This window comes from Hyla sarda, chromosome 6, assembly GCF_029499605.1.
Source record: "Hyla sarda isolate aHylSar1 chromosome 6, aHylSar1.hap1, whole genome shotgun sequence".
Classification (NCBI taxonomy): Eukaryota; Metazoa; Chordata; class Amphibia; order Anura; family Hylidae; genus Hyla; species Hyla sarda.
In genome coordinates, this window is record NC_079194.1 from 166,293,999 (window position 1) to 166,366,087 (window position 72,089).

Sequence of the window (72,089 nt, forward strand, 5' to 3'; positions counted from 1 at the left end):
ATCTCGGGTATTAAAGGTCATATTCCATTCGTCTCCCTCGTGGATACGAATTAGATTATATGCTCCCCGCAAATCCAACTTGGAGAAGACCTTGGCACCCCGTAGACAATCAAAAAGCTCAGAAATTAGAGGAAGAGGATAGCGATTTTTGATCTTGATCTTGTTTAGTTCCCTGTAGTCAACACAAGGATGGTGAGAACCATCTTTCTTCCCTACAAAGAAAAAAACAGCTCCTGGTGAAGAGGAGGACTTTCGGATAAAGCCCTTTTAGAGATTCTCTTGGATATATTTTGCCATGGCTTGTGTCTCAGGAACCGATAATGGATAGAATCTTCCTTGGGGAGGCTGTAAGTCAATAGGACAGTCGTAGGGACAATATGGTGGAAGATCTACCTGCTTTTCGCAGAATATGTCTGAAAAGTCTTGATATGGAAGAGGCAGGCCAGGCATAGGAGGCGAAGAGACATCCTTAGACTGGATGGGCACAAGACAATTATTTCAGCAAAACTGTCCTCAACATGTGACTTCACCAGATTTCCAGTTGAGTTGAGGAGAGTGTCATTGAAGCCAAGGAAGACCTAGAAGAAGCTCCGAAGTACAATATGGAAGCACATAGAACTCAATTATTTCCTTATGCAAGACTCCCACTTGCATGATGAGTGGTTCAATGCAGAAAAGTACCTTACAGTTCAGCTTTTCTCCACTAACAGAGGATATATACAAGAGATTAGCAAGCTGAGTCAATGGAATACAATGTTTTAGTACCAGGGAGGCAACAATGAAATCTCCAGCGGTACCAGAGTTCAAAAAGGCAGAAGCGGAGAAAGAAGTCTTCGCAGGAGTAAAGACTGGAACCAAACAAGCAGAGGTAGTATTCACACCTAGGGACGCCTCTCCCACGTGTCCTAGGTGCGAGCATTTCCCAGACGCTGAGGAAATATAGTACAGTCTTTGAGAAAGTGCTCCAGACTGGCACAATATAGACACAACTTCTCATTGCGTCAACGGGCTCTTTCCAGCTGCATTAGGCGAAAGCGGTCCACTTGCATAGCCTCTTCGGCAGGAGGCAAAGAAAATTGTAGAGGTGAACATTGGAACACGGGTGACGAGGAAATCGCCAGGTTCTCTTTCCAGGTGAAGTTCTTCCTGCCTCTCGGCAAAACGCACATCAGTTCGGGTGGCTACATAGATAAGTTCACTCAGGGTAGACGGAGGATCTCGTGCAGCGAGAGCATCCTTGACTCTACTGGACAGTCCTTTTTTAAATGTAGCTCACAAGGCCTCGTCGTTCCAAGCCAGTTCATAGGCAAGAGTGCGGAATTGAACCGCGTAGTCACCAACGGAGGAGTTCCCTTGGCTGAGGTTCAGAAGAGTCGTCTTGGCTGAGGAGACTAGTGCGGGTTCTTCGAATACACTGCGGAATTCAGCTAGGAAGGCCGGCAGGTTTGAGTAGAGTGAGTCATTAAGATCCCAGAGAGAAGTATCCCAGGCCACGGCTTTTCCAGACAATAGACTGACAACAAATGCCACTTTAGTTCACTCTGTCGGGAGCTGATCGGCCATGAGCTCCAGATGCATAGAGTCACGAAGCCTGAAACTTAGGATCTCCTTCATACTTCATGGGCAAGGATAAACGAAGCTTGGATCTGGAAGGAGCTGCAGGTACAGGAGGAGAAACAACAGAAGGTTGCGTCTGCTGTTGCTGTTGTTGCTGCTGGGCGGCAAGAAGTTGTTGCATCATGGCAGACAATTGATTCGGTTGTTGCACCTGATGGACTAACTGCTGTGACTGTTGAGCCACGATGGTGGAAAGGTCCAAGACATCAGGCAGAGGCATCCTAGCGGGATTCATGGCCGGATCTTACTGTAATACTCACGGTAGTAGTGGATACTGTAACTCTCACGGTAGTAGTGGATCCACTGTACCTGTGTGGAAGATGATGTGGGCTGTACCAGGGAGTGGAGTCTAAGGTGCCCCTGGTTTTAACAGGAGCCTGCCGCAAAGCGGGATGGGCTTGCTGAGGCAGGCGGCACCCAGGTGGCTACCCCTGGTACAACTCGTCCACACAGGTTACTGAGATGTAACGTTGCACAGAAGGGATGTGGCAACTCTATGTCAGGATAGCAGAAGGTCAGGGCAGGAGGCACAGGTGTGAGGTCAGGAATGTAGCAGGAGGTCAATAGGTAGGCGGCACAGTAGCAAGGTCCGGTCATGGAACAGAAAGTCAGAATATGGCAGGGCAAACACAGTTACACTTTCTCTAAAGCTCTAGTTAAACAAAGATCCAGCAAGGAGTGGTGGGAGGTGCAGATACTTATAATAGAAATACAGGTGCAACTGATAATTAAGGTTGCACTGGCCCTTTTAATTGCATACAGCAGGCGCGCGCCTGCCCTAAGGGATGCACGCGCTGGCAATGCGCATGCAGAGAGGAGCCGGAGACAGAGTGGGGTAAGGAGATGCCCGGGACTCGCATGTGGGCATTTCCTGCAAAGTGAGTCCCGGAGCTGCTAGTGCGTTCCACTCACGGTCAGAATGAGTGACCAGAGCACTGCCCGTAACAAGATATTTTGAAACCACTGCTCCAACCCTTCCATGGCAGCCAACGCTGAATGCCATTGTGGGATTTTCCCCACATCTGCATCGCCATAGATAGCAGACTGCTACCATAGAGAATATATCATGTTCATACTGATTCTTCCCATCTCTTTTCTAGAAACTTTAGCATGTTTAAGCCTAGCCTGACATTACAGAACTGAGCTCTGCATGAGGTACTGTGAAACAGAATTTGCAGCCATTATGTGTGCTTAACACCTACTCAAGACCTGTAGACTTCATTTATTACAGACATTGCATAATACTATTGGCTGTATTTTCCTCAAGTATCATGCTTAATGCATCTTCTTAAGTCAACAGATTTTCTCTTACACATTCATCATCTTTGCCTGTAACACTGCTTTTGTCCTAATGGTGGTGCTATAGGGATGTTCTTCACTGTTCAGTACTCAGCCTGCCTTTGTATATGATGCTATTCTTTGGGTCTGTGCATTACATTTGCAGGGACTAGAAGGCTTGGAGTTTGGATTTACAGTACACAGATGAAGCAAACTCTAAGCCATATCCCACCTGTCTGGATAGCAGGTTCTGCTCCTGAATAATGTGACTCTTTGCATTGGGGTTTCTGCATTTTTCACCCCCTACCAAGACTCCCAGCAGCAGCTATGTCAGGAGTCAACAGCTCATCAGTGGACAACCAGCTGAGGAATAAATGCTTGGGCAACAACGAGGAGCAATTTCAGCACTATGGACAGTTCACCCCAAGTGTCTCTATATTACTAGCTGTTCTTATGATTCTCATGGTGCTAGCAACTGTGCTGGGCAATGCTCTGGTGATTCTGGCTTTTGTGGTTGATAAAGGGTTAAGAACTCAAGGAAATTTCTTCTTCCTCAACCTAGCAATTGCTGATTTCTTAGTGGGTAAGTTGTTTATGCATCAATATAACTAGTTTGGTAGCTGTAAACCAGTGGTCTGCAACATGTATCTTTCTATAATGGTGGGCTTTCTGGGAGTTGTAGTTTCACAAGTTAGAGCTCACCAAGGTAAAGTAATGATTAGAAGAATGGGAAAAGGAGTATCTCCAGGGTGGGATAGAAGACTGTTAAGGAATGATGGAAGTTGTAGTTCCCCAAAACACAATGGAGATCATTGACACCTAGTCTGATGACCCAGTGAGCTTGTGTAACTCTTGAAGACCTCCATCCTCTGTCACAAAATTACAACTCTCAGCAAGCACTGACAAATGAAGGCATACTTCCCAAGTCTCCCAGTTTTCCAGCAACAGTCCCTAGTTTTGACCCAAGTCCCTCTGTCCCTCTTTGCTCCATAGATTTCCCTCCTTGAGAAATAGATGTGCATTCATACATTTACTTTATTTCCATAGACGCTATATATAACTGCTTATTAGACATTCCTTTACATACTATTTCATCAGTTTGCGCAATTTGGATTATAAAAATACTATTTTCCAGTGATCTTCGTGCTGACATTTGATTAAAACTATTCAAGCATATAAATATTGCTAAAAAAAAAAGGATCTTTCAGACAATGAACCATAAATGCCCCTCTTTGACATCTATAAAGTAAGGAGGCATGAGAGGGCATGCTGGGAGTTGTGGTTTTACAGCTGGACAGCAATTTTCAGTGACCACTGCTGTGTGTAGTTGTAATAATAGAAAAAAAATAAACTATAACCTGTAGCACTGCCATGTAAATGTGTAATATCAGGGTTCAAGTCCTTCAGGAACATGTGGGAACTGAGTTTCTGCACTTTTTTCCACAGCAGGAACACTGTTCCCATTAGCAGGACAGCCCTTGAGTGGAAATCTAGGGTGAGTTCCCACACTTTTTTCCCCGGACTTGACCCCTGTATAATATTGTATGTAAGTTTTTTATGGTCAGTGAAAGGAGATTGACACCAACTAGAATTGTGACTGAGACTGTCTTTACCACCATCTCTCACTCTTTTACTTGTCTGATCCTTAGGTGGGTTCTGTATCCCTCTCTATATCCCCTATGTCCTGACGGGACAATGGAAGTTTGGGAAAGGACTGTGCAAGTTGTGGCTGGTCATGGACTATCTGCTCTGCACTGCTTCTGTCTTCAACATTGTCCTCATCAGCTATGACAGATTCATCTCAGTCACTAAGGCGGTAATAAAGCTTCTAGACTTTACTGTATTGCAGCTATGTAAGAGTCTCTATTATGATAGTACAAGCTGAAAGTATCTTGATGTATCACTACAAATCCCAGAAGATTACTCGGGTACAAAGACTTGTTATACAGCACAGGCTATGTTTTTAGTGGTTGTTATATAGGAATGTTGTGTCCTTCTGACATGACCCCTCTCTTCAGGAACAATTGACTGGACCCACAAAGTGGCCACAAAAGTATTTGTAAACTACAGATAGGTGGCTTTAGGTTGCAGAGATATAGAGACATACATTTGAGGCTTTCTACATTTGGGTTCTGGTATCTTTTTTTTTTTTTTATAAATTTAATACATACAGAGTCCATTAATGCTTACATCATTATCACAAAAGAAAAAAAACAAAACATCATTTGTGCAAACCTGCTCTAACAACCTAATTCCTTTATCTTCCCAATTCACATATTCTGCAATTTTCTTTATTTCTGGGAAGTCCACACACTACTCATTATCCCTGTTGCTGACTTCATACTATCCCATACTTGTACCAATAAATCTTTAGCTATGTTCTCCTCTTCTACACCCATCTTCAAACTCCCACTCTCCAACCACTCCCATATGGACCCATATTTCTTACACCCCCTTTCCAAATAATCCAACAGTGTTTGTTGCTCTTGAATAACCAATGTTAATTGGGATGCTATGAAGTATTGCTGAAAATTAGGGAGACCCAGCCCTCCTTCCTCTAAGGGATGGTACAAATATTGACTCTTGATCCTGACTCTTTTTCCACCCCATATAAGATTGTTTAATATACTTTCCAATTTTTTAAACCAAGTCTTATTAATCCATATGGGAGAAGCTCTCAAATAATGTGTTATCATGGGGAGTAATACCATTCTCAGCAGTCCTATTCTATCTGCCATTCCCAATCTCATTTTCCTCCATGTATTTACCTTTCCCCTTACCTTCCCCAGCAGAGGTACCAAATTTAATCTCTCAAAATCTAAGACAGCACTAGAGATCTTAACACCCAGATATTCCAAACTATCATTAAGTCTTAGTACTTTTACAGGGCCAATAGGGACCTCAATTTCTTCATTCAAAGGCATGAGACCGGACTTCTGCCAATTAATTTTCATTCCTGAGAAATATCCAAATTTTTCCACTAACCTAATCACTTCCTGTACTTTCTCTACCGGATTCCTAACAAACAAAAGCACATCATCGGCGTATAATAACATTCTTTCTCTATCCCCTTGTACCCCAAACCCTTGAAAAACTTCTGTGTTCCTAACCATAGCTGCTAGTGGCTCTATAAAGAGTGCAAATAATAAAGGTGATAACGGACATCCCTGTCTTGAACCTCTTTTTTTTTTAAACGTATTCGTAAATTTCCCATTAATACAAATTTTTGCTATAGGAGCTGAATAAACCATTTTTATAGCTTTTAAGAATAAAGTGCCCAAACTAAATCTTTCCACCACCCCAAAGAGGAAACCCCACTCCACCCTGTCGAACGCTTTATTGGCGTCCAAAGACAGGATGGAGCGGGGATCCCCTCCACGTGTTTGAATGTTAAGGAATGTCCTGTGTATATTGGAAAACATATTCCTCCCTACCATAAAACCCCTTTGTTCTGGCCCTATCATCTCACCCAAAACCTTTTTTAATCTTCCTGCCCATGATTTTACAAAAATTTTGTAATCCGTATTCAATAGTGATATAGGCCGGTAATTCTCCATCTTTTCCCTGTTGCCCCCCTTCTTGGGGATCAATATTATCACTGCTTTAGACATTGAAGGGGTCATAGCCCCTCTTACCAAGGATTCATTAATAATCTCCAACAAGCAGGGCAACAGAGACCCATGAAATCTTTTATAAAAATCAAATGAGAACCCATCAGACCCTGGGGCGGAATTCCCCACGCATGTTCTCAATGCCTCTTGGACTTCCCCCAGGCTAATCCCCTCATTCATTTTCTTCTTCCCCTCCTCATTTAATCTTGGCAGAGCAAAATTTTGTAAGAATGTTTTAATCTCCGATTCTGATCTTACCCCTTCAGATTCATATAATGTTTGATAATACTCCAACGCTATCTTCCTTATCTCCTCTTGATCCGTTACTATTATTCCCTGCTTATTTTCTAAATTAGTAATTTCCATATATTCCCTTTGATTTTTAATTATACAAGAGAGCCACTTATTGGATTTCCCCCCTTCCGCATAGCGTTTTTGTCCCCAGAAAAAAATCCTATGTTGTGCCTTCTCAAGCATTAACTCTTTATATTCTTTTTGCGCTTGTTCCAGTTTTCCCCAGTTCTCATCTCTGGCATCAGTTGCATAAACTTCCTCCAATTTTTTATCTGATCTACCAAGTTATCTTCTTTCTTCCTTACTTTCCTCCTAAACTGAGTTATATTTCGGGACAAAATCCCCCTCAAATATGCTTTCATAGCATCCCAAACCATAAATATATCGGCAGAACCTTTATTTGTAGCCCAAAACCATTTAATCTCCTCCTCTATACCCTTTGTCACATCTTCCACCTCAAACCAATGCGGATTAATATTTCTATTCATGTTCTGGGGGGGACCCGATCTTCACCACCGAAACTACAGACCACCATGGAGTGATCAAACAAGCCCTTGGGCTCATAGACAATTTTTTCAAAACCCCTTGCTCCACTATCATTGGCCAGAATCATATCAATACGTGATGTAGTTTTATGGCTCAAATTAAAACAGGAAAAATTTTCTCGCAAAGGATTCAGGTTTCTCCATACATCTCTCCATTCTGCTTCTTTACAAAAATCTGCCAGGACATTCCTCCCCTCCCTCATTACTCCTCCTCTCCGGTCTTTTTTGTTATCCATTACTGAGTTAAAATCCCCCATAATATATAAATCTTTGTAATTTTTATCATTTAAAAGATTCACCAGATTAACCAATACCTCTGTTTTGAAAGGGGGAGGAATATAAACAAAAGCAAGAATAACTTGTACCATATTCCACTCTATGTGGAGAAAAACAAATCTCCCTCTATCATCACAGCGAGCATTTTTTACCTGCATATTCATTTTACCATGAATCAACATCGAGACCCCCGATGAGTAGTTTGTTCCAAACGAGTGGAATTCCTGAACAGCCCATTTCTTTTTCATTAGATGGACAGATTCTTTTCTTAAATGTGTTTCTAGCAAACATACCACTGCAGGTAGATAATTTTTAACCCTATCCATAATAGCTACTCTTTTCTTCCTCTCCTTAATACCTCTAATGTTCCATACTAACATTTTACCTCCTTGGCTACCCTGGGTCCCCATACTCTTTTACTCCACCATCTCTGCTTCTAACTGATTTCCATGCTGTCTTCTCACGCCCCTCCCACCCTCCCTCCCCCCCCTATCCCCCACATCAATCCGCTTCTATCCACGGATCCCTTCACTATTCACTTGGCTCCTCCGCTCCTCCCTCGCCCCTCCAGCCCCCCCCCTTTTTTTAAATTTATTTATTTATTTTAAATAATAGTCATTACAGAGCTTCTACAACCCCTGACTTTCCATCCATCTTCCCGCCTCTACTGCGGACAGAAAAATTAGTGTTTTTCCATCATGAACCACCCTCAAACGGGCTGGGAATAACAGTGAAAAAGCAATATTCAAATTATGGAGTCTCTTCTTAATGTCTCTATACTCCATTCTTTTCCTTTGAGTCTCTTTTGAAAAATCCGGATAAAAAAAAAACACCCGCGCTCCCAACTTAAATTTTTCCCCTCTCCCTTGATAACTTCAATAGGGTGTCTCTATCTTTAGCACACATAAATTTTAGCAGTAAAGTCCTAGGCAAAGCTCCGGGCGGTGGTTTAGTATATGGTATCCTGTGGGCTCTTTCTATAACATAACAGGTTGAAAACGTCCGTTCTCCAAAGGTGTCAGCTAGCCATTTTGTGCAGAAGGCAATAGGGTCCGCTCCTTCTTCCACTTCCGGGAGGCCAATAACTCTTACATTAGCCCTCCTTGATCTATCCTCTAAATCTTCTATCTTCCTTTTTAAGAAATTATTTTCCTTTGTGAGTTCTTCCTGCACTTTCTCAATGTTTTGTAGTTTACCGTCCACCTGGGGCACCATGTTCTCTATTTTCCCCACTCTTTCTTTCACCTTTTTTATATCTTCACGGATAAAACTCACGTCTGAGCTGAGACTGCCCACTTGAACTGTTAAGTCTTCTAATGCTTTGTTACTTTTTTCCACACCACTTAATATGGAAGTTAGCATAGAATTATTCACATCTTCACTCTCTCCCTCCTCTGTTACTCCTTCCTCCTGAAGGGCTGCATATCTAGAGCCATACATGCTATCCCCATGTCTTTGTGTTCTGGTTTTAATTGTTTCTTTAGGTGATTTTAGAAATTTATCCATTTTGCCTGCTTCTCCTGTAACATTCCCGCCCGATCTCCTAGGCTGGATCTTGGGAGCCATATTAATTTGTTTGGCTTTTTATGTTATACTCAAGGAAAACACCTGCACAGAAAAGAGGCAAAAAAGAGGTGCATAGTGCTTTCTTACCTTTCCCCCCCCCTTAAGGCGTGAGTTTTTTTTTTTTTTTTAAAGTAATAGACTTACAGTTCTGTTGTTCAACTCTGCAGGCTCTAAGCTGTAAATCTTAATGCATACGTCCTGCAAAAAACCATACACCATTCAATAACAGAGAGTCACCAGCTCATCTTTCTTCAGTGAGTTATTTTATAAATTCAGACAGAGCAATACTTTTCAATATACACCTCCTCCTCTCTACCGATGCCTTCGGTTAATACATTTTTGTTTCACCTTGGGGGTAGCTGAAAAAATCCCCCACATAAGGTAATTAACTTATGTAACCGGTCCTCGGACTGCCAATCATATTCACATATACTCTTAACAACATTAACCATATAGAGGAGGGGTAGCTGGAGGATTATAAGGGGTATAGAGATATAGGGAGGGGGGGGAAGTCACTTTATAGTTCCAAAACTGTGGCAGCTCCAACACACCTCTGCCCCCCCCCCCTCCACCACTTTCAGTACAGTAGCTCATCCAGATTTCTTGATCTCACATGCTTATCATTCATCTGTAACCAGGGTGAGGAAGTATACCCCACCAGACTCTCATAGACTGCCATTGCCAGCCTGCATTTCAGAAAAGCTTTCCTACAGCGGACCTCAGTTAAAAGGAATAGATTCAAGCTCACCGCGCTGATCCTGGCCTCTGTTACCCGAGCTGATTGCAGGGCTCCCGGAGCGGCCAGCGTGTTCCGTCGCACGCCGAGCCCGCTCACGTGGTCCCCCCAGCTGCTTTGCACCACTCGCGCTTGCGCTCCGTCTCCTCCTCTTCTTCCTGCCGGATCTCTTTTCTGCTGTCTGTGTGCATCTCAGCCCGTTCACCACCACCACTGTCCACTGCAGCGAAGCCGCCACACCCCCTCCCACACCGGTCACCTCCATCTCCATACCACAGCGGGGAGCAGATCCGTCCGTCAGGTGGTTTCTTTTTTTCTTTTTTCTCACTTTCCTCTTTTTCTTTCTTTTTTCGCCCTAGTCAGGGACTTTTGTCCAGGGGTCAGCATCATGCCTCCTGGGGGGGGGGAGAGGAGGGAGAGAGCCCTGGAGCGGGCGGAGCTGATGAGATCACATCCTCTCGTCACGTGACCAGCTTCACAGAACTTCTGGTATCTTAATAAATGAAAAGTAAGAACCATGTCTGCCCTCTTCTACATAAATGTTTACAAGTAATTTTTTTTTTTTTTTTTTTTTTTGGGGGGGGGGGCGGATTTCTTATATCTTTATAGCAGTTGGAGCAGCATTTGGTCCTGTACAGAGTTCTGAACTCCTTGCATAGACATATGGGGGATTTTATGTAACAGTATGTCTCGTTTCCATTGGCAAAAAGCTTGGTTTGCCAATTTATGCTGCCCACATCACTTCTAAGTAAGTGGGCAGGGCTTAGGGCTTAAACAAGAGGCGTGGCCTCCCATTCACTCTGAATTTACTGCAAAACTAGTTACTAGCAAAGCTAGACAGGAGCCAGCGTAGATTTTAAACTGCAGCACAACGGCGGCTGTTGCAGAACCGGCAGCTTTAATTAGAGCCAAACTCTTACTATTTCAAAATCTGGTCAGTGAAAGGGTAAGTTAAACTCACATTGCCGACAATATAATGGAGCTTCAGTCCACCCTGTCCACAGCCTTTGAGTTTGAAGGTGTGATGTCACACGCCCCCACTCAGCCAATCAGTAATAAGGCAGGACACTGATGCGGCATCTAGTTGAATGAGAGGAGGGTGATGTCATGTCCTTAAACGCAAAAGCACTGGACAGTGGGGACCGAAGAGAATGTTGTTGTTTTTTTACCTGCACACTCCTTGACCAAATTTTAAACCGTACATTTTGCCCAGAAAACCCTGTTAAATGATGAAATTCTATTTGCCCAAAGGGGGCTTGCTACATACTGTTATATATTATGTACATTTAAAATGGTTTTCATATGCATATTCAATTTTCCTAACACTAGTCCTAGTCATGTGAGCCCTCTGCTATTGTAGCAGAGCACAGGGGCCACTCTTCCAGGAGTAGCGAGGGAGCGGCACTCTACTACAATATTAGAGCGCTCACATGGCCGCAGGCTTTCACATCACTATGACCTGAGAGTCAGGAAAATTGAATATGCATAGGAAGGACAAGCATTGTGCAGCAAAGAGACGAGGTGGGGACACTAGGCAAGCCAGCTCCCCTTCTCCATTGCGCACAGAAGACATGAAACAATGTAGCTGTGGAGAGCTATAACTTTTTAATGGCTGGACTTTTAAATGTTACACCTCATTTTACTGCTGTTCACCAGCACTATAAGCTAGTGTATTGGGTTTAGTGCGGGTAAACAGACTGTCAGATTCCCTTTAAGAAAGAACTGGTCTGCTTGTATTCCGGAAACAGCTCCATTCTTATCCATTGGCTGCATCTCATATCTATTTCTATGGATATGAAATGTAGCCAACCTCCCTATCCCCAGCTATTCAGCATCCCTGTATTTCCAGCAATGTAGGAGTAGTCCTACGACAGCTGGAAAGCACCAACAATGACCAGCCAGACAACCAATTTTCTTCTTCGGTGAGAACATGTTAATGTACTATTACTCTACTATTCTACTGAGATGTACATTGTAACACAACTACGTTTATAACCTATCTCTAACATACTGTAGTATAAGTTTGTTTCATAAAGCAATAATCTCCAACCTGACGCTTTCCAGCTGTTGTATTACCGCAACTCCCAGTAGAGAGAATGAATAGAAAATAGGAGGATATACAGGCTCCTTTAGATCCTAATGATTTCATCACAGCTGAGGTGCTGACATTACATCATGTTAGAAGCTCAACTAAGTTAAACATAAAAACCCATTCAACTTGGATTTGGAGAATTTTACTGGAGGAATCCTATGAGAAACCCACTCAGCTTCGGAACCACCCTATTCCCAAACCCATGGTCTACCCTGATAGAAGCATCCATTTGTGGAAAATGACAAAAACTAAATATGATTACTATTGTCAGCAGAATGTTTTATACTCTCAGGTGTCACTTTAGAGAATCTTTATATTCCTGGAAAAGTGAAGATTGATCCAACAAATAAACATTCTCCATGAAGATTGATGGCAGAAAATGACCACATGGTCTGTCTAGTCTGCCTGGAAGAGAATCAGTACAGAATGATAGGCATGATAATACTGTATTACTACAATGAAAGTCAAGGTAAATCACTTGTCTTGATTATGTCAATATAAGCACTTACTGTATCACCTATACACAAGATAGGTGATGCGTAACTAGGGTCCAACTGCTGGGAGCCCCTCTATTTACATAACAGGTGGTCTCTGTGGTAGCTGTGCCATAGATAATCCCTGTTCAGAGGATAGGTAACAAGTTTTCTGATAACCCCATTAACAACCTGATGCTCCTAAGGAAATGGAAAACAATTGCCACTCTCTTTCTTTTTGAGCTTTCCCAGATAGTATACAGACATGGAAAAGGCCACAGTATAACTTATGAGTCTTGCTTCTAAAGAATCAAGGATGAGGCTCTCACATCTTCTGGAGGGGTGAGGGCGATGTCAGCTATCATGAGAGGTTCCCATGAAATCCTTGGATTCTTGCATACCCCACGTTTTCTCTTTCTCCATGTTATTACACTGTAGTTCTCCAGGAACCTATACAATGGCCTCAAAGTAGATTTTATAGCATCATACAACCAGTTCCATTGTTGGAGTCTTGTTAAAAAATCAGTTGCTAGAGGTTAGTGGCCAACTGTGTGTCAACTCAGAGGAATAATCTGAAGCTATTGTGCACCAGTGCAAAAACAGGGCTTTTAACCTGTCATGAACTATGGGGCCTATTTAAGTGACAAAGGGTTGTTGTGCTGCAATAGGCAGCAGTTTCTGTATACAACTGCTACCTTTGCAAATTTTGCAGTTACATTCATGGGTCCACTTATAATGTTTTTCTACTCTAACATTTTAATAGTGAGCGCTCCGGTCTCCTCCTCTGGATCAGGGCGCTCGCTGTCTCTGCCCCGGTCCACGGTGTCCCTGCGCATTCCGGTCAGACACGCTGACCGGGAGCACAGGTTTTCCTCCGTCGGGGATGCGGTTAGTGTGGCGGCCGGTCCCCGCACACACGCCCTCGACGGATCTTTGTGCCTCGTGCCGAGAGAAAGCGTTCCATATCATTATAGTGTTCCCTGCCTGTTGCCAACCCTTGCCTGTGACCTCCGCCTCTGAACCCGTGCTGCCTGCCTTGACCTGTTGCTAGTGACTACCGCTTCTGATCCTGTGCCTCCTGCCCTGACCTTCGCTACGTCTGACTACGCTTCTGCCTGTTCCTCCTGTACCGCGCATATCTCAGCAACCAGAAGAGTCGAGTCGCTATCTGGTGGAACGACCTGGGGGCTACCTGCCGCAGCAAGACCATCCCGCTTTGCGGCAGGCCCTGGTGAAGACCAGTAGCTCCTTAGATTCCGTTCCCTGGGTATGGCCCACGTCATCACTCCTCTGGTCCAGTGGATCCACCTTCAGTTACCTGTCCGGACCGTTACAGTAAGATTCGGCCATGGATCCCGCTGAGGTACCTCTTCCTAGCCTTGTGGATCTCACTACAGTAGTGGCTCAACAGACGCAGCAGATCGCCCAGCAAGGTCAACAGCTGGCCCAGTTGACCGCCATGGTGCAGCAGCCCATGCCTGTCCAGCAACAGCCGTCTCCTCCGCCTATGCCGGTTGCCCCGCCTCAGCCAGCAGCTGTCTCCTCTTCCAGAATCCGCTTGTCCTTGCCTGACAAGTATGGTGGAGATCCGAAGCAGTGCCGTGGGTTCCTGTCACAGTGCTCTCTCCACCTTGAATTAATGGCCGACCAGTTTCCATCTGAACGTGCCAAGGTGGCCTTCATTCTCAGTCTGTTAACAGGGAAGGCCCTGGCCTGGGCTACACCTTTATGGGACCGCGCTGATCCAGCCACTACCTCTGTTTGGAATTTTTGCCAAGAGTTCCGCAGTGTATTCGAGGAACCTGCCCGGGAGTCCTCTGCAGAGACTGCTTTGCTGAAACTGACCCAAGGAGGTTCTACCGTGGGTGATTATGCCATCCAATTCCGCACTCTTGCTTCCGAGTTGAATTGGAATAATGATGCACTATGTGCCACATTTGAGAAGGGACTACGCAGTGAAATCAAGGACGTCCTGGTGGCACGTGAGATGCCATCTACCCTTAGTGACCTTATACTGCTGGCCACTAGGATTGACAAGCGTTTCCTGGAGAGAAAAGAGGAACTGCAGCATGAAAAGGAGAAAGCTCGCCCAAGACGCTATCCTCAGCTGGCTCCGGTTTTCCAGTGTCCACCACAACCCTTCTCTGGGTCTCCCGCCGTGGAGGCCATGCAGGTGGATCGTTCTCGCCTGACCACTCAAGAACGGGGTCGTCGAAGAAATGAGAATCTGTGTCTGTACTGCGCCAGTACCGAGCATTTCCTTAAAGACTGTCCTCTCCGTCCTCGGGAAACGCACGCTCCTAGTGAACATAGGAGAGGCATTGCTAGGTGTGGATTCCTCCTCTCCACGTCTTACAATATCGGTTCAACTCACCGTGCCGGCCAAGTCTACCTTTCCTGCTACCGCCTTCTTGGATTTCGGATCTGCCGGTAATTTCATCCACGCCTCTCTGATTGACAAGTATCAGATTTGCCCAAGCCATGCTTCATTTCTACTGTCAACGGAGAAAGACTTTCTGCCACTGTGCAGTACTGCACTTTGCCATTACAGATGGACATCGGATTTTCGCATACAGAGACTTTGGAGTTCTTGGTCCTCCCATACTGCTCCTCAGAACTCCTCCTGGGCTTGCCTTGGCTTCAGCGTCACTGTCCCATCCTGGATTGGTCCTCCGGAGAGATCCTGAAGTGGGGTGCCTCTTGCTCCGGCCGTTGCCTCAAGTCTGTCTTTGTCAAGCAAAACCCCGCTGTTCCTCCGCTACCTGGGTTTCCGTATCCTTAGCACTGCTTCGCTGACGTTTTTTGCAAGAAGCAAGCCGAGGTTCTTCCACCCCATAGACCCTACAATTGTCCCATCAACCTGGTGCCTGGGACTACTCCACCCCAGGGTAGAATCTACCCACTCTCACCACCAGAGACTCTCGCCATGTCGGACTACATTCGGGAAAATCTACAGAGTATACAGGTTTTATAAGAAAATCTTTCTCTCCTGCTGGGGTTGGTTTTTTCTTTGTTGCCAAAAAGGACGGCTCCCTCCTTCCTTGCATAGACTACAGAGGTCTAAACAAGAATACCGTCAAGAATCATTACCCTCTCCCCTTGATCTCTGAGCAATTTGACCGTCTCCGTGGGGCTAGGATTTTCACCAAGTTGGACCTGCGAGGAGCTTACAACCTGATCCGAATCAGAGAGGGTGACGAGTGGAAGACCGCTTTCAACACACGGGATGGCCATTCGGTGATGGTGATGCCATTCGGTCTTTGCAATGCACCTGCGGTATTCCAAGAATTTGTCAATGACATTTTTAGAGACTTGCTCTACACCTTCGTGGTTGTATACCTTGATGACATCCTCATCTTCTCCACCAACCTGGACCAACATCGGGCCCATGTTCATCTAGTTCTGTCGCGCCTTAGAAAGAATCGACTGTATGCTAAGATTGAGAAGTGTCTGTTTGAGCGGTCCAGCTTGCCCTTCCTAGGGTATATCATTTCAGCCCAGGGTCTACAGATGGACCCAGCGAAGCTCTCAGTGGTACTGGACTGGCCACGCCCCTCTGGACTCCGTGCCATTCAAAGATTTTTGGGTTTAGACAATTATTATAGGCAAGTCATTCCCCATTACTCCACTCTGGTGTCTCCCATAGTAGCTTTGACCAAGAAAGGGGCTAATCCTAAATCATGGCCTTCTCAAGCTGAAGAGGCCTTCCAGTCTTTGAAAACTTTTTTGCCACCGGACCTGTACTCTCCAGACCTGACCCCACTAAGCCTTTTTACCTGGAAGTGGATGCCTCCTCAGTGGGAGCCGGAGCCGTACTCACCCAAAAGTCACCCAGGGGCAAGACACTCACTTGCGGTTTTTACTCCAAGATCTTCACTCCCGCCGAGAGAAACCATTCTATTGGTGACAGGGAACTGTTGGCCATAAAATTGGCACTTGAGGAGTGGAGGCATCTTCTCGAAGGCTCCATCCACCCTGTGAGTATTTTCACAGACCACAAGAACCTTGCCTACCTCCAATCCGCTCAAAGGCTGAATCCACGTCAGGCTCGCTGGTCGTTGTTCTTTGCTCGCTTTAATTTTGTGATTCATTTTCATCCAGCGAGCAAGAATATCAGAGCGGAGGCCCTTTCCCGCTCTTCCGATGTGGTGGGCGACGAAACTACTCCCCAACATATAATTCCGCCCGAGCGCATATTTGCCGTTGCTCCAGTGGTTCTGCGTTCTCTCCCTCCAGGCAAGTCCTATGTACCCCTACGTCAGCGGCTACGTGTCCTCAAGTGAGGCCGATGTGGTGGGCGACGAAACTACTCCCCAACATATAATTCCGCCCGAGCGCATATTTGCCGTTGCTCCAGGGGATCTGCGTTCTCTCCCTCCAGGCAAGTCCTATGTACCCCCATGTCAGCGGCTACATGTCCTCAAGTGGGACCATGCCTCTTTATTTGCAGGTCATCCTGGGGTACAGAAGTCTCTCCAGCTTATCTCCCAAAGATACTGGTGGCCTACTGTGGAAAAAGATGTCTCGGACTATGTCCAAGCCTGTATGATTTGTGCTCGGGACAAGTCGCCTCGCCAGAAGCCAGCTGGTTTTCTCTTACCCCTCCCTATTCCTGAGACTCCGTGGTCCCATATCGCCATGGACTTTGTTACTAGTGATGAGCGGCATAGGCCATATTCAAATTCGCGAATATTCGCGAATATATGGACGAATATTCGACATATATTCACGAATATTCGCATATTCGTTATATTCTCGTTATATTTTCGCATACGCGAACATTCGTGTATGCGAAAATTAACATATGTGAATATTAGCGCATACAAAATTAGCATACGCGAAACTTCGCATATGCGAAAATTAGCATATGCTAATTTTCGCATATGCGAATTTTCGCGCGCCAGTCTCACACAGTAGTATTACAGCCTTCTTTACACCACACAAGCTGGAAGCAGAGAGGGGTGATCACTGTGATGTGTACTGTGAAGAAAAAAAAAAAAAATAATAGTAATTACGAATATATAGCGCTATATTCGCGAAATTCGCGAATTCGCGAATATGCGATATTCGCGAATAATATTCGAATTGCGAATATTCGTGAGCAACACTATTTGTTACCGGCCTTCCCTCCTCCAATGGAATGACAGTCATTTGGGTCGTGGTAGATCGCTTCTCGAAGATGGCTCACTTTGTACCTCTGCCCGGTCTTCCGTCTGCGCCAGCATTGGCCAAACAGTTTTTACAACACATTTTCCGCCTCCCTGCTCTCCCCAAGCACATTGTCTCAGACCGAGGGGTACAGTTTGTTTCTAAATTCTGGAGGGCGCTATGTGGTCAGCTCGAGGTCAAGTTGGACTTCTCATCTTCCCATCACCCTCAGTCCAATGGCCAAGGGGAACGAGTGAATCAAATTTTGGGAGATTATCTACGCCACTTCGTCTCCTCACGACACAGTGACTGGTCCGATCTGCTTCCCTGGGCAGAATTTTCCTATAATTACAAGCACTCCTCTGGCTCTAACAAGTCTCCATTTTTTGTGGTCTTTGGTCGCCACCCTCTTCCACCGCTGCCGCTGACTTCCTCTTCTCCCGTACCTGCAGTTGACGACCTTTTCCGGGATTTCTCGTCTATCTGGCGAGAGACTCGCACCGCTCTCCTCAAAGCCTCTGCCCGCATGAAATCTCAGCCAGACAAAAAACGCAGAGCTCCTCCAGAGTTTTTCCCTGGTGACAAGGTGTGGCTCTCTTCCAAATATATACGTTTCAGGGTCCCAAGCTACAAGTTGGATCCCCGCTACTTGGTACCCTATAGAATCAAGAAGCGAATCAACCCGGTGCCCTACCAACTCCATCTTCCTCCTTCCCTCAGGATTCCCAACTCTTTTCATGTCTCCCTTCTAAAGCCTGCCATCTTTAACCGCTTCTCCCCCAAGGTCTCTTCCCCTACCCCTGTGACTGGCACAACTGTGTTCTCTGTCAAGGAAATTCTGGCATCCAAGCTCATCCGGGGAAGAAGGGCTGTGTTCCTGAGGAGGGATCCTGGGAGCCTTAGGAGAACATCTTGGACCGCAGCCTCATCCCCAGTTTTCTTGGTGCCAAAAGGAGGGGGAGACCTAAGGGGGGGGGGTACTGTAACAGTGAGCGCTCCGGTCTCCTCCTCTTGATCGTAGCGCTCGCTGTCTCTGCCCCAGTCCACGGTGTCCCTGCGCGTCCCGGTCAGACACGCTGACCGGGAGCGCAGGGTCTCCTCCGTCGGGGATGCGGTTAGTGTGGCGGCCGGTCCCCGCACACACGCTGCATCCCAAGTCCACTTACCCGTGGCCCCGTCCTCATACACTGCCTCTGCCTCCCGGCACGCGCGGCCCCGCTCCTTAGGGCACGCGTGCACCGGCTTCATGAAATTTAAAGGGCCAGCGCACCATTGATTGGTGCCTGGCCCTCACTGTTCTAATAAAGGTTTCCAGCCCCTTCCTGCCCTCGCCGGATCTTTGTGCCTCGTGCCGAGAGAAAGCGTTCCATATCATTATAGTGTTCCCTGCCTGTTGCCAACCCTTGCCTGTGACCTCTGCCTCTGAACCCGTGCTGCCTGCCTTGACCTGTTGCTAGTGACTACCGCTTCTGATCCTGTGCCGCCTGCCCTGACCTTCGCTACATGTGACTACGCTTCTGCCTGTTCCTCCTGTACCGCGCATATCTCAGCAACCAGAGGAGTCGAGTCGCTATCTGGTGGAACGACCTGCCGCAGTCTAGACTATCCCGCTTTGCGGCAGGCCCTGGTGAAGACCAGTAGCTCCTTAGATTCCGTTCCCTGGGTACGGCCCACGTCATCACTCCTCTGGTCCAGTGGATCCACCTTCAGTTACCTGTCCGGAACGTTACAAGCATCTAGAGTAGAGTCCCACGTTATCTCTATATGCACCTGACAGATGCAAGAGAAAAACCGTCAGAGTGAGTTGAAAGGTATAGTTTGTGAACGTGAATACCAATCGCCAAACTTCCTTTCAAAAAGAGGAAAGCAAGGAACACTTACAAAACAACATGAAGCAGTGGCCCCCTACTGTCCACAGCCCTGCCAACAAAGGGAAGAGGCAGTCGGGAACATCTTGTGGATACGGGTGGGAACCTGATACTAACAAGAGAGTATTTTATACCCAGCATCTTGGTACCAACTGGAGATGGATGAAGCATGAGCCAACTGAAACTTCGCACTACATTCAGACATAGAGATCAGACTCCCAAGCACATGGATATGCAAGCGCTGACTGTACAAGAGAGAGGACTGCAACCCTGGCATAGACCTCAGAAAGCACATGGCTATTAGGACTTATTTCATTATTAAATAAAGTTGCAGCACACTTCCACTAAACAGAGCATTTACAAGAGTGCTTTAAGCTTTGTGTCAAGTGGCCCTCAGAGTTCAAATGAATTATATCTCTAAAGACTGATTAGCTCGTGATTTTTTTTGTCTTTTTATGGAAACAATACATGTTGCACTTCCCTTTACCAATGTATCCAAACCTGTAATTACGGTAACTGGCTTAGCAGAGACACAACCAATGAGCAATTTGTGCTCTTTGAATACAAGGAGCATGTAAACTAGCCTGTTACCAGCTACATTAAGAAATAAATAGCTCTAAAGAAGGAAACCTTGTAATTAGAAGTGTTTTACCATTGCCAGCACCATTCATGGGGTCTATATTTAATGTCAATTATAATGGCAGAACAAGCGCTACAAAGGGGCTGGCAGCACAAGCGTACATTTATTAGTAATGCTGACACTGCGGGAATTCAGGAGTTCAGCTCTAATGTATGCCATACTCTGCAAGATTTCAAATACAAAATAGCAGTGAGATTATTTTGTGTGTATGCAAAGAATATACTCATGTCGATTCATAAGAGATTGTGGTGTTAAAATTCACTAAACATGAAACATAAAGCTAAAGTGACGGTTCATTGACCATTGATCGATCCATGACCGACCAAACTTGACTGTTACATACCAGTAGTGGTGGTAAATCCTGTGTCTCCTGATTTGTGCATGTTAGACCAATCACAAGGTAAGGGATTATATAGGCTTCATCTTTGAACCCCTTTATGGAGATGTTGACTTAACACAGGTAATCCCCAAGTTTGTGGCAACCTAAAAAGCCTAGATTGAGATAGTTTTGGTGCAGAGGAAAAGGCATCATCTACCCACAGAGATGTAGACAGCAGAGGTACCAGAGGTAGTGAGCTTAAGCAAAGTCCAGTAAATGGGTGAAATCAACAGAACCAGAAGTCACTACCAGCCAGGGATTAGGCATGAATATTCAAGACAGTCCGACAACCAGCATGAATAGGCAACAAACAAGTACTCAGTACAAACTAATAGCCAGGCAAATTCTAGTGGAAAATAAGTATTTGGTCACCTACAAACAAGCAAGATTGCTGGCTTTCACAGACCTGTAACTTCTTATTTAAGCATCTCCTCTGTCCTCCACTTGTTACGTATATTAATGGCACCTATTTGAAGTTGTTATCAGTATAAAAGACACATGTCCACAACTTCAAACAGTCACACTCCACACAAGAGCTGTCAAAGGACACCAGAAACAAAATTGTAGACCTGCACCATGCTGGGAAGGCAGAATCTGCAATAGACAAGCAGTTTGGTGTGAAGAAATCAACTATGGGAGCAATTATTAGAAAATGGAAGACATACAAGACCACTGATAATCTCCCTCGATCTGGGGCTCCACGCAAGATCCCAAGAGTGGTGAGCAAAAATCCCACAACCACACGGGAGGACCTAGTGAATGACCTTCAGAGAGCTGGGACCAAAGTAACAAAAGCTGGGACCAAAGTAACAAAGGCTACCAACACACTATGCCACCAGGGACTCAAATCATGCAGTGCTAGACGTTTCCCCCTGCTTAAGCCAGTACATGTCCGGGCCCATCTGAAGTTTGCTACAGAGCATTTGGATGATCCAGAAGAGGATTGGGAGAATTGCATAGTAGAACTTTTTGGTAAAAACTCAACTCATCATGTTTGGAGGAGAAAGAATGCTGAGTTGCATCAAAAGAACACCATACCTACTCTGAAGCATGGGGGTGGAAACATCATGCTCAGGGCTGTTTTTCAGCAAAGGGACCAGGAAACTGATCCATGTAAATGAAAGACTGAATGGGGCCATGTATTGTGAGATTTTGAGTGAAAACCTCCTTCCATCAGTAGGGGCATTGAAGATGAAACATGGCTGGGTCTTTAAGCATGGCAATGATCCCAAACACACCGCCCGGGCAACGAAGGAGTGGCTTCGTAAGAAGCATTTCAAGGTCCTGGAGTGGCCTGACCAGTCTCCAGATCTCAACCCCATAGAAAACCTTTGGAGGGAGTTGAAAGTCTGTGTTGCTCAACAATTTTTTTTGCCCCACTGTATAAACAATGTACAGTCACTTGTATATAGCCATATGTTTTACAGAACTGTTTAGTGAACTGTGCTATCATGCTGCTTAAAGGGGTACTCCTCCGGAAAATGGGAAAACATTTTTTTTAACTCAACTGGTGCCAGAAACAGATTTGTAAATTACTTCTATTTAAAAATCTTAATCCTTCCAACATATATATCCCTTAATCCTTCCCACATATAGATCCCTGCTATATGTTGCACAGGAAGTTCTTTTCTTTTTGAATTTCCTTTCTGCCTGACCACAGTTCTGACACATCTGTCCATTTTAGGAACTGTCCAGAGTAGGAGCAAATTCCCATAGCAAACCTGTCCTGCTCTGTACAGTTCCTAAAATGGACAGAGGTGTCAGCAGAGAGCAATGTGAACAGACAGAAAGGAAGTTGAAAAAGAAAATTCAAAAAGAAAAGCAGCTGACAAGTACTGGAAGGATTAAGATTTTTAAATAGAAGTAATTTACAAATCTGTGTAACTTTCTGGCACCAGTTGATTTAAAAAATGTTTTCCAGAGAAGTACCCCTTTAATATTGCTTTTTATCTCCAGGATATATAACATTTGTAATTTCTTATGTTTCTATACATTAGGTATCCTACAGAGCCCAAAAAGGAATGACTAGAAATGCAGTCTTAAAAATGTTGGTCGTTTGGGTGGCCGCCTTCCTTCTTTATGGTCCAGCGATCATCAGCTGGGAGTACATAGCAAGAACAACCATCTTACCAGAAGGAGAATGTTATGTGGAGTTTTACTACAACTGGTATTTCCTGATGATAGCCTCCACTGTAGAGTTTTTCACACCATTCATTAGTGTCACCTATTTTAATTTGAGCATTTATATCAATATCAAAAAGAGAACAATGATGAGGAATGAAGAACTGGCCCAAGGCCAGGAACACTGTGAGATGAGTTACCAGAGGAAGAAGAAAGAACACCTAATATTTTTTGTAAAACCTGCTGAAAGACCTCACATTGATGTTAAGAAACAGACCACCTGTTTGATCTCCACTGAAACTTGTCCTGCAGGGCAGAGGTCCCAGAGACACAGGAGCCATATGTTGGACCTCCACATAAGCCAGGATCTTCCACCTTTACAAGTAGATGTTCAGACCAAGAGACATCAAGACTGTTTTTACAAAACAGTGGAAAATGCCTGCAGTAATGTGAGGACAGACATGGCTAGCAGTATTGCCAATAGATTTAGGCTTTCAAGAGACAAGAGAGTAGCCAAGTCCTTGGCCATTATTGTGTGTGTTTTTGGCCTTTGCTGGGCACCCTACACACTGTTAATGATCATCAGGGCAGCTTGCCATGGACGTTGTGTTCAGCATTATCTCTATGAGATCTCATTTTGGCTTCTATGGTTAAATTCCGCCATCAACCCAATACTTTACCCCCTCTGTCATATGAGTTTTAGGAAAGCCTTCATGAAGCTGCTTTGTCCTGGAAAAGTCAAAATACATCCTCATATTTTTATGTAAATTAGTAAGCGGTATATACGCAAACATCTTTAAAGGTACCTAGATTATAAAATTCATGATTTAGATTTCGTTCTGCTCTGGATAGACAAAGCCATCAATAAAGTAGTCATCACCAGACCACTGGACATCTCTAGGAAATACATCCAAAAAGATATATTCTAGGCATTTTGCACTCACAGGGCCTTTTTTGGTAGCACAGTGAAATTATGGAGTTTTGTTTTACACATATTATATGTATATGAGGATGGGAAGAAACTATGAGAGATTAGTGATATCTACCTAATGTTTGTTGTCATACAGTTGCTAGTCATATGGAATAGCCAAGTGTCTGTAGAAACAGTTAATTTGCCCAGACTTTGTATTCAAAGCTGTATTCGTGGAAAGAAATACTATGTGCCAGAATGTGATTGACCCAAGTTTACCGAATGCCTAAAATTTTCCTTTAAGGACATAATATAATCACGACTAATAAAGAAGTACATTTTTTCACAATCTGTCAGGGGTTAATAGTTCAACCCACTCAATTGAATTGACTAGTTTCATGAGAGACAGTGGACTGTGAAGTATAGAGATACATTGTTTTCTTTCCCACAAATCCAAGGCCTAGTATCTTAAAGGGCTGACCAAACAGAAACTCCCCATTAACCCAAGGTCCTAGTATAGTAGTAGGATAGCCACCATAAGGCCCATGAAGTTCAGCAACCCATGGCAAGATATGCATTGGTATATATTGGCTATACAATTACAATGATGATTCATGATGAGGGGACAAATTCAATGGCCCAGAATGATCCATCTGTAAGAGAAGAGAAACTGTCTGGTTTTCTCATAGCAGCTTTCATTTTACCAGAGCTTGTTAAGATATGAAACATGAACTGTGATTAGTTGCTATGGGAAACCCATTTAGGTTCAACTATATAGATGAGATATCTACATATTTATTTTGTTTGCTTTATTTATATAGCACTGTCCTCTGATATGTATCTCTGCAAGTTAAAATAAACAGTGAGCCACTTTTTTCAACTGCATTCCTCTTGGCCAGCTATTGTATTTTTAAATTATTATAATTTCCTGTTTCCTGTATATTTTTAATTATAATGCAGTTGTATCTGCATCTTATTACTGTAGTATGGCCACGTGATCACCAGTCTGATCCACAGAAAGTGCTTAGAGGAAGTAGTCAGTACTGGTTGAGCTAATTTCTTTGTGAACCACAGGATGACACCATCATCTTCCTGATCTCTCCCCACCCCTCCCAGCTCCATCTGTGTAGTACTGCTGCTGCTGCTGCTGCATCATCACCTACCTGATCCCAGCCCTTCCTAGCTCCATCTGTATACTGCTGCTGCAGCATCATCACCTACCTGATCCCACCCCTCCCAGCTCCATCTGTATACTGCTGCTGCTGCAGCATCACCTACCTTATCCCACCCCTCCCAGCTCCATCTGTGTAGTGCTGCTGCTGCTGCTGCTGCATCATCACCTACCTGATCCCACCCCTTCCTAGCTCCATCTGTATACTGCTGCTGCAGCATCATCACCTACCTGATCCCACCCCTCCCAGCTCCATCTGTATACTGCTGCTGCTGCAGCATCACCTACCTGATCCCACCCCTCCCAGCTCCATCTGTGTAGTGCTGCTGCTGCAGCATAATCACCTACCTGATCCCACCCCTCCCAGCTCCATCTGTATACAGCTGCTGCTGCAGCTACCTCTATGGGATCAGAATATATAGTAGTTATATACCTCCTCCGAGTATGTGTTCACACTTTACAGTTTTTATGCCTTTTTTCTGTTTTTGATTGTTATGAAATCAGAAAAACAGAACTATTTTTACACAATCTTTGGAAAAACATGGTCAAAACACTGTACAAATTCAACATGTGAGTATAGCTTGAAGACTTAAAATCTTCATAAAACACCTCAGCTGGGATTATAGGTAAACAAGCAAGTAATAGACTGGCACTGCTGAAACCTTCCCCATACAGTGAAAAACTTGTTTCGATAAAACCACAAGGTGGTGCACTCTTGTACTCCATGATGGTGGAAACTGTCCAGTAAAGATAGTAGCTACAGCATGCACCATGCAATGTAAACTTTATCCAGAAAACAGTCACAGGATACATAAAACAGACGACCGTCATTTAACTGACTCAGAGCTTCATCATGGTCTATATGTTTTCTGAATAGAGTTTACATGGCATGGTGAAGGCTGCGGCTACTTTCTTTATTGGACTGTGAATATAGGTCAAATTACTTTTGCCTTATGGCAATATTTCCTTAAAAAAAACTTAGGAGGCATGATGACACTATTAAAGCTTGGATTCCACAGAGATTTTGTTCTGACATTTTTTTAGGGTAAAAAAAATACCAGAAAAATTGCCAATGATTTTCCCTGCATTTTTGCGTTTTTTTTTTTTCTCTGGAGTTTTTACCTTTGTGTGGAAATTTTTTTGGCCCTTTGGCAGTTTCCCTGTGGGCAATTTTTTATTTTGTTGCGTACCAAAAAAAATAAAAGGATGCAGTAAGGATGGAAAAATTTGTAGGAAACAAAATGTATATTTTTTAGAACAAATTTTTTTAATCAATTTTCAATCAAGGGCCAATTTATGTGAGCGGGCAGGGACATAAAAATGTAACCGACAATATAGAAAATGGATAATGGGGCCATGTAATTGTAAAAATTACATATTTTTTTAATTTAATTTTGTGAAACTTTTTATTAATAATGTATTTTAATAATGTGTTTGTTTTATAGAGTGTGTTTGATTTTTACTACTTTTCAACTTTATTCTCTCTATTTTTGACATTATTTAGATACTACTAATACTCCCAGCATGGAAAAGACGGTTCCGTCCAATCACAGCTCTGAGCGGCATATATATATATATATATATATATATATATATATATATATATATATATAAAAGTGGTGGGACAGGACCGGGGTTCGACCTCTGTGCCTGTGGTTGCCCAGGCAGCCAGCCCAGGAAGTTTGGACAGATAGTCCAAAATCACTGCACAAGACAGGTCAAGGATCTTCAAAGAAACTGGGTGGTCTTTATTATTCCCACATCAAGAGCAACGTTTCGGCAGTAGTAGCCTTTATCAAGCATTATTATTATCTGTAGAAGCCGGAGGCATGCCACAACTCTCAGGTCTCCGACACTGTACTCCAATATGATGTGAAGTTCTCTTCACATAACAGATTGATATATGCCACTAAGAGTTGTGGTTGGCCGACACACTCCCGCCGATCACAACTCTCAGCGCCAAATATGAATCTGTGATGTGAAGAGAACTTCACATCACAGCGCAGAACAGTTCAGAGCAGGGATTGCTGAGAAGTGCAGTCGTGGCACCCGCTTCTACAGATTATTGTCACGATGCCGGCTGGCAGGAGGTGGATCCTCTGTGCCAGAGAGGGATTGGCGTGGACCGTGCTAGTGGACCGGTTCTAAGTCACTACTGGTTTTCACCAGAGCCCGCCGCAAAGCGGGATGGACTTGCTGCGGCGGTAGTGACCAGGTCGTATCCACTAGCAACGGCTCAACTCTCTGACTGCTGAAGATAGGCGAGGTACAAGGTAGTAGACAGAAGCAAGGTCGGACGTAGCAGAAGGTCGGGGGCAGGCGGCAAGGTTCGTAGTCAGGGGCAACGGCAGGAGGTCTGGAACACGGGCTAGGAACAAACAAGGGAACGCTTTCACTAGGCACAAGTGCAACAAGATCCGGCAAGGGAGTGCAGGGGAAGTGAGGTATAAGTAGGGAGTGCACAGGTGGAAACTAATTAAGCTAATTGGGAAGATTGGGCCAGGCACCAACATTGGTGCACTGGCCCTTTAAATCGCAGAGACCCGACAGGACCGACGGAGAGCGAGTCAGGTACGGGGACCGGGGTGCGCATCGCGAGCGGGCGCCACCCGCATCGCGAACCGCATCCCGGCTGGAGGCGGTACCGCAGCGCACCCGGTCAGTGGATCTGACCGGGGCGCTGCAGCAACGAGGATGAGGCGAGCGCTCCGGGGAGGAACGGGGACCCGGAGCGCTCGGCGTAACAATTATAAAGGACAATCTGTCTCTTAGTGCAGGTACTAAAGCTCCCAGCATGGAACAGTCTGTTCCATGCTGGGAGTAGTAGTACCTAAATAATGTATAAAATAGAGAGAATAAAGTTGAAAAGTAGTAAAAATCAAACAAACTTTAAAAAACACATTATTAAAATACATGTTAATAAAAAGTTTCACAAAATTAATTAAAAAATGATATTTTTAACAATTACATGGCCCCTTTCTACATTCTTAATATTGCCGGACACATTTTTATGTCCCTGCCCGCTCACATGAATTGGTCCCTGATTGAAAATTAATACAAATTTTGTTCTATAATATACAAATTTTGTTCCCTACAATTTTTTCCATCCCTACTGAAACTTTTTTTTATGGTAACCTACAAAATTTTATTTAAAAAAAGCTAATTCCATCCCTTTTTTGTTGTATCTCTAAAGTAATAAAAAAGAAAAGAATAAAAACCGCCCACAAAAACACCAATGCTAAAACCCACATGGCGTTTTTTCCCTCCTATAGACTTCTATGAAAAAAAATGCCAAGATTTTCCCCCAAAAACGGCAAAGTCTCAACATGAGGTCAACATGCTACTGAGCTCAAAAAAGCAGAAAACGCCAAACGGATTAAAAACAAACAAACTGAAAAACGTCAAGTAGATATGGCCTTTTTTAGTTCCCTATTGACTTGCAGATAACATCTGCCCACAGCCGCTGTGCGGCAGAATGGGCCTTTTTTGGGGGGGCATTTTTTTGCGCTGACAAACCTTAGTGGAATTCCATCCAAAAGAAGGTTTATGAAGTCGAGATGATGTGCTGGGGAAGTGAAAGGGGTACTCTGGTGGGAAACACATTTTTTACAATCAACTGGTGCAAAAAAGTTAAAGAGATTTGTAAATTAGAGAAAATATTTGGATTAAAAAACAGTCCTGCTAGGTTAAGGATATGAAAATGAAAATGGAAGAAAAGAAAGAAAAGACAAGGGGAAATATGTCCAATAGATTAAATTACAATTTATTTAAAATATACATGTCTTCTGCAGGGCCCTTGCATCGGACATAAGTTAGAAATAAAAATAAAGTAATAAAAAAGGTGTGCTAAAAATGATAATGATAATATGCAGACTTGTTAAAATTGCTTGCAGAAATGAATTCCCCATTTGGCATACAGTCTTACTGGGAGGGCTTAGCCTGGCACGTTTACCTAATCCCCATCCCACTCAAAGACACAACTGCACATAGCCCTGCGCCGTCAGGGTAGAGTGGGAGGGAAATAGGGGTACTGCAGCGCTGCTGAGCACACATCCCAGCACCCGCTAAATTTACTTTCGGTTTCTAACACGGCACGGCCCGAGCCATCACATTGGATTAATGCCGTATCACTGTATAACATCATAGTGCGGAGAAAATCATCCTCCTATTACTGTATCAGTACAATACACTAATAAAAAGCTGAGAGTCTCTAAGCCCTCCCAGTAAGACTGTATGCCAAATTGGGAATTCATTTCTGCATATTATCATCATTATAATTTTTAGCACACCTTTTTTATTACTTTCTTTTTATTTTTAACTTATGGTGCAAGGGCCCTGCAGAAGACATTTAGTATATTTTAAATAAATTGTAATTTAATCTATTGGACATATTTCCCCTTGTCTTATCTTTCATTTTCATATCCTTAACCTAGCAGGACTGTTTTTTAATCAGAATTTTTCTCTTTTGTCCTGGGCACATAGGGTAATGTGTATCACAGTATCCTCGATTTAGGATTCTGTTTTATGTAGAGCCCCAAGGAATTTTTTCTTTGTCCAGATTTGTAAATCTTAAACCTTCCAGAATTTACCAGCTGCTGTATGCTCCACAGGAAGTTGTGTAATTATTTTCTGCTTGGCCACAGTGCTCTCTGCTGACACCCCTGTCCATGTCAGGAACTGTCCAGAGCAGAAGAGGTTTGCTATGGGGATTTGCTCCTGCTCTGGATAGTTCCTGACATGGACAGAGGAGTCAGCAGAGAGCACTGTGGTCAGGGAGAAAAAAATTATACAACTTCCTCTGGAGCATACAGCAGCTGATAAGTACTGGAAGGATTAGGATTTTTAAATAGAAGTAATTTACAAATCTGTTAAAATTTTTTGCACCAGTTGATTGAAATTTTTTTTTTTACCACCAGAGTACCCCTTTAAAGGGGTACTACCGTGCTGACAACTTATCCCCTATCTAAAGGATAGGGGATAAGTTGCCTGATCGCGCGGGGTCCTGCCGCTGGGGACCCCCACGATCTCACAAGCAGCACCCCGCTCTCATCAGGCCCCGGAGCGAACATCCGCTCTGGGTCTGATGACGGGGCCTGTGCAAGTCTATGGCAGGGGCGAGACAGCCGTCTTGCGCCCTGCCATAGACTTACATTGAAGGGGCGGAGCGTGACGTCACATGGGGGCGGAGCCGTGACGTCACGATACTCCGGCCCCGTGATCGGCAGTTATCAGACCCAGAGCGATGTTTGCTCCGGGCCTGATGAAAGCAGGATGCTTAATGCTGGATCGCCCCCCCTTTAGATAGGGGATAAGTTGTTAGCATGATAGTACCCCTTTAAGGATCTCATGGCAGTCTGGAGCATCACTGGATGCTTTTGCTTATCCTGCCGTTGACTGGGTATGATCAGTATTTTAAAAATTTGATAAAACAGCAGTGTTGATATTTGCCGACATTTGCATTACCCTACCAGTATGAGCTCACATCTCATAGGGCCCCCAGGCAATAGAAGATCATGGGGTCCCTGTGTTCAAGCAAATACCTTTATAGATGCCCTGCACTGTATTCTTTCTTAATATGCATACTTTCCATCAGTTCTGTTTTTGCTGCCCAATCCCTCATCACAGGGCCACAGAAGGGGAGGGGTTTATATGCAGCCAACAGTTTCTATTTGAAGGTATTCTCAGATGGTCACTTTTATCTAAAATTTGGCATCTAAATCCGTGAACAAGGCACCATTTTTCCTGTTCCATGCTGAATATTTTTATTCTTCCTGCTTTGTCTTCACCGCACCTGAATCCAGTATGAGACCCAGTATAATATAAATCTATGAGACTGGGTCTGGTGCTGGAGACAAGTGCTGTGGGGACCATTGCACTGTCTCATAGTGCCTTGTTATATACAGTGGGCACAACGGTGCCCTATTCAGGGATTAAGGTGCCAAATTTAAATTGACTCATTTTAAAACTTGTACTTTTCAGAAAATTTACCATAGCATTAGAGGTATGCTTTAAAGGGATTGTTCATTGTGATATATATTTTTCTTTTAAAAGTGGCCCGCTTGGGCTAAATAAATAAATACGTACTTGTCAGTCATAAACCCCCACTATTGCCAAACTGGTGAGCAGAAGGGAATGGGCATCTTGCAACAGTGGAGAACTTTGTTCAGATTTATTTTTATTTAATCTAACCTGGCAACTTGTATATGTACACATATACAGTATTACTAGCTCACCCACCCACTCTGATCGCTACCCTGGAGCAGCAGTAAAGTCCTCACAGCATTGGATGTTCACAGCAGTTCCTATGCGTCTCAGCAGTACATCAGCTCAGTACAGTGATCCCTCAACTTACAATGGCCTCAGCATACAATAGTTTCAACATACAATGGTCTTTTCTGGACCATTGTAAGTTGAATCCAAACTCAACATACAATGACCATTGGGACAAAGACAGTCCAGATCTGTGAAACTTGTCAATGGCCGAAAGAACTGACCAATCGGAATGGGCAATTTACTGGTAAAACCCCTGTATTACTGAAGCGTATGCACTGACTGATGTCTGGTAGCGCCCCATACAGCACAGAGAGATATTACATGTTCTGTACACTTTACCTGTACCAGGGTTACCTGCTCCTTTGGACACCAGGTGAGGGAGACTCCATGTTACTTTTTAGGACATTGCGTGTACTGTACAGGACCCCGAAGAAGCTCCTGTCCTCTACATAGACCAGTGTTTCCCAAGCGGGGTGCCCCCAGCTGTTGCAAAACTACAACTCCCAGCATGCCCAGACAGCCTTCGGCTGTCCGGGCATGCTGGGAGTTGTAGTTTTGCAACAACTGGTGGCTACCTGCTTGGAAAACACTGACATAGACAGTGATTTACAGCTCCCACACCACAAAAGTGTTATTCCACACCACAAAAGTCACCATTCACAGCTGAGCAACACCTTCTACTTTGGTATAAACACACAATGGGAGGGCCTGTTTATACATCTGACTTCTAAAATGTACACGCGTAGCATCAGGTGCCAGCACATTCATTTTCTCTGCTGTGGCATCTGAATTGGCATTGGAAACTGAATCGAAATAAATAACCAATTCGATTCAGACCCCAAAAACAAATGTAAAAATATACGCTCATCCCTAATCATATGTTGTGTGGACCCCCATGGATGCATTTGAGAAGAGCCTAAAGAATAGGTAAAACATGCTAATGTCAGCATCTCTATCTCTGTATAAGGGTACTACTAGAATGATACCATGCTGATGTGATAGTGTTAACAGTGGTCTTACGGAATTAGAGTTGCCATTTATGTCCTGTCTGTATCCATGCCCCTGTCAGAGAAAATGATTGCATTGCATTCGATAAGACAATGGTGTTTGGCAGAGCCAATGTGTATGTGTGTATGTGTGAGGAAGAAGTCGAGTAAAGCAGTGCTCAATAGTACCTCTAAGCAAAATAGGGAAATATAGGCACCATGGTAAACAATACAGAAGATAAGGCGGCGGTAGTGATAAGGTAAACACAGAGTACATGTAAACAGCATAAAAGTGTGCGCTCATTAGATAGGGAATAAATGCTTATCGCAAACATTAAGAGCATGCACCTAATGTACTAAAGGTAATGGAGCAAGACAATAAGTATTACAGAGCAGACAAAACTTACTCCAAAAAATCCAAAGGACATATGTATACCTGCCATGCACCCTATTAAGGACCAAACCATCTGCAACCCCAACGCACCCCAACGCACATTTCTCATGTAGGCTTCGTCAGGGGAGCATGACAAAGCCTACATGTGAAACACGCATTTTGCAATATGCATTTATTCCCTATCTAATGAGCGCACACTTTAATGCTGTTTACATATATATCTGACATTTACATATGTCTGTACTCTGTGTTTACCTTTTCTCTACCGCCACCTTTTCTTCTGTATTGTTTATCATGCTGCCTATATTCCCCTAATTTTATTGATTTCAAATGTAAAGTCTATTTTTCACAATAAAGCTTATCTGTGTTTTGATAATAAGATTGGTACTAAAACTGCAGGCATCCAAAAGTATAAATAAAAGATGCTAGAAATTATTGTCATATTATAAGCGCTTTCAGAGAACATAAGTCTCCTTCTTCAGATACAGGGACTGCACAAAGACTAGCACAAAGCAATATATATATATATATATATATATATATATATATATAAAGTTCACAAAGGCCGCCATTTGTGAACTTTGTTTCTACGCTGCTCAAAAAAATAAAGCGAACACTTAAACAACACAATATAACTCCAAGTCAATCACACTTCTGTGAAATCTCACCGTCCACTCAGGAAGCAACCCTGATTGACAATCATTATCACATGCTGTTGTGCAAATGGAACAGACGACAGGTGGAAATTATAGGCAGTTAGCAAGACACCCCAATAAAGGAGTGGTTCTGCAGGTTGTGACCACAGACCACTTCTCAATTCCTATGCTTCCTGGCTGATGTTTTGGTCACTTTTGAATGCTGGCGGTGCTTTCACTCTAGTGGTAGCATGAGATGGAATCTACCTCCCACACAAGGGGCTCATGTAGTGCAGCTCATCCAGGATGACACATCAATGTGAGCTGTGGCAAGGTTTGCTGTGTCTGTCATAGTAGTGTCCAGAGCATGGAGGCATTACCAGGAGAAAGGCCAGTACATCAGGAGACGTAGAGCGGCCATAGAAGGGCAACAACCCAGCAGCAGGACCGCTACCTCCGCCTTTGTGCAAGGAGGAGCACTGCCAGAGCCCTGCAAAATGACCTCCAGCAGGCCACAAATGTGCATGTGTCCACTCAAACGGTCAGTAACAGACTCCATGAGGGTGGTATGAGGGCCTGACATCCACAGGTGGGGGTTGTGCTTACAGCCCAACACCGTGCAGGACATTTGGCATTTTCCAGAGAACACCAAGTTTGGCCAATTTGCCAATGGCACCCTGTGCTCTTCACAGTTTAAAGCAGGTTCACACTGAGCACATGTGACAGACGTGACAGAGTTTGGAGACGCCGTGGAGAACGTTCTGCTGCCTGCAACATCCTCCAGCATGACCGGTTTGGCGGCGGGTCAGTGATGCTGTGGGGTGGCATTTCTTTGGTGGGCCGCACAGCCCTCCATGTGCTTGCCAGAGGTAGCCTGCCATTAGGTACTGAGATGAGATCCTCAGACCCCTTGTGAGACCATATGCTGATGCGGTTGGCCCTGGGTTCCTCCTAATGCAAGACAATGCTAGACCTTATGTGGCTGGAGTGAGTCAGCAGTTCCTGCAAGAGGAAGGCATTGATGCTATGGACTTGCCCACCCGTTCCCCAGACCTGAATCCGATTGAGCACATCTGGGACATCATGTCTCGCTCCATCCACCAATGCCACGTTGCACCACAGACTGTCTGCCACCTCATCAGGAGCATGCCCAGGTGTTGTAATGAGGTCATACGGGCACATGGAGGCCACACACACATTACTGAGCCTCATTTTGACTGGCTTTAAGGACATTACATCAAAGTTGGATCAGCCTGTAATGTGGTTTTCCACTTTGATTTTGAGTGTGACTCCATATCCAGACCTCCATGGGTTGATAAATTTGATTTCCATTTAAGATTTTTGTGTGATTTTGTTGTCAGCGCATTCATCTATGTAAAGACGAAAGTATTTCATACAATTAGTTCATTCATTCAGTTCCAGGATGTGTCATCTTAGTGTTTCCTTTACTTTTTTGAGCAGTGTATATATTCTTTTGTACTAGTCTTTGTGCAATAAAATCCACAGTATATATGTGCAGCAGTTTCACCCTAAGTTTTGCACATGGCATCTATTCTGCAGAGACTCTTGACTCTTTAACATGGTATTCAAATCTGCCCTATAGTTCAGTGTCAGCTACGAAGGTATTCACTTTAAAAATAACAGGAATCTACACACCACACTCCCTTAACTGAACTATTACTTTTTTGTTACTGATATACTGTATCTCTGATCCACCTGGACATTGGGGTTATTGGGGGGAGGTATATTCCATGCACCATTTTGTATTTGCAACAGTGCATCCTATTTAAAGTGCATGCATTTCAGAAATACATTTAAATTACATAGATTTTAGTTACTCCTGAAGGCCATATTGTCAACATGGAAGGTTGAGTGCTTGCCCCGTGTCTCCCATCAGGAACAATCATGATTTTCCTAGATGAACATTCAGACTCCCCATGGTGTCATTTCAGGTGACACAACTTACAGGGGTTGTATTCTGTAACAACCTGTGGGTGGAGATTTATACCACAGCACAGGTGTTTGAGACACAGTCTAACGAAGCGCAGAGCACTCGCGAAGTAGCTACCGCTGTCTCTCCGTCTCTCTCGTCCTGCAAGCCTGCCAGCATGAATTATGTTTTTTAAAGCAACGCAATAAAGTATTCAATATTTTATCCGCATATTGATGGTGAGTGCCATTTTCTACTGTCCTACTAGAAACTGTATTGTATATGGACAAGCAGGTTTCCTACACTAGACCATATCTGCAAACGAACAGAGCACCACCTATAGTGTTCATCACAGCTCCTACCTCTACTTCGAGGCATCAAAGGGTTCGGCAGTAGCCGGTTTCCCACGCATCCTTGTACATATAGTTTTATCACATATGACTGTGCTTAGAGACTGTTAATAGGTTTTGAAGTACAGTGAGTCATACATAGGATCTGATGCCCCCCCCCTTTTTTTAACATGATCAATAGTCACTTTTTAAAGGCCATTTTACACACTCATTCCAGACAATTGGCCAGTTTAAAAGGGCCAAAAATCAGCTAAGGAAAAGCAAACGCTTGTTGGCTAATTGAATCTTTGGTGCGACCATTTAAATTATCGTTGTCGACAGCATGTATGAGGTCAACAGTTATGAATAAAATGGCCACATAAATGATACAGCAATTGTTTGTACAGCCTGGCAGCATGATTGATAGAGCCTTGTAAAGTCTCTGCAGATGTGCACTGTACTTTGTAATGACCTGGCAACGAAGATTGACTATTAGCAACCGCCCTCACCTACTGAAAGCCACTGAATAGATCTGCTTCTTAAAGGGGGGATCCAGTGGAAAACTTTTTTTTCTTTTAAATCAACTGATGCCGGAACGTTAAACAGATTTGTAAATTACTTCTTAATCCTTCCAGTACTTATTAGTGGCTGTATACTACAAAGGAAATTATTTTCTTCCCTGGCGTCCCTGAGCAGCACAATGTGGGGTGTCTCCACCCCTGTGAGCTAAATAGGACTTTACCTAAATTAGGTATTTTTTAATGAAATCAAACAAAACTTAGGGACCTCCCCTAACAATGACTATAAAACACCCTGCTCACATCAGGACAGTGAGGACGGGACAGGACATGTAAGCATGGACGCCAATAAGCTCCCCTTTCCCACAGTTTTTTTCACCTTATTTATCCTTTATTTCTTTAGGTCCTTTCGCCTGGATTTCCAATGCAGGCCGCCATTTTCCTGAAGACCGGAAGCTGCGGGCTGGAGCTCTGGGGCCTGCGCTTCACTTCCGGAGAGGCGCCATCTTGTCGGAGTGCAGATGCATGTATACATAGCTTCGGCCGTGTCACTTCCGGCGGTGCCAGAAGTTCTTTTCTTATGCAGCCGCAGCGGTGTGAATTGAGTGGTTTCTGCAGGACATTGTTTATTCTGCATACAGGAGTTTTATCTTAAACAGCTCTTCTTTCTGCCAATCTGCAACTTAGAGCTCTCTTTTAACCTTCTTAAAGCATTATAGAGTGGATACTTTCCTGTCTAGTGAAACCATTTTCGCTAAAAACATTCTAAATTCTGCAAGGCAGGAGAGCCCTACCTAGGGGTTATTCTTGCTAAATCCCCACATTGTGTTGCTAAGGGACGCCAGGGAAGACTAAATTTAGTAAGTTAATTTATTTTCCCTTAGTCTTCTCAGCAGCACAAGCTTCCCTCCCTTATTAGTTTATTTTTTACTTGATAATTTACTCACTGTCCTAATGTGAGTAGGGTGTTTTATAGTCATTGTGAGGGGAGGTCCCTATGTTTTGTTTGATTTCATTAAAAAATTCCGGTCCTATTTAGCTCACAGGGGCCAAGACACCCCACATTGTGCTGCTAAGGAGACGAAGGGAAAACAAATTAACTTATTAAATTTAGTCTTTTTGGATTTTTTTCTGTCACGACCACAGTGCTCTCTGCTCACACCTGTCCATTTTAGGAACAGTCCAGAGCAGCATATGTTTGCTATGGGGATTTTCTTCTGCTCTGGACAGTTCCTGACATGGACAGAGGTGTCAGCAGAGAGCACTGTGGTCGTAACAGAAAAGAAATCCAAAAAGAAAATAATTTCCTCTGTAGTATACAGCCGCTAATAAGTACTGGAAGGATTAAGATTTTTTAATAGAAATAATTTACAAATTTGTTTAACTTTCTGGCATCAGTTGATTTAAAAAAAAAAAGTTTTCCACTGGAATATCCCTTTAAGTCCCCAGCTTGTGCTTCAAATTTTTTCTAACAGTAGATCCATTTCATGTATATCCTGTAGGGACATTTTTAGTTCTCCAACTCTCTAAAGATCAATTTTGAAGGATGAAATGCTCTGATGATAACAACATTTTATAAGCCACCTTGCAGTATGTGGCAATGTCTCTCCAATTGGCCTCTGTTTTATACACATGCAACTTATGGCCAGGACTTAAGCATGTGTCCTGCCCCTTGCTGCCTTCATACTTAGGTCACATCCATGCGCTGTATTCGGTCTACAGATTTTCCAGAACTCCCACTGGTATCCTTCTGCTGCAGCATCATTGGAGATGCACTTGACCATTGTATAACAATTTGGCTCGCAAGCAGGGAAAGCAAATTTTAAAGACAATGAACTTTTTACATATTTTATAAATTTTTTCATGTTTTTCAAAAATAAATGTAGAGCATATTTCCCAAAACTTATTACTAAAATAAGGTACCATGTGTCATTAAAATGAAAAACAATTTGTGGGACTGACGGCTGATTCGCCCTTTCTGGTTTGCAGTTTTCGCACTGTTTAATCAGGTGCGTTCCTGTAATATTTCCCCATTGTCTTAGGTGGCATTATTATCTCTACTACCTGGAGCTCTCTCTTGAGGAATGAAAGACCTCCTGTGGCACTTTTTGGTGTGTCAAGGCCCGTAATTCTTCGTCATTGGAAGACCTCTAGTCCACCAGCCAAGATTTAATTGAATGGAAACATTTTATCAGATACGCTGGGTTGTTCAGTTGTGTTTTGGGATGCTTTTTGTAAGTTGTCTTCTGTGCAAGTTTGATTTTCTACTCTGTTGTAGAGATGTTGTGGGCCCTTACTTAGTCTTTTGGGCCTTATTCTTTTCTTTCTCTCTATTACCCCCACCTCTCTTTTTCTCTTTCTTTCTTGTTTCTCCTTTTCCCCTCTTCCCTACACCTCCCCTTCCTTCTTGTTGTCCATTCTCTGTGGTTGTGTAGTGTGCCATCCCTGTTGTTTTTCTTTCCTGTTGATCTATCTCATCTGTTTTATCTCTGCGGGATGGAATCTTTTCCTTCTGGGCTCATTATTGTGTGTAATATGTATGTGACATTGCCTCTTCCAGAGTAATACCCTTTTTGCACAGATGCACAGCTATGTTGGTTCATTCTGCCACCTCCCAATTTATTGATATAGCATTATGGGTTTGTTTGTGGTTTTTCTATTTGATTCTTCAATAATAACTGATTTACCATAAAAAGTAAAACAACCCTATGTCGAGTAAATAACACAGTACCCTATGTCAAGTAGATAGCAAGTAAAAGTGTTAAAAATGTATTCCTGCATTAAGTATATGTCAGATTTAAAAAACAGGGCTTTGTTAGTAAGTGAATAGGCCAGTAGCCAATATAGATATAAAATAAAGTTAAAGGGGGTTATCTACCATAAGGTGATTTTAGTACTTACCTGGCAGACCGTAATGGACATGCTTGGGAAGGATCTGCGCTTGTCTTGGGGCTAAATGGCTATGCTGTGAGATTACCATAACACTGTGGCTAGCTTTTTGTGAACTGGTATTTCCTTTTTGAGTTTTCTTCTTTTGCCTACAAATCCCATAATTCCATTTTCCTCCCTCCCACACATCAGCCACCCGACCCATTGAACCATAAATGAGCTGCATCCATTCAAAAGACCTGTGGTTTTCAATCAGGGTGCCTACAGCTGTTGCATTAGTTGCAGATTGATCTCTCTCCCACCAAGCGATCTCTCCAGCCATTGAAGCAGACAGGCTCCCTGTCAACAGCTGACTAGTGAGTCAGGTCTCGACCACATTGCAACCTGGGAAAAATGTGATACAACAGTCATTTTGTATGCTGATAAAAATAAATATTGGGGTGAAAATCACAGAAGAATTGTGAGAAAACTGTCAGGTACAGACACTATATTATGAACTACACTAACTTTACAGCCCCTGTAGCATAGTCAAATAAAAAAAATCCTGGAATACCCCTTTAATACCAATTATAGAGGCTGGATCCAGATTTTAGGGGCTAGTAGATGGCAGGTCGGGGACTCATAACTATTGTACGCTATTATATTCCCAGTAATGCTAACCATTGTAATACAATTATAAAACAACACTATTATAAAATAACTATAATGTGCTTCTCTGTACACAATGCAATTATAATTAGATGTTTTTTCTCAATAAAATATGTAAAATGAGGTTTCTCAGGACTGCACTGTCAGTGAGTGGGAGCGCATTATTGCTTCTCGTAATTATTGTCCTCTTCAGAAGGAGTTTATGACAGATTGTTATTAAAAGTAGCCACGAAAATGAATTGAAGGTTAGGAGCCATCTGTACCAGAATTGTCGTCTGCATTTACCCCATGAAAAGGCATTACTGTCTGAAATGAAATGCTCCATGACGGAACAACTTAATCATGTTAAACACAAAACAGAAGCAAATGTTCTTCGCTTGTTGAAGTCTGTCATGATAGTAAATTGTGTACATATACCGTACTTACAACTAATAACCACAAAATGTTTTTAAACCAGCTGTGGTAGATCTGTGTAAACAAAAACTGTAATACAGTGTCCTATGTTCAAAAATACAACTACTGTAACACTACCCCCTATGTTCAAGAATGTAACTATTTAAATGCTGCCTCTATGTGCAAGAATATATTTACTATCATGCTGCCATTTTAAACACGAATATGACTTTTTGATACTGCCTTTTATGGTTAAGAATATAGCTACTATAATACAGTCCCTTTTGTTTAAAAAAAACATTATTACAATATTACTGTGACCTATGTTCAAAGATATAACTTCTGTAATACTGTCTTTTATAAGAATAATACTACAAAACTGTCTACTATATCAGCATTTTTCAAACTGAGAGGTGGAGATCACTTTCTGGTGAAGCACCGGGCCCCCTCGTGTGACAGACATTAACACAAAGCAGGGACTTCAAAGCAAAAAAAATTTTAAAAAATTGCATTATCAGTGCAGTCTCTGTGGTTAGAGTGGACCTTCTATAACATTATGGTTACATGATTATGAGTTCAAAGGTCCTACATGCAGTCGGCAGAGTGGCTACAGTGTGGAGAGCAGAGTGGCTGCTGGAGAGGTATTTTGTGCTTTACTTTGGTATATGTTGGTGTTGCTGGAGAGGTATTTTGTGCTTTACTTTGGTATATGTTGGTGTTGCTGGAGAGGTATTTTGTGCTTTACTTTGGTATATGTTGGTGTTGCTGGAGAGGTATTTTGTGCTTTACTTTGGTATATGTTGGTGTTGCTGGAGAGGTATTTTGTGCTTTACTTTGGTATATGTTGGTGTTGCTGGAGAGGTATTTTGTGCTTTACTTTGGTATATGTTGGTGTTGCTGGAGAGGTATTTTGTGCTTTACTTTGGTATATGTTGGTGTTGCTGGAGAGGTATTTTGTGCTTTACTTTGGTATATGTTGGTGTTGCTGGAGAGGTATTTTGTGCTTTACTTTGGTTTTATGTTGGTGTTGCTGGAGAGGTATCTTTTCCTGCACTGTGATATTTCTTTGGTGCTGCTGGAGAGAAATTTTGTGCTGCACTGTGGTATTTGACACTGCTAGAGTAGTGTGTTCTGCTGCATAGTGGGATTTGTTTGGCAGTGCCAAACATTATGTGCCCATTGTGATGGTATGTTGTTGGAGCTGATGGGAGTAATATGGGTGCTGTATGGCAGAATTGTCTTCATGAAGTCATATGCATTGATTGGTGGGCATCAATGTGGATAAGCTGGTGAGGCCTAAGTAGAAAAAGTTTGAGAAGACTATATATGACAATACTACAATACTTCCCAGAGAACTAAGAATATTAGTAACATAATACTGATTTGTGATAAGGTCAAACTCTGACTTGAAGCAGTGGAAATAATAATAATACTTTTTGTATCTAGAAGAAATGCAAATGTTGTAAAGAGTATCACGTTGCAAAATAATGTGAATGATTTATTGGTGCCAAATAGATAAATCATAGATGTAATAAGTCCAAACATTTGGTCTAGAGACCTGTGTCAAGGAGTCTGTGTAGTGCAGTAAATGTAATTTCCACTCATCTGGAGGGAAGCAAAAGGCTAAGAACTGGAGCAGATAGATGTAGAGAATCTGATGCAATTGCATCAAATACTGAATAATCTAAACATATTGTTATTTAGACATAAAATATATGTCAGCAGCCATAAACGTGATGTTTTGGCTTGCTATTGACCTTTATCAAGCAAAATCAGGTGCAGTAGGGTGTACTTCTTGACAAAGGTCTCTAGACCAAAATATTGGACTTATTGTATGGTGCAGTTGCCCGTGGCAACCAATAAGATTGCTTATTTTATATAAATGATTGGTTGCTATGGGCAACTGCACCACTGTCCCTCACACAGGTTTTGATAAGTCTCCCCCATTACGTCTGAGATTTATCCATTTGTCACCTATAAACCGCTCACATTTGTTTGTAATCATAACATGATATTCTGTGCGTTTCTTCTATATGCAAAAAGAACCATAAAAGTGATGACATAGGAAAGTATAAAGATGAAAGCTGGTAGGAGGATTTTCAGATCAGGTCAGATAGGCCTGTTCTTGCATGTAATCTAAGTTGCTTTGGTAAAGCTTTTCTCATTCTAAATAATCTGGTTCCTATTTCCAGAGTCATTGTCTCAGCACAAGAGAAATCAAGACATAAAACAGGTCACAAAAAGGTAACAAAATTGCAAAAGTGTAACTTGACATGGAACGAGACTCCATGCTGGGAAATGAATGGGTGTGAGCTCTAAGTCTCAGTGAAGGAAATGCTGCTCATTGTAACTGTTTGCATTCATAAAGATAAAATACAATCCGGAGTTCCTCACTGCATGGTGAACAATATGCCACTTTTGTTCTATGGTCGCGGATCCCTCCTCACCAATCTCCTGTATTTACCACAAGGAATAAACTTGTATTTGTAGCAGTGAATGAATTACGAGTAAAAATCTAATTTTAATGCAAATTCTATATGATCACTTTGCGCTGCAGCTTCGGCTGGTCTCCTGTGAAACCATACCCAACACGCGACCCGGAGCCATTACATTGTGCAGCTTTAGGTCTCGTGCAAGGTACGGTTACCTAGGAGACCAGCACAGTCATTTGGTTGAACAGAACTTGCAGACGTCCATGTGCCTGCCACCAAACTAACCCTATTTATATGAACGGAACTGCTTTTCAGTCACAGAAATTTCTGCATCAAAATATTGCACATATATAGTACTCACTGTACTATCTCTATTGAACAGGATAACACTCCACTTGGTTTAAACTGGATGAAAGATCTAGGACCAAAACTTTTCATTTCTTGGTAGAGGAAACATATGGTGTTTGACACTTATAAAATGTACAGTGGGGACCAAAAGTTTGGGCACCCCAGGTAAAAATTTGTATTAATGTGCATAAAGAAGCCAAGGAAAGATGGAAAAATCTCCAAAATGCATCAAATTACAGATTAGACATTCTTATAATATGTCAACAAAAGTTATATTTTATTTCCATCATTTACACTTTCAAAATAACAGAAAACAAAAAAATGGCGTCTGCAAAAGTTTGGGCACCCTGAAGAATTTATAACATGCACTGCCCCCTTTGCAAAGCTGAGACCTGCCAGTGTCATGGATTGTTCTCAATCATCATCTGGGAAGACCAGGTTATGTAAATCTCAAAGGTTTTAAATGCCCAGACTCATCTGACCTTGCCCCAACAATCAGCACCATGGGTTCTTCTAAGCAGTTGTCTAGAAATCTGAAACTGAAAATAGTTGACACAAAGCTGGAGAAGGCTATAAGAAGATAGCAAAACGTTTTCAGATGTCAATATCCTCTGTTCGGAATGTAATTAAGAAATGGCGGTCATCAGGAACAGTGGAAGTTAAAGCAAGATCTGGAAGACCAAGAAAAATATCCGACAGAACAGCTCACAGGATTGTGAGAAAAACAATTCAAAACCCATGTTTGACTGCACAATCCCTCCAGAAAGATCTGGCAGACACTGGAGTTGTGGTACACTATTCCACTATAAAGAGATACTTGTACAAATATGGTCTTCATGGAAGAGTCATCAGAAGAAAACCTCTTCTACATCCTCACCACAAAAATCAGCATTTGAACTTTGCAAATGAACATATAGACAAGCCTGATGCATTTTGGAAACATGTTCTTTGGACCGATGAGGTTAAAATTTAACTTTTTGGCCGGAATGAGCAAAGGTACATTTGGTGAAGAAGGGGAACAGAATTTAATGAAAAGAACCTCTGTCCAACTGTTAAGCATGGGGGTGGATCAATCATGCTTTGGGGTTGTATTGCAGCCAGTGGAACAGGGAACATCTCATGAGTAGAAGGAAAAATGGATTCCATAAAATTTCAGCAAATTTTGGATGCTAACTTGATGCCATCTGTGAAAAAGCTGAAGTTAAAGAGAGGATGGCTTCTACAAATGGATAATGATCCTAAACACACCTCGAAATCCATGGGGGATTACATCAAGAGGCGTAAACTGATGGTTTTGCCATGGCCTTCACAATCTCCTGACCTCAACATAATTGAAAATCTATGGATAGACCTTAAAAGAGCAGTGCGTGACAGACAGCCCAGAAATCTCAAAGAACTGGAAGACTTTTGTAAGGAAGAATGGGCAAAGATACTTCAAACAAGAACTGAAAGACTCTTGGCTGGCTACAAAAAGCATTTACAAGCTGTGATACTTGCCAAAGGGGGCAGTACAAGATATTAACTTTATGCACATTAATACAAATTTTTACCTGGGGTGCCCAAACTTTTGATCCCCACTGTATAAAAAAATTTGGTATATTCTGGTATTTTTAACACTTGGAACCTAAAAAGGAGCTGGCTAATCAACTGTAAAAAGTAATATAAACGCAGCATTCACCAGGTTGATTTTCCATCATGAGTCTTCTTTATTCATACGTAAAGTGCAGTGGCATGTGCAGGCAGGGAGTGAGTAGAGAAGCAGGGGGGAAGGAGAAGGGGATAACAAATCACTGGGGTGCAATAGCGTGTATAGAGGAAAGTCTTCTGATGGTTCAACTGAAAAGAATAATATAAACGCAGCACTCACCAGGTTGGTGAATGCCATTGGCCCTACGGAACACTATGTGCTTGCAAAGCGCATATAGCGCTTCGTCAGGCCAATGGCACTCACTAACTTGGTGAGTGCTGCGTTTATATTATTCTTTTCAGTTGAACCATCAGAAGACTTTCCTCTATACACGCTATTGCACCCCAGTGATTTGTTATGACTATATTGCTGTGAAGTCCTGTTTTATGTGGAAGGCGTCGTATTGATTCAGTGTCCAGCACAAGGTGGTGCCAGTGTTTATTCTACCTGTCATATTAAAAAGGAGCTGGTTTTAAGAAGATATGGTCCTGGACCATATGTTTACTGTATGTGGAGACAGCGGGGTGTCTGTGCATGATCTATATATAGCTTCATATTTGCTGTACTAGATGATCCCCAATAGGATAACAACTGTGGGCTATTACAGACTGTGCTGATTTGCGGAAAGCTGGGTATATATAACCACCAGTACACCACACACACTGGTGACACCCAGCTTCTCCTGACTCCTGAACATCAAATCTGACTTGTTATGTATGCTGAGATGTGCAGCAGGTAATATGTCTTAGCATAAGGAAGATTTTCCATTCAGAGTGGCATATAATGCATGGGCAACACCTCTGCTCAAAAATCATCAGGCCCCATAGCAAGACTGCGCATACAGCCTCCTTACACATACTGCAGAGCTGATCTCTATCTGCACCGCGAGACTCTGCTTGTTGAAAAGGAATTATTGTTATTCAATCGAACGCTTACATCATGAGAGAAAACATTTCAAGCTCAGACTCCCGAAACACGCACTGAAGGCTCACGCCGTCTCCTCGGAAACACAGATCACAGATCAGTACTGTTTTCTAAATGTGCTTTGGGGGCCTTCAGATTCCAGAGAAAAACTTACAATCAAATTTATAGAAAGAATTGTGTGGCCAGAAGTCATGAGAAGCATCTGAGTGGCTTCAATCTGTCTAGTGACCCTGTGGATAGAAGGTGATGATAAGAGCGAAAGAGAATGTCATGTTACATGTAGAAAGTTTTATTGAGAAAAGTGAAATGCCCATTCTGATTGGTCAGATCTTCCAGCCATTGAAACGTTTAAAGATCTTGACTGTCCGCAGCATTGTTTATTGAGTCTGTTTCTATGTTCCAATGGTCCAGATAAGACCATTGTATGCAGGGGCGGACTGACACCAATCAGGGCCCCCGGACCAAATAAATCAAGGGCCCCCAGCAAGACTCCACCCCTGGCTCCACCTCTGCCCCACCCCTATTCCCGCCCAGTATGTATATGAATATTTGCCATAGAAAGGAATAGGGGGTACAATCGCTTGAGGCTATGGGGTACTTTGAGGGATGGCAATGCCAATCACCTTAACTACACCAAGTGCCTTAAAACACTAAACTTTCCTTATCCTTTTTGTGCCAACTTGGGATCTCTGTCTGTGATACCCAGTCCAACTTGGCTCCTGCCTCTACTCACCTTAAAGGGATACTCCGGTGGAAAACTTTTTTTAAGAAACTTAAACAGATTTGTAAATGACTTTTATTAAAAATTCTTAATCCTTCCAGTACCTATTAGCTGCTGTATGCTACAGAGGAAATTCTCTTCTATTTGGGATTTCTTTTCTGTCACGACCACAGTGCTCTCTGCAGACACTCTGCTCATTTTGTGAAATGTCCAGAGCAGCATATGTTTGCTATGGGGATTTTCTCCTGCTCTGGACAGTTCCTAAAATGGTCAGATGTGTCAGCAGAGAGCACTGTGGTCTTGACAGAAAAGAAACCCCAAATAGAAAAGAATTTGTTCTGTAGTATATAGCTGCTAATAAGTACTGGAAGGATTATAAAATTTTAATAGAAATAATTTTGATATCAAGCAAACAACAGAGCACGTACGTGCACTCACCGCTCAGTGGAGACCATTGTGTGTAGAAGTCTGGTAACGGGAAGCTGGATCACAGCATCAGTGCAGGTGGAATGGTGCCCGGAGGCTACGCCAGCAGTTTCGCACGTAAGTGCGTGCTTCTTCCGGCCTCAAGTGCGTGAGGCTGGAAGTAGCACGCACTTGCGTGCAAAACTGCCAGTGCAGCCTGTGACCGCCATTCTACCTGCGCTGATGCTGTGTTCCAGCTTCCCGTTACCAGACTTCTACACTCAGCGGTGAATGCACGTACGTGCTCTGTTGTTTGCTACTATTGATACTTCATACTTTGTGTACGTGCACCCCGCAGGAGACATAGGCCCTCATTTACTATTGGAAACCCAACATGTTTTGTCGGGTCGTGCGCCATTTTCGGGCGCATTGCGCCTGAAATTCTGTCTGCGCCTGAATTTGTGCCTGAAATTCTGTCTGCGCCTGAATTTGAGCCTGAAATGAAAAAACCCAACTAACTCTCCATTTTGCTAAGAAAACCCGAAAAAGGGGCATGGCCGTTGGGGAAAGGGGGAGTGGTCACAGAAAAGGGCCGTGTTCCCGACATTTTCACAAAATCCCAACATATTGACTAAAGTTTCCACAGAAAATGTGGTGGATTTCAGCTGAGGAAAACCAGACAGATCAGAACATGTGTAAAAATAAAGCAAAGTGTAGGGAAAGTGGAAAATGTAGGGAAACCTTAGTAAATACTGTGGAAAATAAATTGTAGGGAATTAAAACCCACAAAGAAACCTACACAACACTCTTAGTAAATAAGGGCCATAGAGTTGGTTTGCTGAGGCCATGCTGACATCCAGGACAGGTGTAGTTTGCCTTTTGTTGGCTCTCCCCCCCCCCCCCCTTCCTATCTCACTGTTTGAATAATTTACATATCTGTTTAACTTTCTGGCACCAGTTGATTTAAAAAAAAAAAAAGGTTTTCACCTGAGTACCTGCCTTTCACTGCTCACTACATGATGGCACAGTCAGATACTGTATATAACTCATATCTCTGACTGTGACATCTTATAGTGAGCGGTGAAAGGCAGGTAATAAAATAGCAACTGTTCCATTTATAAGCTACACACTTTACCTTTTTTTGTCTCTTGCTTGGGTGAGGCTGAGGCCTCTTAGATTCATTACAGAATTAGCACAGCAGCACAGAGGATTTCTGGAGCGAACTGTAGTGAGTCAGACTGTCTGCCTAACTACAGTCCCTGCCAGAAATACACAACTTATATGTCAGACTGTGCCATCATGTAGGGAATGGTGAAAGGCAGGTAGAAGATACATACAACTATACAATTCATAAGCCACCCACCTGGCCAGGCTACCCTGTTTTGGGGTCCATGCAGATGTCGATTGAGAAAGCCGGCAGAGAGATCAGGGCACTTCTTCAGGAGGGCTCTGTACACTGAGGACAAACAGGGCTCTGTACACTGAGGATAAACAGGGCTCTGTACACTGAGGACAAGCAGGGCTCTGTACACTGAGGACAAGCAGGGCTCTGTGCACTTAGGACAAGCAGGACTCTGCACACTGAGGACAAGCAGGGCTCTGCGCACTGAGGACAAGCAGGGCTCTGCGCACTGAGGACAAGCAGGGCTCTGGACACTGAGGACAAGCAGGGCTCTGTGCACTGAGGACAAGCAGGGCTCTGTACACTGAGGACAAGCAGGGCTCTGTGCACTGAGGACAAGCAGGGCTCTGTACACTGAGGACAAGCAGGGCTCTGTACACTGAGGACAAGCAGGGCTCTGCGCACTGTGGACAAGCAGGGCTCTGGACACTGAGGACAAGCAGGACACTGAGGACAAGCAGGGCTCTACACACTGAGGACTAGCAGGGCTCTGTACACTGAGGATAAGCAGGGCTCCCGGACACTGAGGACAAGCAGGGCTCCCGGACACTGAGGACAAGCAGGGCTCCCAGACACTGAGGACAAGCAGGGCTCTGCCCACTGTGGACAAGCAGGGCTCTGCGCACTGAGGACAAGCAGGGCTCTGCACACTGAGGACAAGCAGGGCTCTGTACACTGAGGACAAGCAGGGCTCTGTACACTGAGGACAAGCTGGGCTCTGTACACTGAGGACAAGCAGGGCTCTGTACACTGAGGACAAGCAGGGCTCTGTACACTGAGGACAAGCAGGGCTCCGTACACAGAGGACAAGCAGGCCGGGGGCACTGGTCTTCGGCGGCAGCAGTAAACTCCGGCACTGCCGGATGTGAAGTTCACGTGACCTAAGCACCGCTCCCAGGCAGCCACTGCGGTTCTCTTAAAGGGCTGCCGCTACAGTGGCTGCCTGGGAGCGGAATAACTGTAACAGCTCCGGGCACGGCTCCGACCTAGCGGCTACGGCGGGCCCTTTCCCCTTGACGGGCACGGCTATTTAAAAAAAAAAAAACTAAATTTGTTTTATTTATATTTTATATGACAGGCGGCAAACAGCCTGTCGGACCACGGCCGAATGGACCAGCCGGTCAGTCCGCCCTTCATTGTATGATGAAAATATTATAAGTTGAGGGATCACTGTACATTATTAGTTAAAGAAATGTCCATTGATTTATCAATTACAAAAAAAAATCTTGACATTAACACAACCCAAGTACCGAAAAAAGCTATGTCAATAGAGGCAATTTCTACATCACCTATACTAACCCTTCGCTGTCAATGGATTTTTGTGTGACTCTGGCCACAATTATGATAAAATACCAGAAAGTCATTCTAAATTGTGCCATTTAATTATTCTGTTTACCCTGTGTTCAAAAGTTGACAAATAACAGATCTTCATTTTCTGAAAAAATGTTGCAAAGTGAATTCCTTTGGTCTATTTTGTCTTTGTCCTTTCCATCCTACAGGGGTACTCCAGTGGAAATATATATATATATATATATATATATATACACATATATATATATATATATATATATATATATATATATATATATTATTTATTTATTTATTTTTTAATCAACTGGTGCCAGAAAGTTAAACAGATTTGTAAATTACTTCTATTTAAAAATCTTAACCCTTCCAGTACTTATCAGCTGCTGTATGCTACAGAGGAAGTTCTATTCTTTTTGAAATGTATTTTCGGCCTGACCATAGTGCTCTCTACTGACACCTCTGTCCATGTCAGGAACTGTCCAGAGCAGGAGAGGTTTGCTATGGGGATTTGCTTGTACTCTGGACAGTTCCTGACATGGACAGAGATGTCAGCAGAGAGCACTGTGGTCAGACAGCTGCGGATAAGTACTGAAAGGATTAAGATTTTTAAACAAAAGTAATTTACAAATCTGTAACTTTCTGTAACAAGTTTATTTAAAAAAATATAGTTTTCCAAAGGAGTACCCCTTTAAGGAAATGTTCCACCTACACATGCACCTCCTGCATAGAACGTATAGAGAATTTGTCCTAAAGTGTTCCTGTCATTTAAGAAAAACTTTTCACATGACAGACAGCTCAGACCTGAAACACTGCAGAATTTCCAAAGACAAAATTCTGCCACATGATTCCGCAAGCAGCAGTGTTCTATTGATTTCGATGGAACTCTGCTGCCGCATTTAAGCCGCGTTTTGTGGGCTAGTATCAACTTTTGTGGGCAATTTTAATACGTTTTGTCTTAAAAATTCCAGACAACATTTCTGCTACAATTCCATTGCTATTCCGATCACACAACTGATTTTGGAGGAAACTACTAGTCCCATTGACTTCTAGGATAGGATAGGATTCTGCTGCGGAATTCCAGGCAAAAAATAAAACATGTTCATTCTTCCATTCGACAACAACATTTCTACTGTGGAAAATCCAGCAGTGTGCACATGGGACTCTGCTGCAAGCAGTATTTCCACATCTGAATTCCGCTTGCTGAATTGCAGTTTTTATTCAGCAGTGTGGACGGGCTCTAACAATGAGGAATTTCCATAGAGGGAAAATTCTGCAGCAAAAATGTGAGATTCAGGACCCGCCAAAAGAATGCACATGCACAATGTAGGTGGCGAACATCTGCACAGGCCTACATTAATGATTTTAGGGGGACCCACTACAGGCACAAGTCAGCAGTGTGGACGGGTCCTAAAAGTACATAAAGTAGCACAGTGATGTTTGTTTGCAACATGGAACACTTAGATAAACTTAGATAAACTTAGACTTAAAATGTATTTAGAGAGCAGGAGAGGCAGACCAAAGTCTTTTGTCACTACTTTTCATGCTGCTATTTTATTTTAAAGAGGTACTCTGGTGGGAAACACATTTTTTCAAATCAACTTGTGCCAGAAAGTTAAGCAGATTTGTAATTTCCTTTAATTTAAAAATATTAATCCTTCCAGTACTCATCAGCTGCTGTATGCTACAGAGGAAGTTGAGTAGTTCTTTTTTGTCTGACCACAGTGCTTTCTGCTGACACCTCTGTCCTTGTCAAGAACTGTCCAGAGCAGCATATGTTTGCTATGGGAATTTGTTCCTGCTCTGGACAGTTCCTGACATGGACAGAGGTGTCAGCAGGGAGCACTGTGGTCAGATAGAAAAGAAATTCAAAAAGAACTTCCTCTTTAGTATACAGTAGCTGATAAGTACTAAAAGGATTAAGATTTTTATATAGAAGTAATTTACAAATCTGTTTAACTTTTTGGCCCCAGTTGATTTTATAAAAAAAATTCACCGGAGTACTCCTTTAAGGAGTAGGTGTGTAATATTTGGTGTGCAGTAAGGGCAAATTACATTCCAGAGAATAAATAGAGTGAAAATCTGAGCCCAGTCTGAACAACGTCATGGAAGTCGCTTCTAATGTCAAGAAAAATCCCCCTTGGGAAGCATCAACTTCATTATTGCCATTGTCAGACATTTTTTGGGCAAGATGTAAAACATGAAGGCTGCCTCCAACTTGTTAACATCATTATGTTTTAACCCCTTAATGACCACTAATAAGCCTTTTTACAACAGTCCTTTATTCTAGAGAGCAGCTGTGGGCAAAGTGCCTAGCTGCCAGTCAGGAACCCCCAAGAGAAAGCAGAAATTGTATTTAACACTCAGGCTGCAGCAGTCTCCACAGTTCCTGGTGATCATCTGGTCATGTGACCTGTCACTCAGCAAACAAAGGGGAAAAAAAAGGTAAAATTATTAAAATTTTTATAAATAATTTACAAAAATAAAATATAAACCTCAGCCCAATCATACACAAACACAATTGTGGATATTTGAAAGCTGATCTGTGATTGGTTGCTACGGCCAACAGAGACAGGATTTCTTTTTTGATAGTTTCATGAATCTACCCCAATGACCTAAACTAGGGCATGCCATATATCAGTTCTCCATCTTGTCTAGTACCCTACCCAGCCATTCCCATTATACGCAGTCAAAATATGTTTTTTAGAACCTATGGTTAGAATCCCTGGGAATGGGTTGGCATCCCACTGTATCTTTATGTTGTCCATGACTGTCATCACCTTGGGTAGAGGGGCAGCTGCAGATAGAATAGATCAAATTTGGGTGGGAATGATCATACAGGACAGAATGCTCAATATCATGTCTGCCATTATTTTAGCCATTAATTAAAAGTGTACCTGTTACTCAGTACCTAATTTTGATCATGTACGTATAGGGGGAGATTCATCAAAACCTGTGCAGAGGAAAAGTTGACCATTTGCCCATAGCAACCAATCAGATCGCTTCTTTCATTTTTCAGAGGCCTTTTAAAAAAATAAAAGAAGCAATCTAATTGGTTGCTATGGGCAACTGGTCAACTTTTTCTCTGCACAGGCTTTGATGAATCTCCCTCATAATTTTTATGTCTCTGTCACCAATATTTCACTAAAAATAGCAAATTACAGCTGCTCAATGTTTTTCCATCATGTCAAAGGGAGGGGGCATGTCCTTCTCTTGTCTGCAATGTGATGACTCCTACCTCACTCTGCTGACTCACTGCTCTCAGGAGCGAGCCTGGCAGCCCTGCTCTGCAACCCTTTCCTCTCTGGTTTTATGCTGTATACACACACACACACAGACACACACATACACAATGATTATTGCAGATTGCCTGCACTCTACCACCAAAGACAATATGGTGACTGTATAACTTAATCTTCCTAAATTAGTGCAAAGGTTTAGTGCGGAAAGTACAGTGGTTTTTTGTGCATACATTTTATATATATTTTCATTTTGTCATTCATGTGTATCATACCTTGCCAGTCCTGTAATGCTGGGTCTTGTAGTTCTGGAATAGTTGGAGGTACAGTGTTTGGATAACTCTTTGTTGCAGCAGTGTTGCCTTCAGCTGTGTGCCTACAGTTTTTGCAACTACAACTCCCAGCATGCCCAGACATCCTTTGACTGTCCAGACATGCTTGGAGTTGTAGTTTTGTAACAGCTGGAGGCACATGTTTGGTAAAACTCTGCGTTACAGCAGTGTTGCTCCAGGCTGTGTTCCTCCTGCAGCCTTGTCAATCAGCCATCTTGTGTCCATGACCCTTGGACACACTCATGCTGCTGTGGGACTCATCAGTGTCCCATGAGGTATGGGGACCCCTAGGGGTGGGATTTTCAAAGGCAGTTTTCTTTATTAAAATGTTAAAGTTTTTGAAGAAGTATATTAGAACAACTATTGTTTTGCCAAGATGTACAACATATAAAATGTTTTTATATCCGACAGTGCCCATTTAAGGTCAATGTCAATGAATGAGATTGGTTTGTATTATGAAGCCTGGGACCATCTTTCCTGATCTAAGTAATTTAATGTATGTTGTATTAATAGAGTTGGAAATATCTCAGCCTTGCAAATATCCAATGAATAAATGTAACAATTCAAGGACAGCTGGTCTTATAAATCTCCCTGTTAGTGCCTAAGGCTTTGTGGCCTTCAGGGAAACTGTAGCATTTTTCAATCTCTGTCTGAGAAATCAAAGCACTTAGAACACTTTTCTTCTCCTCTGTCAAGGTAGCAAAACAGTTAAGCCTCTCGGCATGAATATCTTGTTCTCTACCTTCTGACTAAAGTAGTGACCAGACTATGGGGGAGATTTATTAAATCTTGTATAAAGGAAGAGTGGCATAGTTTCCCATAGCAACCAATCAGAATTCTTCTTTCATTTTTGAAAGGCCTTTTAAAAAATGAAAGAAGCAATCCGATTGGTTGCTATTGGCAACTGCACCACTTTGATAAATATTCCCCAATGTGTGTAATACTTCAGAATCAAATCAAAAAGGTATGTTGACATATACAGGGCTTGTCACAGTATAATGGTCACCTTCCAACAAAGTAAAAGTGTACAGCACAGTGGTGATCAGTCTTGTACAGTTCCATCAGCCCTATGTCATGGCATAGCAGAGAGGAGTAAGTGCTGTCCTGTGATTGTGGAGAGGTAAGGGAAGCCCAGGTATTTAAACTCATGGAAAACAGCCCACCAGCTGAAATGGAGAAAATAAGAAACAGCTGTAAACCACACGGAGGGGACTCAGTAAGGCTAAGTCCATATTGTCGTTGTGCTCGGTCCCATTAGGGGCTCTTTTTTTTGCACCAAATGGCCCCAAAACCGGTCTAGAGCCCAAAAGACTCCATCGGGTCCCAACAAAGAAAAAAAAATAAGGCATGCACTATTTTTTCTCCACTAAACTCCACTCATTCTGTCAGACTTGTTGACGGAGCTTCGTATAATGAAGCCTGACGCCAATGTGAACAAGCCCTAACCGCAGTGAGAGCACTAAAATCACTTTGTCACCACTATGAAGGGTTAATGTAACAAAACTGTGCAAGTTTTTAAAATGCAAAAGTATAGCCATCTTGTCCATATAATCTAAAAACAATCCTTTTGTCCTTTTGGTCTCTGTCATTTCTCTTGAACCAACTACAGAACGTCAGTTATGCACAAACAGTTGTATCAGGATACATTTTTGGGATATTTAAGGTATTCCAAAAGTCATTTGATTTAATTATTTTATTTTATTTATTTTTTGCTCTTGCGCATGAGGCAGTTTTTTTTTTTTCATATTCAGACTCCAATGTCTGTATGCTAGGTTCTAGATTTTCTATGCCCTCCCTGTTGGACCACATCATTTTCACTTAGCTTTAGGGAGTTAGCAATTGTAGTGTTTCTTGGATGATGGGTGAGATAAAATCTGGAGGTGAATTCTCCATATTGAATTATCCTTGCCAGTTTGTAGAGGAAGCATGTCTGTTACATGTGTGTATGTGGTTGTGATAGTAGTTTGGCTTTGACTTTTTTCTACCTGTCTAACCTTGGGACATCTCTGGTCATGCATCATTATTCCCTAGTGTTAATGATGGCAGCTAAATGTTGATTATATGACACTTAAGAGTGGTTGGATATCTTGGGGGGAAAAATTATATATAATCTGTTCGGGTGGTTCAGGGATAAAAGATATGGTTAGCTTAGTCTACAGTAAGACCCTTCCAAACTAACCACACCACAATAAGCAGAGAACACCCACTTATACATGCCAGTCATAAGGCTTAGGTGACTAACAAATGCAGTTCTGGTAACCGAGGCCCAAGTAACAACCCGTTGGCCATCAGTGGATGTTTGGTAAACAGGCAGTTATCAAGAATGGTAGCATGCAGCAGCAAGAGCAAGATGGCAGGATCCAACCCACTGCCATATCATCCCGATTTGTATCTGGTAAGCTAGCCTGACTTCACATGTTGGCGCTGGAACACGAAATGTATGCACTCAGGTTTCTTTCTAACAGGATTATGTTTTTTTCTAGAAATGCAATTGCAATGCATAACCTATTGAAATTGGAAAACACAACATATGTTGGTTACCTGTTATATATTTTCAAGACCATCACAATTTATTGTGAACGAGAAATTATGGCTTTTAGCAATCGGTAATAAAAAGGCAGTAAATACTCTAAAAATGTTAAAACTATTTTTTGCTAATGGCGATATTGTTTCTTTTAAATCATTACTGATTTTCATTAATTGATAAACAGTATATGTACATGTGATCAAGCAGCTCAGCTGAGAACCATCTGTCATTCGGCGGGCTATACCAATATGTGATCCCTATGCCTGCAAGCGTGTTTTCTTTACATATATTTTTATAGCTTTGCACCCCAGGATTCATATTTTTCCTCTGCAGTTCACTTTAAAACCTTTATTGTATTTGGACTTTTGTATTTGTGATTGTGCCATCTCTGTACTCTCTGTCCTACACAGTATATTACAATTGCAAATGTGCCCTATTGCTGCATATTTTTTTCTATCCTTAGTGAACCTATACATTACAGGGAGTGAATACTGTCACGCTTCGGCTGGCAGGAGGTGGATCCTCTGTGCCAGAGAGGGATTGGCGTGGACCGTGCTAGTGGACCGGTTCTAAGTTACTACTGGTATTCACCAGAGCCCGCCGCAAAGCAGGATGGTCTTGCAGCGGCGGTAGTAACCAGGTCGTATCCACTAGCAACGGCTCAACCTCTCTGACTGCTGAAGATAGGCGCGGTACGAGGGAGTAGACAAGAGCAAGGTCGGACGTAGCAGAAGGTCGGGGCAGGCAGCAAGGATCGTAGTCAGGGGCAACGGCAGGAGGTCTGGAACACAGGCTAGGAACACACAAGGAAACGCTTTCACTGGCACAATGGCAACAAGATCCGGCGAGGGAGTGCAGGGGAAGTGAGGTATACATAGGGAGTGCACAGGTGAACACACTAATTAGACCAACTGCGCCAATCAGTGGCGCAGTGGCCCTTTAAATCGCAGAGACCCGGCGCGCACGCGCCCTAGGGAGCGGGGCCGCGCGCGCCGGGACAGGACCGACGGAGAGCGAGTCAGGTACGGGAGCCGGGGTGCGCATCGCGAGCGGGCGCCACCCACATCGCGAATCGCATCCCGGCTGGGGGCGGTATCGCAGCGCACCCGGTCAGTAGATCTGACCGGGGCGCTGCAGTAGCGAGGGTGTTGCGAGCGCTCCGGGGAGGAGTGGGGACCCGGAGCGCTCGGCGTAACAAAAACAATCCATTTGGTCACTGTGCATTGGTATAGATATTATATTGATGACGTCCTCCTTATTTGAGGAGGATCTAGGTCATTTGTTATAATTTGTCTTTTACATACTAATGGTAACAATGATAATCTACTTTTCACATTTGAGGAGGGTGAAAGACATCATTTTCCTGTGTACAAATATCTGGAGATATAGATACAGGAGCAGTAAATTGCAAACTATACAGAAACCGTATCACTGGCATATTGTTAAAAGCTGTTATCCTAAACTCATTGTGCACAATTTGTTAGTGGGCTAATATATAAGAGCAAGACGTTATTGTAATAATCCTAGTGAATATACATGGCAGAATATTACCACAGTACTAATATATTAGCCTATAGCTATAATATTTTTTTTTTTTTAAAGAGCTGTTAAAATAGCAGATAATTAACCCCTTAAGGACGCAGGGTTAGGTCCATACGGTTACAAGAATACCACATTTTTATAGGTTTTATTTTATTTTACTACTTTAATAAAATTATAACTACATGTACCAAAAGAAGTGACCCCTATTTTTAGAAGTGACCCCTATAACTTTTTTATTTTTCCATATACTGGGATGTATGTATGATGTATGAGGGCTCATTTTTTGTTGCGTGATCTGAAGTTTTTATCGGTAACATTTTTGTTTTGATTGGACTTTTTGATAGTTTTTTATACTTTTTTTAGGGTATACAAAGTGACCAAAAACACACAATTTTGGACTTTTTTTTACGTGTACACCATTGACCGTGCGGTTTAATTAACACAATATTTTTATAGTTTGGACATTGGCGCATGCAGAGATGCCACATATGTTTATTTATATTATGTTTACATATTTTTTATATGGAATTTGGGAAAAGGGGGTGATTCAAACTTCTAATATGGAAGGGGTTAATGGGTGTATTTTTAAAACACCCCATACCACCCAGAACATACTCCCATCATCTTTGACAAACTTCAGTAAGTGAGGGTGGGACCAGCACTCCTCTGTGCTTATGCCTTTCCTATCAGACTGCGGCATGCCAAAAAGGAAGGGGGGGGGAGGAGTGGGGTTACAGAGCAGCCTGCAGTGATTGGATGAAGAGATACAGCACATAATCAGGATTAGGTACTGAGTAACATATAACTTTTTTGTGGGATATGACGGTACAATTTAATATCATAAAATCCTGCTAAATAGAAAAAAGAAAAATCACTCCTCCCCCCCCCCCCCCAACTCATAATTTACTCCCAAAAAAAAATAGCTCAAATCGGTCCTGAGAGGCAAGAGGGACTAGCAGCTCACTAAGAGATCAGATTACATGCTATTTATTCAAGCCTGTGGAGAAGAAAGGTAGAGGGAAAGGGAGAGAAGGGAGGGGGAAAAGGAGAGGAGGAAGGAGTAGCTAGAAAAAGACGAAAGTAAATAGAAAGACTGTAGAGCAGAGGGTAGGTAAAGGTCTATAGGTCCTGGTGCAAAAGCTTAGAATATATAAATAGATGTAGTGGTGGGGGGGGGGGGGTGAAAACATATGTATTGGATCTTGTGCCAAAATCTTTAAAGAACACATAAGTCTGAGCTATTCCATACAGCATCGTGTACCACCTCAGTGGAGGCCAAATGACACTTTTTGGTCTGTCTGGTAAACAGCATAGGAAGATACCTGTGGTAGCCACATACAGTGTTTTGACAAACGGGAAGAAAGGGGATTGACACACTCTCATTAAACAGTTCCAACCAAAATAAAAAATAGATGGTGCATAATGCCATATACAAGCTATATAATGGACAAAAATAGTGTTATTCTTCATGTACACATGATGCTAATCCTGAGAAATTACCTGAAACAACATGTATGCTGTAAGATCAAATTATTTCAAACGGATCATTTACGATTGGTAAAATAGTATAACTTTGTCTTCATATATCAAAGAAACAGATTTTGCGTGGAGAGGCAGTTACAAGTGCAGCCATAAACAATACTCATTTAAAGGGTTACTCTAACATGAGGTAAAAAGAAAAATTGCAGCAGAAGCAAATGTGTTGCTTACCTGTCTGCCTATTTCTGAAACCACCAAAAATCTGTTTGTTTTAGGGGTTTGAGCCAAGTAGTTCCTTGTTGTACTTCCTGGTTGAGCAGTTGTGCAGTACTACAATTCCTAGAATGCATTGCTTTCCCTAAGTTCTTCATTACACTTCTCCCACCCTATCTACCCCCGCAGCACTCGGCCAGAGCTGACTATAGCACAAACAGTGACGTTGCAGCACCTGCTGTCGCATTGTTCAGCACAAGACAGCATGCTCTAAACATACTTCTTTCCTCAATGTCCCAATAAACATATGTATTTGTATATGACATGAAGATAATAATGTAGGCTGTAGGGGCTGGACAAAGGTGATGACATTACTCAGGTGGAGGGGGCTGGCTAAAACTCAGAGGCAAGATCCAGACAAGTCTCCTGAAGCAGAGGATGATGCAGTGTCTTGGGGGAGAAGGAGAGGAGGAGCTGGAGAAAATACCACAATAAAATGAAAAAAATTGAATACAAATTGTGATAACACTAGATTAATAAAGTATAAAGTTTAGGATGGTAGTCTTATTTAAATAAAATTTTCTCAAACTGGAATATCCCTTTGAGTCTTTGAGCAGTTACAACTCAATGGATCTAGACTGCTGTGACCCCCATTCATGTGAACAGGGGTCCCTTGTGCCCCAAGGGTGGCAGCTCAACCCGATGTGGCAGCTCAACCCGATGCCAAAGCACTGCCGCTCCTTTTACATTCTATGGAACAAAAGACACAAAAACAGCATTCAGCTATCTTTAACCCTAGGGACAAGAGACCTGCATTCTCACCATCAAGTAGGGATTTCAGTGGTCAGATGCCCATTGATAAGCTTGTTTTCACTTATTGATAACTTAAGCAAACATATTCATAATATCTTGAATCCAGGCCTTTGTAATGTATTGTAATGTCCGTTTTTGTATTTTTCCATTTTAGGCCCTGTTCAGACTTTGTTCTTTTGTATGAACTGTTTTCTGTGCTATTCTCCCTGGATAGGGAATAGTTAATGCTATTAGCCAATGGGAACTCAGGTGGGGCTATGTGAACCCAAGCTCTGTCCTGGTTATTAGTTTTATTTTTGCTATGTCTGTTTTGTCTGAGTTTTAACCATGGTGGATTCCTGTTTATGTCTTGATTTTAGTCTGCTTGTTTTTAAGTACATCTGTCAGCTTTTAGTACCTTGTTATATCTTAGTCTGTGTTCAAACTGTGAGTCTTGCTTGTTCCTACTGGGTTAGCTTCCCCCGTACTGATGTGTATGCAGTCCCGACATTCATACTGAGACATCGTGGGTCCCACTGGCACTTCTAGATCATTCGCATTACAGGCTTGTAGCTCACTACATTTGGGTATTCATAGCACACTGCAATTCACATATGCAAACATGTACATTTGATTTATTTGCATATGTGATCGCTAGTTCATGAATTATGGGGCCTGGATGTTACATGCTATAGTTTTCTATTATACCGCTTAGGTCCGGGACAGCGCATATCTGTTTGTTGGGTTATTTTCCCTAGTACGGTGTAGGCGCTGCAGGATCACACTCCTCCACCTTTTTATTGTGTTATTTAAATGGTTTTAAATGTTTGTGTACTCTCTTTTTTGTATATTTGAATTCATGAATAAAGACTTGTTTTACAAGCATATTTTGCAATCCTTGGTGTGTATCACTTAATAGTTGCTAGCTTGTTCTGTTTTCCTTTGGTTCTTGATTGTTCCCGCGCTCTGTATTTAGTATTCCTGTTTAGTAGTCTGACCCGTATTCCTCCATGTTATGGAGTTTGGTTTTGTAATATTCCTGTTTGTCATCTTTATCTGTTCTTGGTCTAGTATCAGTTTATGTAGTGTTCTGTGTCCAGTGTGAACAGTGTTCTGTTTCCTGACCTGTTTAGTGTTTTACATTCAGTTCATCTGTTCTTCCCATGCATCTCCTGGTTTCTGCTGTATATTTATTCCAAATTTAGTCTTGTTCATTTATTCATATCTGCCGTTTATCTTATCCGGTTTCTGAACTGTATGTTAGTACACTATATCCTGTCTGGTTTATCTGGTAGTTAGTTTTTCCCCCCGTTATGTTTCTGATCTGTCCCCGACAATGTACAGTATTATTTGTGTACCTTTACGCCCATTGCACTTTAGCACAGGGAGGGACCGGCTCCAAAGTTGTCGATTCCGCAGTTTAGGGCGGATGGGCAAGTAGGCAGGGTGAGTGAGCCCTAAGCTGTCCCTAGAAACACTCTCCATGTCCACCCCCGGTCATGACATGTATCATGAGTTTCCAAGCAGTAATGTAAGTAGCCTCTGGGTTATAGAATCGAGAAGGTTAAGAGTAGAGAAAGGAGCCATAGTATTACTTAACATAAAGGCATTATGGATCCTGCCTTTAGACACAAGGTTTTTCCAAAGGACGAAATTATAGAATGCACTTTTCATACATATATTAAATAATCTGTTACATAATAGGGTCTTATTATGTATAATTTTGCAACCTGTTCACAAAGTCAGAATTGTGGTAACTGGTTAGAAATATGTTAGCTTCTCTTAGGAACGTTTCTGTTTTAAAAGCTTTTTCACCACAGTATGTAAAATAGACACTGATGATCTTGGTAGAAGACTGCTGGATACTGTATGGTTTTCCCTGCGTTATACTTAAATTGTTCTAAGTACAGATTATGTGTAATAGTACAGGGGTCACCATAGTGATGTTAGGGTTCCCTCATTATTATACCTCATGATGTGTTTTTTTTTCCTTTTTTATACACGTGACTTTACTGTTCTCTATTTTACATGGATCTGTGTCAGAGGTACTGCCCAAGCTTTTTTTTTTTCTCCCTTCTATTAAAAAGGTATTCTAATTGATATACATATACAACTATGTAAGATAGCCCCCACCCCCTAACTGGGGTATGCAGGGAGAGAAGAGAGAGAAAGAATCATTTTACACCTTATATTTCTTCATTGACTTCATTAAATTAGACCATTCCACTAATTTGGGGGTAGTCAGAGACAACCATTTCCTCACAATTAAAAGTCTTGTGTGAAGAAGGCTTTCAATTATTTCTCCTCTTTTTCGATTATCTATGGATAGTTCAGAATCATCTCGCAAAATAGCGGGCAATTGAGAATATAGGATAATACAGCCAGTTCTTGTTTTAATTGTCCTTTAAACCTCTCTCCAGAAAGCCAATACATGTAATACCCCTGCCTCTTCAGATTCACACCTAGGAAAAAAGTCAACTCTGCTATGTAATTTGGATAACATTTCACATTTTGGGGGGATAAGTAATAATAATAATAATATTATGATAATTATAACAACAACAATAATAATAACAATAAAATACTATTTCAATGCATTTACTTAAATATTAAGAAAAATAATTTGCCACCTCATCTCTGTAATCTCCCTAACTTCTTTTCCCATTCTCCACAACTCTTAAATCTAAAGTTGCTATAAAGATAGTCCAGCAATTTACTGTATATATAAGATTGTTCATTCCTCTTTACCTTCTCATTTTGTAGGGCTTTCATTAATCAGTTTAGATAAACTGTAAAAAAATATACTGTATGTATAAATATATACATATTAACACAATACATTACAAAATTATTTCAAAATATTTGCTGGGTCACTACATCCCCTACAGTCAATGCCAATATAGGTCTTCTCTTTTTCTTCTCCTTAACAAAAGACAAACTTTTTTTGGGCTTTCTAGCCTCCCAAAACTTTCTTTGACTTATAAAGGCAGTCTTGCTTTTGGCTTTCTCTATTAAATATTCATTTAGATTCCTCTGCACCAGCAACCATTTTTCTTTATTAATAACAGATGAGTCATTATGAATGTTGTTCTACTTAATTAGGTCTTTAAGTTCCTTTTTTTTTTTTTGAAAACCCTCCTTAACCCCTTAAGGACCAAGGGTGTACAGGTACGCCTTTGCTCCCTGGTACTTAAGGACCAAGGGCGTACCTGTACGCCCGTGGGAATTTTGGTCCCTGCTGCGCGCCGGGCGGGGACCGGACCGGGGTGACTGCTGATATCGATCAGCAGGCACCCCGCGCCAATGCCCAGGGGGGTCATCATACCCCCCCATGTAGGCGATCGCCAAAAAACGCAAGTGAATTCACACTTGCGATTTTCGGCTATTCTGGTGATGCCGGTCACGTGCGACCCGCTGACCCGGAGATACAAGGTGATCGGGGGTGTAGGATACACCCCCTATCACCCTCTGTATCTATGGGGAGGTGGCGATTTCGTCACCCCCCCAGGATCCCTGCTATTGGCCGGCCAGGCAGTTCATCGCCCACCACCCTGATTCTGTTTTGGCCAGGCCCAATGAATGGTACGCCATTGATGCAGCAGAGATGAGGACATTTTGGGGCCTCTTGCTGCATATGGGCCTGGTCAAAAAACCAAGTGTCAGACAGTACTGGAGCGGGGACATCCTCTACCAGACCCCGCTTTACAGTATGGTCATGGCACGGAGGCGGTTCGAGGAGATTCGGAAATGCCTGCATTATGCAGATAATGCGGCATGTCCGCCCCGAGGTGATCCCGCCCAAGACCGGCTTTACAAAGTGAGGCCGGTCATCGATCACTTTGGGGCCAAATTTTTGGAGGCCTACGTACCCCTCAGGGAGCTCTCGGTTGATGAGTCTCTTATCAGTTTTAAGGGGAGACTCATCTTCCGCCAGTATATTCCCTCGAAGCGGTATGGCGTGAAGCTCTATAAACTTTGTGAGAGTACCTCCGGGTACACTCTCAAGTTTAGAGTGTATGAGGGACGAGATTCCCGTATTGAACCCCCAGATTGTTCCCCCACTCTGGGTGTTAGCGGGAAAATCGTTTGGGAGCTTGTGCACCCTTTGCTGGATAAGGGTTACCACGTGTACGTGGACAACTTTTATACCAGCATCCCTCTCTTCACATCCCTTGCCGCCAGATCCACGTCCGCTTGTGGGACCGTGCGAAAAAAACAGAGAGGCCACCCTCTAAATTTTCTGCAGACACCTATGCCCAAGGGTGAGTCCCGTGCCCTTACCCATGAAAACCTGTTGTTGGTCAGGTATAAGGATAAGAGGGATGTCCTTATGCTGACCACTGTTCATGGTAACGGCAGCTCACCTGTCCCTGTGCGAGGTACCACAAAACCAGTCCTCAAGCCCGATTGTATTCTGGACTACAATCGGTATATGGGGGGAGTTGATCTTTTTGATCAAGTCCTCAAGCCATAGATGGCCATGCGGAAAACACCGGTATGGTACAAAAAAGTTGCGGTCTACTTGGTACAGGTTGCCATGTACAACGCTTTTGTACTGTCCCAGTACGCTGGCAACACAGGGACATTCCTCCAGTTCCAAGAAGAAGTCCTAAAGGTCCTGATCTTTGGCGACCGGGAAAGAGCAGGCCGGACTTCCCAAGGAACTGGAGCTATAGGTGCCAGGATCGTCCCAGGCCAACACTTTCCAGGTGAAGTCCCCCACATTGGAAAGAAGGGACGATCCCAGAAAAAATGCAGTGTGTGTAACAGGAGGGGGATTCGGAAGGACACCACCACTCAATGTGACACTTGACCCGATCATCCGGGCCTCTGCATTAAAAACTGCTTCAGGGAGTATCACACTTCCATGCAGTACTAAATTTTCCCTTTTCATTTTACTTTTCCATAATTTGACCCCAATGTACCATGTCCAGAGTACATTCCAAATTTTAACACCATAAAACCACTAAATTGCCCAAAAAAACTCATCTAAAAAAAAAAAATGATGAGACCTCTGGGGGTATTTTTTTCTCTGGGTCATGGGTAACTGAGTCACTATCATCGGGGACTTTTTTTGTTGCCTCAAATGCGCAGCGCTCTCTCTCCACCTGAGCGGGGTGCGCATTTGAGGCAACAGGTTAGGGACGGCCACACACGTCACATTCCCAGAATGATGATTCAGAGCATAGGGTTTGGGGTGGGCATATTTTTTAGTTTTGGCTATGCTCTGGGTCATCATTCTGGGAACATAACCTGTTTTATAATTTTATGTCCCACTGTACTCCATTTTAGTTATTTAGTGTCCCACTGTTCTGGCTCCATAAGCCGCAACGCAGAAGCTCAAGGCCCCTGAATGCGACCTGCTCCTCTCAGACCAGTGTGCAAGCTGTTTACGCCCAGACTTGAGGTATGTCCTTACTCCAAAGAAATGTATTTACAAACTTACGGTGACATTTTCTCCTTTTACCACTTGTGAAAATGAAACATTTGGTGTAACCCCAGCATTTTAGTGTACAAAAATCCAATTTTTCATTTTCACATCCCACTTCATGAATATTTATCAAACACCTGTGGGGTGTGAAGACTCACTGTACCCCTTGTTATGTTTCTTGAGGGATGTAGTTTCCAAAATAGTATGCCATGTGTTTTTTTTTTTTTGCTGTCCTGGCACCATAGGGGCTTCCTAAATGTGACATGCCCCCCGAGCAAAATTTGCTCTCAAAAAGCCAAATATGACTCCTTCTCTTCTGAGCATTGTAGTTCGCCCATAGTGCACTTCAGGTCAACTTATGGGGCACCTCCATACTCAGAAGAGATGGGGTTCTAAATTGTGGGGGGTATTTTCTGCTATTAACCCTTGCAAAAATGTGAAATTTGGGGGGAAACACACATTTTAGTGAAAAAATTATAATTTTTTTTTACATATGCAAAAGTTGTGAAACCCCTGTGGGGTATTAAGGCTCACTTTATTCCTTGTTACTTTCCTCAAGGGGTCTAGTTTCCAAAATGGTATGCCATGTGTTTTTTTTTTGCTGTTCTGGCACCATAGGGGCTTCCTAAATGCAACATGCCCCCCAAAAACCATTTCAGAAAAACTTACTCTCCAAAATCACCTTGTCGCTCCTTCCCTTCTGAGCCCTCTACTGCGCCCGCCGAACAATTTACATAGACATATGAGGTATGTGCTTACTCGAGAGAAATTGGGCTAGAAATATAAGTATACATTTTCTCCTTTTACCCCTTGTAAAAATTCAAAAATTGGGTCTACAAGAACATGCAAGTGTAAAAAATGAAGATTGTGAATTTTCTCCTGCACTTTGCTGCTATTGTGAAACACTGTGAAACACCTAAAGGGTTAACACACTTACTGAATGTCATTTTGAATACTTTGGGGGTGTAGTTTTTATAAGGGGGTATTTCTAATATGAGGACCCTTCAAATCCACTACAAACCTGAACTGGTCCCTGAAAAATAGCGAGTTTGAAAATTTTGTGAAAAATTGGAAAATTGCTGCTGAACTTTGAAGCCCTCTGGTGTCTTCCAAAAGTAAAAACTTGTCAATTTTATGATGCAAACATAAAGTAGACATATTGGAAATGTGAATAAAATTTTTTTTTATTTGGAATATCCATTTTCCTTACAAGCAGAGAGCTTCAAAGTTAGAAAAAAGCAAAATTTTCAATTTTTTCATAAAATTTTGGGATTTTTCACCAAGAAAGGATGCAAGTTACCACAAAAATTAACACCATGTTAAAGTAGAATATGTCGCGAAAAAAAATCTCAGAATCAGAATGATAAGTAAAAGCATTCCAGAGTTATTAATGTTTAAAGTGACAGTGGTCAGATGTTCAAAAAACGCTCTGGTCCTAAGGTGTAAAATGGCCTGGTCCTTAAGGGGTTAAAGTTACTGATTCATTTTAATAATTCCCCATATAAATACTTTGATTGTCCAAAATAACTAGTTTGACTTTAACAATACCTTTGTTTCTTTCTCCAGCTTGTCATCGATATCTAAGTCTAAGCCAATGGGGGCTGTGCGCATTCTTTTCATCTCTCAAAAGGAGTACTCCACCCCTAGACATGTTATCCACAATCCAAAAGTATATGGGATAACATGTCTGATCGCGGGGGTCCGGCAGCTGGGACCACCCCTGATCTCTGGCCTGGAGCTGCTGCGTTACGGACACAGAAGCCTGGAGCTGAATGGAGGGGGTGTAAAGTCACAATCACAGAAGCCTCAGGCTTATGACATGGGCCTGTAACGCCTAGCGCCAGCCCCGAGATTTGGATAGGGGATAACATGTCTTGGGGCTTAGTAACCCTGTAACAGCAGATCCCAGGAGTCTGGGTAACAGGCTAAGGTGTCGATTTAATATGTATTTTCATTTTAGAACTGTTGTGCTAAACACCCAAGCGGACAATATTTACAAACACACCAAATTTTTCAGACTTCAGGTCTACAAGCTCTGTGAACCAAAATGAGTGAAATCCTTCTAAATGCTGAATCAACTTTCTGCAAAAGGTGTCAGCCTAGGTACTTATTACACACATATAATTGACAATAGTGTATCATGAAATATATGATATCCATATTTTTTACAAATAATTCCCGGGTCAGGCTCTCTGACCTATTATACACTTATGATCACCACCAATGAGATATTCACACCAGACAAGTAACCTTTAGGTGAGTATATTATGAGCCTCACATTCTACTATGGTTATGAATTGTTGTCACTTTATATAACAAAGTACAGTAACCCCCTGACATGCGATGGCCCCGACATATGATCAAATCGACATACAATGGCCTCTCAGAGGCCATCGCATGTCGATGTCAGCATCGACATACGATGCTTTTATATGTCGGGGCCATCGCATTAACTGCTATCTGACAGCGCAAAATGCTTAAGCTGCTGTCGGATAGCAGTTTAAGCATCCCGGACAGGTTCACTTACCTATCCCTGCTGCTCTGGGTCCACTTCGCGATCCTCCGGCGCTTTCTGCATCTTCTCCGGGGTCCGGGCCTCACTTTCCGGCGTCGTTATCACGTCGCTGCACACGCCGTCTCGGCACCGCACATAATAACGTCACCAGAAAGCGAGGCCCGGACACCGGAGAAGATGCGGAAAAAGCCGGAGGATCCCGAAGAAGACGCCCGAGCAGCGGGACAGCATCGGGAGCCTCTGGGACAGCTTTAGGAGCGGTGAGGACGCGGTCCAGAGCGGCGGGGACAGGTGAGTATAACTTCCTATACTTTACATTGCACGAATCCCTCAACATACGATGGATTCGACAAACGATGGGTCGTTTGGAACGAATTACCAACGTAAACTGAGGGACCATTTCTATGAATGAAGCAGCAGCCCCTCTTCTTTAGGCATGATCTGAAGACTCAGCTACGAAAGAACCACAGCGAAGTCTTAATATCCTTGCTGCTGACTTGCTTAGTTCAAATTATGTCTCCAAGTAATAAATGCTGAGATGAGATAGGAGACGTGGCGCAGATTCAATTTCCTGCGCCTGACCCGAAGTCAGCCCTGGCGTAGACCAGCGTGAAATCTAATACTTTATTATTCTCTTTTGAAGTAATACAGATGAAACAAATTTATTGAAGAGGTAGGAGTGAGAAGAGATTTAGGCACTCTCTTCGCCTTTTGCTCAATCATTAAAGTAAAATGACCTAAAGGATGTACTGAAAATGTCAGATACTTTCTAAGGAGAGATGGTGGTCGCATGTGCTTGTGTGTGACATACAGATTAGATATAAAAGGGACCGTTTCCTAAATATAAACAACAAGGGCGAGGAAACAACTCCTTAACTTTATTCCTGAAGCGTTTAAAACCTTGAATGAACCCAGGCTTATGGCAATCTCATCTCAATGATGCCTTAGCCATCTGGGGAATTTCTTTTTTCCAGTTATCTGCATTTTAAATTTAACCCCTTAAGGATCGGGCCAATCTTCTTTTTTTAAACTTTAGTTTTTTGACTCCTCACCCTTTAATATCCGTAACTATTATTTAGTCATCTACACGCCCATATGAAGGTTTGTTTTTTGCAGAACCAATTGTAGTTTGTAACTTCTTCCTTCATTTGGCCATAACAGAGAAAAAAGATTTGTGAAGTGAAACTGAAAAAAAATAAAAAATGCAAAATTGGGGTGGTGGTGGGGGGGGGGGGGGGGTGTTTGTTCTTATTTACACTGTCTATCATGCAGTAAAACTAATGTGTTATCTTGATACTTTAGGTCGGTGCGACCAAATCCCTTAGGGGACTTTTTGAAAGAATCATTAGATAACCCATACAGATCAATGTAGTTCAATAGAAATTTCATTGATCTGTGTGTTCTGCACTCGATTGATAAGGCCTGGCAGAATCTTATCATGGAGATGGAAAGGTAAGCCCTCCGTCTACCTCAACAGTGGATCATCCCCCAAGTGTCCCCCCCCCCCCACCCCCAGAGATCGGGCTGTGGGGGAGCTATTCACTACACTAGGCCACCAAGGACCATTTAAATGTCTATTTATTGACAGCTGCAATCAAAATGGTTACTAGCCGGCTCGGTGATCGCACATGCTGGCTATTAATGGCAGCTACAGCAATAAGTTGAGGGCCGCCCAGTATGGTGTGGGGTATAGTCAGGAGCTTGCACTATACACCCTTAAGGCCATCAACGTGGGGTTAAAAAGGGTGCCTTGAGCATACATTAAACGTGCATACCATTTTTATATCTTACTTTGATGTCATGTATCAAAAGAAGCATGGACTCAAAGGACAGGGACATAATACTACCATTTCATAAAGCACTAGTTCAGCCTATGTTGCTCAGTTTTGGCCACCAGTTCATTAAAGGAGTACTCCACCTCTAGACATCTTATCCCCTATCAAAAGGTATATTCCGTCCCATGTATCTCGCTCCGTGCAGCTGAGGAACGGCGGGTGGATATCACAGGAGAAATCGCGGGGGTCCCCAGCGGCGGGACCCCCACGATCAGACATATTATTCCTTCTCCTTAGGAACTGTCCAGAGTGGGCCAGACAGAGAAGAAAAAGAAATACAGGATGGGCCATTTATATGGATACACCTTAATAAAATGGGAATGGTTGGTGATATTAACTTCCTGTTTGTGGCACATTAGTATATGTGAGGGGGGAAACTTTTCAAGATGGATGGTGACCATTTTGAAGTCGGCCATTTTGAATCCAACTTTTGTTTTTTCAATAGGAAGTGGGTCATGTGACACATCAAACTTATTGGGAATTTCACAAGAAAAACAATGATGTGCTTGGTTTTAACGTAACTTTATTCTTTCATGAGTTATTTACAAGTTTCTGACCACTTATAAAATGTGTTCAATGTGCTGCCCATTGTGTTGGATTGTCAATGCAACTCTCTTCTCCCACTCTTCACACACTGATAGCAACACCGCTGGAGAAATGCTAGCACAGGCTTCCAGTATCCGTAGTTTCAGGTGCTGCACAACTCGTATCTTCACAGCATAGACAATTGCCTTCAGATGACCCCAAAGATAAAAGTCTAAGGGGGTCAGATCGGGAGACCTTGGGGGCCATTCAACTGGCCCACGACAACCAATCCACTTTCCAGGAAACTGTTCATCTAGGAATGCTCGGACCTGGCACTTTCCCTGAGTTTTTCCAGCAAGATGGTGCACCACCACATTATGGGTGTCAGGTCCGAGCATTCCTAGAAGAACAGTTTCCTGGAAAGTAGATTGGTCATCATGGGCCAGTTGAATGGCCCCCAAGGTCTCCCGATCTGACCCCCTTAGACTTTTATCTTTGGGGTCATCTGAAGGCAATTGTCTTTGCTGTGGAGATACAAGATGTGCAGCACCTGAAACTACGGATACTGGAAGCCTGTGCTAGCATTTCTCCTGCGGTGTTTCTATCAGTGTGTGAAGAGTGGGAAAAGAGGGTTACATTGACAATCCAACACAATGGGCAGCACATTGAACACATTTTATAAGTGGTCAGAAACTTGTAAATAACTCATGAAAGAATAAAGTTACGTTAAAACCAAGCACATCATTGTTTTTCTTGTGAAATTCCCAATAAGTTTGATGTGTCACATGACCCTCTTCCTATTGAAAAAACAATAGTTGGATTCAAAATGGCCACCACCCATCTTGAAAAGTTTCCCCCCTCACATATACTAATGTGCCACAAACAGGAAGTTAATATCACCAACCATTCCCATTTTATTAAGGTGTATCCATATAAATGGCCCTCCCTGTAGAACAACTAAAATAAGAACACTTATGGGTCACAAGATGTAGATGCAATGTAATCTACGATATTGTATAGGCCCTGTAGGGAATATTATCCTTGTTATATTCAGTATCAGTATAGTGGTAGTAATGGTAGTGGTCATGGTGGGGCATAATTATTTGTCCATTGTATAGTTGTATTATTGGCCTGTGATCGCTGGTTTTTAATCAGTATCAATAAGCATTGCCAGTCTCTTACATTCATGGGCCAGGTTGGGGTAGGGGGTGCAATACTATGCCTTGCCCCCAATGCTTGCCATACTCTCCTAATGGGAGGGACAAACATATCCCCCTCTAAACCACTTGGGTGTGGAAAAGGTGAGGATAGTGTAAGAGTAAGGATCCTAATATGTTTTCCACCCCCCTGGTTATTACCATTACATTTCCACTTTCATCAGGGAAATCCCAACCTAGCACTATTGCACTTTGAAGAATTGGAACATGTTCCAAATAAGTGCAATGGCAGTGACAAGAATACAGCTCAAAGCTAAAGAAACACTGGATACATGCTGCAATCACTTGAGCATATAGACTGGTTCTTTTATAATAAAATTAATTCAGGTTATTTTTATTGTACGATGGTCCACTCGTGTTGGACAGCACAGATTTTCCATATCCTTTTTAATGACTAAACTTATTGCTATATTCGTATACACTTCTCAACATTGAAATTGCAACACTAAGAAGGAAAAGTTGAGGATTATGGAAATCAGAGAAACAATAGACATATTAATGATATGCAAATGACTAAGTATCAAGTATGAAAGCCACACACAAAAATGAACACACTTACATGCCTTGGCAAGCTATCATTGAGAATATTAATGGTTGTCAGAGGAATTTTCTGCCACGCTGAATGCACTTTGGCAAGCAAATTATCAGGATCTGCTGCTGGCAGCTCCCTTTACAATTGCCAATCAAGGATGTCCCAGAATGACATACCATAGAATGTTTGCCCATGTCACAGAAAGGCTATTTGTCCATACCAATGGGCAGCTTACAAGTTTCCAAAACATTTTGTGGTCTAGCAGTCCCTAATATGCACTATTATAACTATTTCCTTCATCCCAAATGATTTATGCCCACTGGGGGCTAGATATTGATTTGTCAAACTAACCAGGGTGCTTCTTAGTTCCTATGAAAGTCTAACACACACTATATAGGTGTCATTGTTCTATATCCCTCTTTCCCCCTGTTGCCACAGTGGCTTGGGTTTGGTCCTTAGTCTTTAGGTTCTTCCCCCAGTCAACGGTTTCCCCTAGATCCACCTTGTGAGCAAATGCTAACTTTCTGCATCTAAGCTTTTTCAAACTGATGCATTTTGGGGTAGCCATGAGGTTAAAGAGGTTCTCCGCCCCTAGACATCTTATCCCCTATCCAAAGGATAGGGAATAAGATGTCTGAATGTGGAGATGCCGCTGCTGCGGTCCCCTGCAATCTCCCTGCTGCACCCGGCATTCGTTTAGAGCATCGGGTGCAGCTCCGGAGACTCGTGACATCATGGCCACGCCCCTTCAATGCAAGTCTATGGATGGCTGCTAAGTTCTCCTGGATGGAGAAGCTGCTGGATACCTCATAACTTCCCAACCTTACACATGATAGACACAGATAAAAGAGCACACTTACTGCTCAGTGCTGCAATTCTATTACCTTTACAGGCAATTGGGTAGTTCTTCCATCTTCTTCTAATTTTTCCAGCCACCTCTGCTGCTCCACATGGTAACTGGATGTA

The 72,089-nt window shown here is 42.8% G+C and overlaps 1 protein-coding gene across 3 annotated transcripts; it reads left to right on the forward strand.

The window, feature by feature from the left end:
* The first annotated feature begins 3,039 nt into the window (after positions 1-3,039).
* LOC130276396 (histamine H3 receptor-like) lies at positions 3,040-40,538 on the forward strand. Of its 3 annotated transcripts, none has more exons than XM_056525700.1 (3): positions 3,040-3,478; positions 4,545-4,748; positions 36,194-40,538. In XM_056525700.1, exons 1-3 carry the CDS (start codon positions 3,223-3,225, stop codon positions 36,325-36,327), a joined length of 594 nt encoding a protein of 197 aa, XP_056381675.1. In that variant the 5' UTR covers positions 3,040-3,222; the 3' UTR covers positions 36,328-40,538. The 3 variants fall into 3 exon arrangements, with proteins under 3 accessions (XP_056381675.1, XP_056381676.1, XP_056381674.1); XM_056525701.1 differs by lacking the exon at positions 36,194-40,538 and adding an exon at positions 22,521-22,689 and having other exon boundaries at positions 3,041-3,478; XM_056525699.1 differs by lacking the exon at positions 36,194-40,538 and adding an exon at positions 22,521-24,727 and having other exon boundaries at positions 3,043-3,478; positions 4,545-4,711.
* The last annotated feature ends 31,551 nt before the right edge of the window (positions 40,539-72,089 follow it).

What these genes read in the sequence shown, in the direction of transcription:
- LOC130276396 (XM_056525699.1), top strand. Translation starts at nt 3,223, where the DNA reads ATGTCAGGAGTCAACAGCTCATCAGTGGACAACCAGCTGAGGAATAAA. An exon ending in AATTGCTGATTTCTTAGTGG is followed by an intron (nt 3,479 to 4,544) that starts GTAAGTTGTTTA and finishes TCTGATCCTTAG; the next exon opens with GTGGGTTCTGTATCCCTCTC. An exon ending in TCATCTCAGTCACTAAGGCG is followed by an intron (nt 4,712 to 22,520) that starts GTAATAAAGCTT and finishes TCTATACATTAG; the next exon opens with GTATCCTACAGAGCCCAAAA.